At 52.1% G+C, this 71,004-nt stretch overlaps 1 protein-coding gene across 1 annotated transcript; it reads right to left on the bottom strand.

Moving 5' to 3' along the window:
* Positions 1–21,072: 21,072 nt before the first annotated feature.
* LOC311165745 (olfactory receptor 14J1-like) lies at positions 21,073–49,664 on the bottom strand (the record flags this gene model as incomplete). Its single annotated transcript, XM_084227255.1, has 5 exons — positions 21,073–22,028; positions 22,814–22,868; positions 23,477–23,576; positions 49,060–49,187; positions 49,593–49,664. 5 exons carry the CDS (start codon positions 49,662–49,664, stop codon positions 21,073–21,075), a joined length of 1,311 nt encoding a protein of 436 aa, XP_084083381.1.
* Positions 49,665–71,004: the final 21,340 nt, after the last annotated feature.

Below are 71,004 nucleotides of genomic sequence, written 5' to 3'. Positions count from 1 at the left end.
ATTGGGAGGCTGCTGTGAAATGCATTCATGCAGTCACTGTAATCATTGCAGTGTGAGCACTTGGTGTGTTATGATTCCATGTTCTAGTTTCTGTGACACCTTGTGCTGGAAATGGAGTACTGAGACTTGTCTAAAATGAGACACAGTCTCAAGAAAAAAAGGGGCATTTGATAAAAAACAGAGAATAGCAAGTAATTAGGGTTGTTTTTAAAGGAATGCTAATTATAGCTCTGAGTAATGAACTTGAACAGCACTTAATTCAAGAACAAGAGGTGATGCCTTTGGCCTAATACCTAAATCTAAACTCTGTTATGTAAAGAATTGTTATGAAGGTTGCAGTTCATCTGTGGGTCAAAGCACTGATTGAAGTATTGAGGTCTCACCACGCCCTGACTGAGGCCTGAACAGCAGGACCTGAGGCAAAGCTGAGCTCCAGATGAACCTTCCAACCAAAGGTTATATTTGTATCTTCTCATTAATGAATCATTATCAGCAATATAGATCTCTGTATGTGTTCATTGGTGAAACATGGGTTTACCTTCCTGTGTTTGGAAACCAGACCAGGCCCCATCTGGCTTTGTTTGGGGCTGTAGGATCAAAGTCACCTCCCTTGGTTCCTCCTTGAGCCCTGGCCAGGCTTTGGGAGAAAGCAATGAGGAGAATGATACCAGGTGTTTCCACAGTAGCAGTGATGTCAGCTTGTTTGTTTAACAGTGTAAAAGCTGCGCCCTCTCCCAGCGGGCTTGGAGCCTCATTGTCTGTAAAGGTGGGTGCACCTGCAGGAATTCCCAGTGTCCAGGAGTGGCTCTGCAGACCTTGGCTGTGAAAGGGTTAAAAGCACTGTGCCTAGGCATACTTGGGCAAGAATAAGAGACACTGCACCCAATATGGAAGCTTGCAAAAATCCAGCCACAAGCTCAAGAGACAGGATGAAACTTGGCAAGAACTAGGGAACAAAACTGGCAGAAATGGAGGGCAGAGCTTGCTAAAACCAGTGAGGAAATTGCTGAAACAGCCAACAAGAGACTGCCCCTGCCTAGAGGAGAAAGGTGAAAAGGGCACTGCGATGAAGACATCCAGCCTTCATCAGGAGACCCCCGAGGAAGACGCGGAGCCTTCCTCAGTGCCAGCACCAGTGTGCACTGCGCCTGCGCCTCGCGTATGCTAATGAGAGTAATGAGCACTGAGAGATCATTTGCATAACCACACCTTTTCTAAGGCAAACCATTAATATGCACAGAGTATAACCATCCATTGTAATCTGCTGTGTGCCCCTGTGTGCTGTTAGGAGGAGATATCCCCGCGCACCCGGCGCTGGATAAAGCAAATCCCCCTCCCTGGGCTTTGTCTCGGAAGTGTCTCTGGGCCCGTTTGGGGCCATTCACGTCCAGGGGGTTCTGTCAAGTCACAGTGGAGCCTTGGTGCCTCCTTGTTCCACAGCCTCACAATGCTCTCTTGCTGCCATGAGGTCCCTCTGTCTGTGACACACTGCAGCCCTGGCTCCGTGAGGGTCTCTGGGGTGCCATGGTGCACGCCTTTTTCCCATGTGAGCCTTGCTTCCATGGGTTCCATGGACTGACAGTGCCCTCTGCATTCCATGGGCCCAGCTAGATGACAGCAGAGCCTGGCTTTCATCAGGTTCTGATACCTGCTCTGCCAGCTGACAGGGGTGATTTAAAGAGCACAGAAACCAATGGGAAGAATGGTCTTATTTTACTGTGAGTGTTAAGGCAACACAAAAGTAAATTATACATTCAATACAACTATGTGCTTGGCTTTAGCAACAAGCAAAAAGAAGCAAGGTAATTCACCTAATCATTATTACAGGAGAGAAAGAATAGGGATTGAGAAAGACTCGCCCCCACCTGCCTAAATACTTTACCATCATCCAGAGTCTGCAGTCACTGGGGAGCCCCATTTCACAGCGAGGACCTGGAGAACTCTTCCAAGCAAGTGGGAAAATGCTACGTGGTGCATCCACCTGTAGGCAAGGTCTCCAAATTTGGTCCAAAAGTGGGTTCAGTTTTATAGGCCCAAATCAGCAAGTCAAAAAGACTTAATGATATTTTTAGCACATAAACTCCTGGGTCTCATGGCACTTTTCCTGGCCAGAAGAAGCCAGGGCTTGGCCAGAGCCCAGTCCTTGGCTTGGAGAGTTTCTCCTAAAATATCCTGTAAGCCTCTATTCATATCAGTTGGGAAAATTTCTTAGAATGATACATTTCTTGCAGGTAACTACGCAAGATTATTTGGCAGTTTCTAAAGCAGGCAGTTTGGTGTTAAACAGCAGGCAGAAGCACCTTGCTCATCTATTTCTAGCTCAATAAAACTGATGGTGTTAGTCACATAATGCCCAAGGTTTGTCCTGTAAGCCAGCTCTGGCTGAGGGCTGCCACTCAGGCCTGAGCACATCAGAAGCTGAAGTGACCACGACTGGGAATAGCCAAAACTCCCCCCTGGGACTGGCCCAGAGGCCCTGGGTCTCCCTGGCATGGATCACCTCAGGAGGCAGTATTTCAGGGAGCCCAAAGGACTTTTGGGAGAGCTGCTGTGGAGACAGAGGGAATTGCACAGCTGGATCCCTTCCCTGGGCTCCCAGAGGACCCTTCTGCTGTGGGGCTGCTGAGGCTGGAGGAACAGCAGGTACCCATGGCCACCCCAAAACAGGGCCCCGTTGGCAACACGGCCCCGAGCGGGACTGCGGGACCCCATCCCTGGGATGGGTCAGGAGCTGCAGAGCTGGGAGTGCTCAGCCAGACCCGCTGAGCCTTCAGCAGCCCCACACGGCCAGAGCGTGAGCCCAGTGGGGAGTGGCCACTGACAGGGACTGTGGGGCCTGAACCAAGTCCCAGCCCAACTGAGAGTGGCTGTGCCGGGCATGCTGCAACTCCAGGAGCAGCTGAGCCCCAGGCAGCCAAGTGGTGCCACCATGGACGTTCCTTTCTTCCCCCTCAGAAAGGACACTGGGAAGCTGGGGAAGTGTCATGGAAAGGAGTAGGGATGGTGGGAGCTGTGGAACAGCACTAACATGAGAAACCCAAACTCTTCTGAGAAAGGAGGGCAGAAATCCCTGGTGTCCAGCATCCTGACACAGAAACCCATTCCCAGAATTACCAACATAAAATCATCCTCCAATTCTCTGGACTGCGCTGCTCTTGACCCACTAACACCTTCCCCCCAGAGTGAAGCTCTGAAGTGGGATTGATGGAGGAAAGCTGAGCCCTGAGCCATGCCAGAGTCAGTGCCAGGAGCATCCCCTGGTGCTGTTTAACAGCGGCTCTGCAGGACCTGGGGATGCAAACAGGACAAACCTGAGCATCTCCCTCCATCAGATACCTCAGAGCTCACACAGCAACACGTCCGTGGCTCTCCCAAACTGGATTTAGGAATGGCACACCTACTGCAGCCATTGGATCCAGATCTGCCCAGATCCCTTTGGGACTCCTGCTTTTGGTGTCTCTGCCTCCTCTCCCTGCCCCAAGGAGGCTCCTCTCTTCCCTCTCCCTGCCCTGACAAGAGAGTCACACAAATAAAGACGTGGGATTGCCGGGTGCTGAGGGGCTGTATACGGAGCCTTCTCCAGGTCTGGCCTGTTTCCAAAACCCACACAGTCTCCTACAGCCAGGAACCTCCTTGTTCACCCTCTCCAAGGGTGTCAAGCTCAGGAAGGGATTCCTGACACCCTGTCCAGCCAGGAGAGCTCCTGTGTCTCCATATCAGGGGATAAAACTGAACACAGGAACCCTGGGGGGACTGAGATTGTGGCATGGGGACATCTGCATTTATTTCCCAGTGACCAACAAAAATGTGGAATGGTGCCAGAGCTTGTTTTGATCTACATCAACCTTTGATAAACATTCCTCATCGTGACAGCGACTCCTCTGCAGCTGTTCTGGGAGATCTCCTGGGCCGAGCCCAGTAAGAGGAGATTGCAGTGGTGCTGAGGTGCTCGAGGGGGCCCATTCCAATGCTCTGCTGAAATCCAAGGACATTGTGTTTCCCCAAGGAGCAATGTTCCTTTCTGGCACTCACTGCCCTTGAGGGACATGATTCAGTTGCTGCCCATCGGTGAGTTCCAGCTGCAGGGAGAGGGAGGAGGAGATGATCCCACCCATGGCTGCTGCTGGGCCCAGACATTTGGTGAGATAAAGCTCAGACAGAGCTTCAGCATCTCTCCCAAAATCACAGAATGGCTTGGCTTGGAAGTTACCCCAAAATTCATCTCGTTCCACCCCCTGCTATGGGCAGGGACACCTTCCACTATCCCAGGCTGCCCCAAGCCCCATCCAACCAGGCCTTGGACACAGCCAGGGATCCAGGGGCAGCCACAGCTTCTCTGGGCAAGCTCTGATCTCTGTCCGGGTGAGCAGGGACAGGACTCAAGGGAACGGCTGGAGCTGGGCCCGGCCTGGGCTGATGTGGATTCAGCACGGGGAAGGTCCCCCTGGCCACCTGCACAGTGCCACAGACAAGTGTCAGACACAGTTACAGAGTTCGGCCCAGAGCTTAGAGGGAGAGTTCATTAAAAAACAAAATAAAATAAAGAAAACAAAAGACAAGAAAAAAGCCCAATAAAAAACGAAACAAAACCATACCAAACCAAACTGTCCCCCCCCCACCAAAACAAAAGAAAAAAACCAACCAATCACAAAAAAAGAAAAAACCAGTAAAAAAACCCCAAAAAACCAAAACAGGAAAAAAAAAAAAACCCAACAAAAAAAAGAAAAACCAAAAGAAGAAAAGGTGAACTCCCCCCAGCAGAGCTGTTCCATCCTTCACTTGTCACACCTACACTCTCACAAGACCTGGGGCTGCAAAAAATGAGGATTCATTTGGCATATTTGCAGGAAGAGCAGGTTTAGGACAGGCTCCCAGCAGAACTGTTCTCAGCTGAGCCAAAAAGGCCCCTTTGGCAGCTGCAGGGCCATTGGAAATGCAGAGCCTCAGCCCATAGGGCAGAAAAGGGCTCTGAGTTCCCTCCCCTGACACTAAACCCTGTTCCCAGGCTGCTTCACACTCAGGATTCTTCTGGAGGACTGCACAAAGCTGAGAGTGGGCGCTGGCTTCTCCCTGTTGCGTGTCCTAAAGGTGCCTGGGAGAAGGAATTTCGGGTCAGTTCCGTGGCACAATCCCTCCTGGTGCAAGGCACAGCACCGGGAAGGGCTTTACGTGCCGAGGCTTTGCTGCAGCCAAGGAAAGCTCCTGGCTCAGGGTCACCTTTGCTGCTCAGCCAGAGCCCCAAGTGTCCCAGCAGCAGCAGCAGCAGCAGCAGAGAATGGCAGCATTGCCACGGGGTGGCATAGGAAGGGGAGATTTCCACCTGGAGAGAGGCTCCTGTTCCAGTTGTTGCATTCAGGCAGCTGCAGATCCCTCAACTTTGGCTGCACAGCAGCTGGAAATGCAAGTCCAGGAGCTCTGTCCATGGCCAGCCTCAGCAGGTGACAGCAAGGACAGGGCCCTGGCAGCGGGACATTTGCAGGGAGCGCCTTCAGCAAGCGCTGGCGGCTGGGACTGGGTGCAGAAAACGCCCTGGGGGTCTCTGCAGCCCGGCAAAAGGAACAAAGTTTCAGTTTCAGAGCCTCCCTGCTCCAGAGCCGCAGCTGCGAGAGCGGGGCAGCTGCCGGGATCGCTGTGCCAGGGACGGGCCGCAGGTGGGGGTTCCAAGGGGCTCGGCCGGAGCAGCTTTTTGTCCCGGGGCACCGGGGGCATTGCCGCGGGCTTGGGGTGCCTGGGAAGACGCAGCAGGACAGGGTGGCGGTGGTTGGTTTGTGGATTTGTTGTTGGGATGTTTTGTTGGCGGCCCCGGGCGGGCTGTGGGAGCCGGGAGCGGCCGGGCGGGCCCAGAGCCGCCCCTCGGGCCGGGAGCCCCCGGGCAGAGCTCTGTGCTCGGGGCCGAGGCCCGGGCGGCCCGGGCAGCGCTCGGCGGCCCGTGGGCCCCCGGCGCAGGCGGGTCCGTGTGGCCGGGCCGGCCCAGCCGTGTCCGCAGCGGGCTCCGAGGGGAGCGGCCCGGCCCGGCCGTGGCCGTGCGGGGCCTGGCGGGGCTCGGGGGGCCGGGCCGGGCAAAGGCTGAGCGAGAGCGGGGGAAGCTCTGGCACAGAGGCCCCGGGCTCGCCGTGCCCGCCTGGCCACGCAGCCGGGCTCGGGGGCCGCCTCGCTCGGAGCCAGCCCCGGCTGCGGGGGTCCCCGGGGCTCCCTGGGCAGGGGGCGGCGGGGGCTGCCGGGGCTCTGTGCCCGGGGCTGGGCGCGGCTGCCGAGGCAGCGGAGGATGCAGGGTCCCCCCGCGCTGGGGCTGCCTCTGCCCGGCCCAGGGGCTGCGCTGTCAGCCCAGAGCCACGTGGGGATCGCCCGGCACCGGCAGGGCTGGCAGGGAAACCGGCAATGGGGGAGCAGAAACGGGCAATACGAGAGCTGCGGGTGCTCCAGAAGCCTGGACATGTTGGCAGCATGGACAGAAGGACCCATGGATACCCAGGACATTGAAACAGGGACCCCGGACAGTGCTGACCCTGGGACACCTGTGATGCCAAAGTGATGAGCCCAGAGAAGGGGAACCTGTGGGATTGCCAGGAGCCCCAGCAGCCCAGAGAGGGCAAGACCAATACAAACTTGACCTGCAGCAACCCAGACAGGGGAGGCCTCCAGGAGCCCAAAGTGGGGAGACCAAAGATGGGAAACCCAGGGTTGGGTTTTTTGCTGAATCTTGGTCATTTGTGTATTATGGGGGACAGAATCTCAGTGTTTTGGAAGTTTCTATGGGCACCAGATTCCCGGTGAGTTCTAGAATGTGGAGGTCCAGGTGCACAACATTGGAACTGCAGTACCTCAGGGCAAAGGTGACCAGGGTCAAAGAGAGACACCCCTCTGAGTATAATGGCCTCAGCCATCAGCATTTCCAGGCTCATGGTAATGCAGCAGGCTTCATTGGTATCACCCAGTTCAATTCTGGTTTTTCCTTATATGTACTCCCCCTAGAATGTTCTCCCCTCTCTTGTCCCCTATTGGTCCTGGTTTACTGCAATGCTCCGCCCCTATTGCCTCATTGGTTTCCCAGTTGGCTGCCCCTGCTCTACACTACTTGTGCTCCGTTCCTGTTAGCCCTTAACCTTTAGATCTGCCCCTTTCCCCCCTGTATAAAACCCTGTGTCCTCAGCCCCATTGTGTCTCTGTCCCTGTCCTCTATACATTGCACTGAACTGAGTTTGGAGCTCTGCACAAAGATCTGTCTCTGGCCTTGTCCATCAGCAGGTTAAGCAAGTGTGCTCTGGGCTCTGGGAGTGTAGGTTGTTCACAGAGGCTCGTTGTGGATGTGCCACAACACTAGAGATGGACTTGGGCAGGAGGAGCCCCCTAACCCAATGTGCTCATCCATAGTATTCTTCCCCCAACCAGGATTTCCCATTCCCAAAACTTGGCTGGAAGGAGGAGAAGGCTGCAAGGAAGAGGAAGATGCCCCGGGACACCCAGGCAAGTGAGGAAGAAGTCAGTGCCCCTTTCCTCCTCTCTCCTGCTCCATCTCCGAGCCCAGCACAGCCCCCAGCTGCAGGACAGCCCCACTGCCTATGCTGTCTTGCCGGGGATTTACTTGGGGGATCTCCTTCCTTTTCCCTCCGGCACAGAGGCAAATCCCATCCCCGCCTTGTCCTTCCTCCCCTAGAAAAGGAGCTCAGGATGGAGACCAGGGAGGAAAAATCCCTGCAGCAGAGCCTCATGGAAGAGGCTGTTTTGAGCAGCGCCACAGTGCAGAATTCCAACAGAGAGGAAAAGCCCCAGAGATCCCGCAGGAGGAGGGGCTCCAAACCAAGCCCAGGGTGCTCTGAGGAGGAGAGGCCCACCCTGAGCCAGGAAGGTGGACAGAGCTTCTGCCAGAGCTCCGAGCTGATGGCCCATGAGCAGCTTCATCATGGGGAGAAGCATTACAAGTGCTTGGAGTGTGGGAAGAGCTTCAGCAGCAGCTCCCACCTGATCCGCCACCAGATGATCCACACTGGGGAATGGCCCTACCAGTGTGGGGAGTGTGGGAAGGGCATCAGCTGCAGCTCAGAACTTGTCAGGCACCAGCGCATCCACACTGGGGAGAGGCCCTATCAGTGCACCCAGTGTGGGAAGAGGTTTCACACCAGCTCCAATCTCCTCCTGCATGAGCGGATCCACACAGATGAGAGGCCCTTCCGCTGCCCTGACTGCGGGAAGGGCTTCAAGCAAAACTCCAACCTTGTCACCCACCGGCGCATCCACACTGGGGAGAGGCCCTATGAGTGTCCCCAGTGTGGGAAGAGCTTCAGCCGTAGCTCCAACTTGACCAGACACCAACAGAAGCACCAGTAAGGGAAACCCTGCAAGTGCCCTGACTGCAGGAAGAGATTTGTGCACTGCTCCAGCTTTAGCCCGTATTGGAGAACCCACGTTGGAAAGAGCTGTGGTGATCCACGTTCCCCATGATCCATGCTGGGAACACACCTGTTCCTTTTTCTGCTCCTGCCAATGACATGATGTGGGATTGAAGAACATGAGGGTCTGGCCATGGCCATGTCATTACATTCCGTCCCACCTCAGGTCATTGCCAGGGGCAGGAACGGGACTCTCTCTCTCTCTCTGGGGAGAAGGGTGTCCTTTCCAGGCAGGGGAAATTCGTTGCCAGGAAGAGCCAGTGTTTGATGTTGCAGTTTTCCATGTAAAAAGTTTTACTTACCCTTCTGTTAGCAGTATTGTTTCTGTTTCTGTTTGTTGCTTATTTCATTTCTGTTCCCAATAAATTGTTCTTATCCCAGCCCGGGATCTTTGCCTTTTGTGCTTTCCATGGGAGGCGGGAGGGCAGCAAGGGCAGTGCAGTTTTAGTGGGAGCAGGAAATTGGTGAATCCTATTCCTGAGTTCCAGCCCATGGAAACCGAGCATCCCAGCTGGTCCCAGCCCTGGTGGCCGTGGCAACAGCCTTGGGAGCGGGTTCCTGGTTGGGGCTGTGGGAACCTCTTCACTCTGGTGCCCAGGGACAGGAGTGGAGGGAACGGCTGCAGCTGAGTCGGGGCAGGCTGAGGTTGCATCTCAGGAAAAGGTTTTTCCCCAGAGGCTGCTGGGGCCCTGCCCAGGCTCCCCAGGGAAGGGTCCCAGCTCCAGGGCTCTCTGAGCTCCCGCAGCGTTTGGACAGCGCTGCCAGGCCCAGGCTGGCATTGTTGGGGTGTCCTGTGCAGGGCCAGCAGCTGGACTCGAGGATCCTGATGGGTCCCTCCCAACTCAGTCAATTCTGTGGTTCTGGGATCCCATGACCCTGGGGATGGGACTGTAAATGGTTGCCATGGCAACAAACTCTGGCTGCAGGCCTGAGCTGGTGTCCATGGCAACCACCCCTGGCATGGGGTCTCCATGGAGCTGCCAAGGGACTGAGCATAGCAACAGGGGGATGGTGATGGTTGTCATGGAAACTGACCATAGCAACAGGGGGCTGGTGATGGTTGCCATGGAAATGCTAAGGATCAGATTTTTCACAGGCCCTCAGAGGGGTTCCCTGGGAGCTTTACAAGAGTCTCCAAGCTGTTCAAGAGCTGGAATGTCACAGACAGAGTCAGAGGCTCCATGGAGACCTCCCAGGGCTTTCTGGGGATGGTAAAGAGCCGTGTGGTCAGAGGCAGTCACAGCCATTCCATGGTGACATCCCTGGGAACCTTGGGCTGCAAAGGCACCGATCTCTCACAGGCACTCACGGGGGCTCCACAGTGACATCCCAGGAGTCCCCAGGCTGCCAAAGAGCCGGGATGTCCCAGAGACTCACAGGGGTTCCTGTCATGGGCAGAGTGGGAGATTGAGGCAAAAGCTTTATTTCTTATTTGGAGAAACTCCTGCTGAGTCATGAAGTAGAGTAATGTCATCCAACAGCCACCATGGATCGTCAAACCCCTGCAGGGCCCCTAGACTTCTAAAATTCCTTCTCAGAGAGGAGACTGAGAGTGGCTGGTTTCAATCCCAGCCCCAGAATTTCTCAAAGTTTTATGTATAAAAGATTGGACAGGTGGAATTGAACCTTAGCTCACAGGGGCTCAGCACTGGCAGGGGCTGTGGGATGTCCCAGAGGGGGCTGTGTCCCAGCAGCATCTCTGTGGCTGTGTCAGAGAGGCACAGAGCAGCTGTGATGTCAGCAAGAGGCTGTGTGACAGCAGAGAGTGGGTTGTGTGAGGTCACAGATTGGTCTATGACAACACAGAGTTAGTTGTGAGATGTCGCGGAGCAGCTACAGCATCACCAAGGAGATTCTGTGACATCACAGAGCCGCCTGTGACATCATGGCATGACTGTGTGACATCATAGAGCAAGCTCTGAGGTCTAAGTGTGTGCTGTGACATAACAGAGCAGCAGTATGACATCACAGAGAAGGTTTGGTGACATCAGAGAGGGGGTTGTGACATCACAGAGCTGTCTGTGAGATCATAGAGTAGGGTGTGAGGCCATAGAAAAGATCCTGCCATCATAAAGGGTGGCTGTGTGACATCAGAGAGTGGGTTGTGACATCACTGGGTGGCTGTGTAATATCATAGAGCAGGCTGCGACATCATGGAATAGACAGTGACATCAGAGGGTGACTTTGTGACATCGTAGAGTCTTCTGTGAAATCACAGCACAGCTGTATGACATTCCGGGGGGACATCCCAGAGTTGGCTCTGTGACATCAGAAGAGTGCTGTGTGATGTCCCAGAGTGGGCTGTGATATCATAGGGGCTTTGTGAGGTCACTGGGGAGGTCACTCTGCCCTGTCCCCCCTCACAGTTCCCCCCAGAGCAGTCCAACCCTGCTCGTGCACAGCAGGGTCCCCTGTCCCCCCGGGTCCCCCCGCCCCCCATGCCGCAGCCTCCCCCAGAGGATGTTCCACGAGATCGACCCCAGAGCCTGACACAGGAACGGGGGGCCGGGGCCCTTGGGGTGGGACAGGGGGACAGGGACCCACTGGCAGCGTCCCCGTGTCCCCCAGGGCCAGAGCCTGGGCCAGGGCTCCTTCACCCTGTTACGAACGAGGCCTTGAGAGCGCTGAAAAAATCCCTGGCAAGGGATCAGCAAAAACCAGATTTAATATTAAGGGACAGCGGCACAAACTTCCTTGGCAAGAGTCACTCAGCTCCTGACTGGAAACTTCAGGCACACCAGGGAAACAAAGCAACAACAAAACCAAACAAAATCCAGGATATCAAACCAGAAATGAACTGAGAACTGTCTCTCTGTGTGTGTGTGACACAAGGACAGTGAGGGCAAGGATAAAAGGAATACAGCCTAAAACCTTAACGGAGCTAAAACTAAATACGACTTAAATTATACGTTTACCTTAACTGATACCTTCAACTTCACAATTTAGCAAAACAGCATAGCATAACAGCTTTTAACCTAACTTATAACCTATGACTTTGCAATTTAACAGAGGAATAACACTTAAGAGTATTTAACTTAGATTATAACTTATATTAAAGGTAACAACTTAGAATTTAAAACAGCTCTTAATAGCATTTAACTTCACTTAGACCTTGTGATTTAACCTCACTTAGAGGCCTGACTGACTCAGCTATCCAAGGCACTCCAACCCCTCAGAGAGCAGCATTTCTGCCACATTTCCCCAGCACAGGCACTCCTGTGTGCACACAGACACAAAGAGTCAGTGCAAGGCACCTGGGAGAAATTCCCCTGAGGGCAGGGAATGCTCCCTGCTGATGCTTTGGCATCTCCCCAGCAGGTGAAGGGCTGAGCTTGGAGGAGTGGGGGGATCGGCCAAGGCTCTGTTGTTGTTTGGGATCCCCGAGTGCAGCAAATGGGAGAGTTCCCGGCTGGGAGAGGCCCCACTCAGAGGGAGTCGCTGGCCCAGGAGAGCTCCACGGGCTCCTTTTGGAGCGCTGTTTGCAGGGCCCCACGAGAGGGGCTTCAGTCACAGCAATGGTTCATCCTGGCCACGCTTGGCATCAGCAGCTTTCTTTGGCAGTGTGAGAACAGGGATGTTGTGCCACTGAGGGAACAAATCCAGTTCCCAGGGCTGCTCCTAAAGGAGCCAGGAGCTGTTTGGGCAGCAGCAGTGCCTGGAGCAGACAGTGTTTGTGATGAGCTGCAGAGGAGCTGAGTCCAGGGGCTGTTGGCCAAGGCCGAAGCCCAAGGAGCATTTCTCAGCTGGCAGGGCGGCCTGAGAAGGGGAGGGGGGAATGCAGCAGCACAGTGCCATGGAACCAAGGGAGCCTTGTGACACTGTGGGGCCTTGTGACACTGTGGAGCCTCATGGAATCATGGAGAGCACTGTGACATTGCTGGGCCTCATGGAACCATGGGGACATTACTGATGCTGTGTGATTCCATGGAATGTAGGGATCATTGTGACACTGAGAGGCCCCATCAAACCAAGGGTCCATTGTGACACCGTGGGGCTTCATGGAAATGTAAAGACCATTATGGCACTTTGGGGTTTCATGGAACCAAGGGGCCTTTGTGACACTGTGAGACCCCATGGAACCAGAGGTCCGTTGTGACATTGCAAGGCCTCATGGAACCTTAGAACCATGGATAGACCATTAAGACTCTTCACAGCCTCATGGAACCAGGGAGCCATTGTGACACTGAGGGGACTCATAGAATTATGGAGACCATTGTGACCCTATGAGGCCCCATGGAATAAGCAAAGCATTGTGACACTGTGGGATCTCATGAAACCAAGAGGCCTTTGTGACACTGCAGGGCTGCATGGAACCAAGGAGCCATTGTGACATTGCAGGGCCTCATGGCATCAGTGGTCCATTGTGACACTAAGAAACCAAGGGGGACCACTGTGACACTGCAGGGCTTCATGCAACCAAAGCTCCAGGGTGACACAGAGAGGCCACCTGTCATCAATGGGCCATTGTGACACTGTGGAGCCAAAGGAGACCATTGTGACACCTCAAACCCTATGGTCCAAAGGTCCATTGTGACATTGCAGGGCCCACAGAACAGAGGAGTCACGTGACATTATGGGGCCTGTGGAACCACAGAGAACATTGTGACACTGCAAGGCCTCATGGAATCATTGGGACCCGTGTGACACTGCAGGGCCTTAAGGAACCTGGGAGCCACTGTGACACTGTGGGACCCGATGGAAGCCAGGCGCCCTTGTGACACCTCAGGGCGCCATAAAACCAAGGGAACACAGAACAGGTCTGGCTGGTTTGACCTCCGAGGGGCCACCTGACTGGTCCAGCTGACCTTGGCATGTTGAGGGTCACTTCTTATCTGCTGCTGAAACACTGGGGCTCTGTGCTTTCCTTTCCTATGGAAAAGAACTTTCCTTCACCTCCAGGCACCCATGACCAGAACTGGGATTTCACCAGCAAATTTCCTTATATCCAGGCACTGTTCCCATAGTAATATTGCCAGGACAAGTCTATCTGGCAGTGGTTTCACAAGGGTCACCTCTCATCTGTCCCCAAAACCCTGAGGAAGGCTTTGTGCTTTCCTCCTATGGAAAGGAACGGTCCTTCTCAGCCAGGTGCCCATGGCCAAATTTCAGTTCCATCTCCAACGCAGCCTATAGTTACAGACTGGAAGGGATTGTTGGCTGGGATCATTTCACGTGTGGGGGAGGAAGGGACTGGTCCATCCTTCCCTGGCCCTGTGACCTCAGCACTGCCCTGCCCTGCCCTAGAACCCCAATCTCCCCAGAGCCTCCATCCCAGCCCAACAGTGTCTGCCAGTCTCTGGCACACCCCAGGCAAGGCCTCACACCCAACTCTGGAGCCCCCAGCCCAGCTCCTGAGTGACCAAATGACCCCAAGTCCCAGGAGGGGACAAGGGCCCAGGAAGACCAAGGGATATTTAAGGATGACCACAAGGGAAGAACACATCTTGACCCAACATCCTCTTGGAATTTCCACCTGAACAACACTGGAATCCTGCTACTGGTTGTTTTGGGCTCCTGAGAATCTTTTGTAGGCATTTCTCTAGTACATCCAACTCAGAGGACACAAAACATTTTAATTCCTTCAAAATCTCTTGTTGAGAGAATTTTTTGGGGGATGGGAGCCAGGGCTTGTTTGTCCTGCCGGGCACAGCCCAGGCAGGGTTTTCCCAGCCACATTCCACACTCCACACTCCATTTCCCAGCTGGAGCCGCTGGTGCCTCTGAGTGCTGCTTGCCCAACCCCAGGGACGCTCTCCTTGTCTGCCCATTCCCCCACAGGCTCTGGGCAGGGATGGCCTCAGTGGGGGCTGCTGACATCCTCAGCAACTTGCAGTGGCTGCTGCTGAATTTCACTGCTCCAGAAGCTTGAAGTGTATTAGGTTTTTCTTCCTGTTAATACATGGTTATGTGCAATCTCCAATTGACACTGGATCCAAGTACCTCCTCATGCCTTTTGAATGGATATGAAAATCAAGATCCTTCATGGCTGACAATCAGTCAGACTCTGTTCCTACCTCCAGCCCACCATTTCCCCCATGCAAGCCCTGGCATTCAGAGCAGCCTTTGTGCAAATCTGAGCTGCCTCCAGCCCAGGTTGCACCTGCAGCTTTCAGCTCCTTGGCTCCAATTCCCACCTGCTTTCCCTGCAGAAGGAGCTGCCTGAGACACAGAGGGATGTTCATTTATTGTCAGCCAACAAAGCCTAGGGAAGGCACAGCTCCATCCAATGCAAAAGGATGCTGATTGGATCATCTAAGTTTTCATGCGTCTGGCTGTAGTTTTCTGTCCCACCCATGAACTGCCTTCTTTCTTACTTTCCCAAGCTCACTGACAAACTTGCTGAGTCCTTATGACTCTTCTTCTTGTATCTTTTTCAAGGATATCCCAACCCCATTTTCTGACTATGTCCATTATTGTTTGTGAACGTGTCCATTGTCCATTATCCCAAGCAGGCTGGATTGTGCATCAGCTGATCATGGCCATTGTCCTGCAAACACTCCCAATCTGCAAAAAATCCTTGACAGTTTCCTTCATCACTCCGTTGCCAGGCACTTTCTGGGACAAGGGTGTTCTGCTGTGACTATGGAGAGAGGTACAAGTGCAGCCACGGAGTGGGAACCACAACTCATCAGGTTTGTGTCCTTTGAGGAGCTGCTGAGACTCAGAGGCACAGAAAGATTTTTCTTCTTGGCCAACAGAAAAACATGTGAAAATGACAAAATTTAATAGACATCCAGACCTTTCCCTCAGCTTCTCTGACATCCCAGCAGCATCTGGCATGTCCACCATCCACGTGGGATTGACATACAGGAAAGATTTAAGACAAAGGCATAAGAAGAGGTGATTGAAAAGATAAAGATACACCTAAGATGCTGAGTAAGGAGATATTTAACCTTCTGAAAGCTCAAAGGATGAAGCAATTCAAGGGAGATGCGTTGGAATGACCACTGAACTGCTGCAGGAGGAAATCTGGGAGCAACAGGAACGACATAGATGCAGCTGCTCTAACTGAAGAGATGTCCTTGGACATGGCCATTTAACCAGGAGAGCTGGAAGCACCTGAAGGAAGAAAAGAATGAAATATTAGACTGAATGTTGATGGCAAAGGTAGAGGGGATGATCAGTATTTCTTCTCCTGCCATCAGTAGAAGAAAACAGTAGATCCAGGAAATTCCTTTTGCTGGTGGGAAAACTTGGCCATTTCTTCAAAGTACTCAAGTGACCCAGATAATAAAGGTTTGCTTGTAGATGACTAAACGAACAGGTATTAAAACCTGTGCCCCTTTCCAGGCAGACAGCAGTTGAGTGCCCATGAACAGGAAGTTCTCCGTGTAGGGCCAGCTGGCACTGGCATCTCTCGGAGAGGAGCTGAGGGAGAGCAGAGCACCTTGCAAGCTGATGAGTCTGCTGGAATTCCATCCCCTCCCATTCCACAGCAGCCCTGCATTTCCCTCCTGCAGCCTTGGTCTCCAGCACAGCCATGGGGGCTCTTTGGGCTCTGGACTGTTCCTGCAGCCCCCAAGGACAGCTGAGCTCTGCCTTTGGCACACTCAGCCCTGCCCAGTGCAGGCCATGCTCAGCAATTGCCTGTCTGTGCCTGGCCTTGCTGTCAGCCCCAGCAGCAGCTGCGTGGCCCCTTTGTGGCCCTGTGCTGGCCCAGCCATGGTGGCACAGCCCCTGTGCAGGCCCAGCCCAGGCCAGGAGCATTGTGGCTGGGAAGGGCCCCTGTGCCGTGGTGCCCACAGCAGCCTTGGGGCTCTGTGCCCCATGGCCTCCCTGCTGGTCAGCCTCTGCCAGCTCCTGCAGAGCCCGTGGCACCTGTGGGCCTGCACAGACAGCCCTGCCCCGGGCTCTGCCGGCCTCTGGGTCAGCAGAGAGGCAGCCAGGGCTGGCCATGGCCGGGAACAGGCCCTGAGCCCCACAGGAGGATGAAGCTGGGCCACAGCCAAACTCAGCCCAGGGCAAAGCTGGGCTCAGCAGCCAGGTCTGCCAAGGGCTGGGGATAGAGGCTGGCACTGACAAATGTCCTGGGCCCCCTCCCTGCTCTGTCCACGTTCCCCAGGGCACAGAGCATCCTCCTCTCTGTGGCACTTGCCTGTTTTCAATGCCTTGCACAGGTGCTGGCCCTGCACAACAAGGCCTGGCCTGAGGGCTGTCATTTCTTGAGCTCTTCAGTTCAGGAATTCAGTTAGAAAAGCTCATTAACATTTGTTCAAAATAAACAAACAAGAAAAGCCCCACGGAATCATTCAAATTTTCAATTCTTTTGTGGTTAAGTAGACAAATTTCAGAAGTGTATTCAAAGTGGATATAGTATATTGAAAACAATGTGAAGTGAACTGTTTTGTCCTGTTATCTTTTCCTGAGTAATATCAGCAATGTCCAATTGATATTGACCCCCAGCATATCTGGATGCAGTCTGAATAGATATGAAAATCAAGACCCTCCATGGCTCACAATCAATCACACTTTGTCCCCACCATTTCCATCATCCAACCCCTGGTATTCCAATGGATCAGGAATGCTGTGGCCAGCAGGAGCAGGGCAGTGATTCTTCCCCTGTGCTCAGCACTGCTTGGGCAGCACCTCTAGTGCTCTGTCCAGTTCTGGGCCCACCAATTTAGGAAGGACATGGAGGGGCTGGAGCATGTCCAGAGAAGGGCAACAAGGGTGGTGAGGGGTCTAGAGCACAAGTCCTGTGAGGAGTGGCTGAGGGAGCTGGGGTTGTTTATCCTGGAGATGGGGAGGCTCAGGGAGACCTCATCACTCTCTACAACTCCCTGACAGGAGGGTGCAGCCAGCTGTGGTCAGGCTCTTTACACAGGGAACTGGACAGGACAAGAGGACACAGCCTTCAGCTGCACCGGGGGATGTTTAGGCTGGGCATTAGGAAATATTCTTCACACAAAGGGTGATTGGGCATTGGAATGGGCTGCCCAGGGAGCTGGGTGAGTCACCATCTCTGGAAGTGTTTAAGGAAAGACTGGATTTGGCACTGAGGGCCATGGTCTGGGTGACAAGGTGGTGTTTGGTCCCAGGTTGGACTTGATGCTCTCCAGTGGGGACCAAGGAGACCCTTGGGAGAGCCTGGGGACAATGGAATCAAGGGGTCATTGCAAGTACTCTGGGAACTGAGGAAACAATTTTGACACTGTGTTGCCCTGGAACCCAAATCCCCCCAGAGCCTCTATGCCAGCCCTGAAGTGTCTGCCAGTCCCTGATGCAGCACAGGCAATGCTACACAGCCACCTCTGGAGCCCCAGCCCAGCTCCTGAATGACCAAATGACCCCAGGTCCAACCGGGGTAAGGAGCCTGGAACACCAAGGGTTATTTGAGGCTGACCACAAGGCAAGAATACATCTTGACCCTGCCTCCTCTTGCAATTTCTATCTGAACACCACTGGATTCCAGGAGTTGGTAGTTGTGTGTACGCCTCTCTAAATCATTCTTGTCTTTCTTTCTGTGTCTTCTATTTCTGTCCTCTTGCAATTTTCAATTAACTTAAAATAGACTGAATTAGAGTTTGTGAAGTGGAATGGGCAAGGTTAATGCTTTGAGAAGCGGCTTTTGTTGATTGAATGTCATATAAAACCCTTTGCCAAAGTTTCTCTGGATTTCTAAAGTTGCCAGTAAAGGCTGTTTTGTTGTTTTAGCTCCTAAGAATCTCTTGATTGTATTTCTCCAGTGTGTACAACTCAGAGTACACAAAAAATATTAGTTCTTTTTAAATGTCTCCTTGAGAGAATTGTTTGGGACATGGCAGTCAGGGCTTGTCTGTCCTGCTTGGCACAGCCCAGGAAGGGCTTTCCCAGCTACATTCCACACTCCATTTCCCAGCTGGAGCCGCTGGTGCCTCTGAGTTGTGCTGCCCCAGCCCCAGGGACGCTCTCCTTGTCTGCCCATTCCCCCATGGGCTCTGGGCAGGGATGGCCTCAGTGGGGGCTGCTGACATCCTCAGCAAATGTGGTGCCACGTGGAACCAGGGTGCCTGGTGACACTTCAGGATCTTGTGTCACCAGGGCTCCACTGTGACACTGCAGCACCAAGGAATTCATTGTGGCATTCTGAGGCCTCATGGAACCAAGAGGCCACTGTGACTCTGCAGGGCCTTGTGCAACCATGCAGAGCATTGTGACAGAGCAGGACCTGGTGTCATGATGGCACCATTGTGACACTGCAGGGCCCCATGGAACCAAGGAGCCAGTGCTGCTCCTTAGGGACTCCTGGAATTAAGGAAACATGTTTGACACTTAGGTGGGACCAAGAGGCCATTGTGACACTTTGGAACCCAGGAGAGCATTGCTGAACTGCCAGACCTCATAGAACCAAGGATGCACTGTGACCCTGCAGAGCATTGGGGGACCAAGGATCCATTGTGACACAGTGGGGACCAAGGATCCCATGGACTCTGTGACACCAAGGGGTCCCGTGGAACCAAAGGGACATTGTGACACTGGGAGGCCTCATAGAATCATGGAGACCATTATGACACTCTGGAGCCTGATGGAACCACATTGACACCAAGCTGACTGGGAGTGTTGATCTGCCTGAGGGTAGGAGAGCTCTGCACTGGGCTTTGGACAGGCTGGATCCAGGACCCAAATCCAATAAGGTCAGGTTTAACAAGTCCAAGAGGTGGATCCTGCACCTTGGCCACAACAACCCTTGCAGCACTACAGGCTGAGGACAGAGTGGCTGGAGAGCAGCCAGGCAGAAAGGGACCTGCAGAGACTGATGGACAGCAGGCTGGACATGAGCCAGCAGTGTGCTCAGGTGGCCCAGAAGGCCAATGGATGGGGAATGGTGTGGCCAGCAGGAGCAGGGCAGTGATTCTTCCCCTGTGCTGGGCGCTGGTTGGGCAGCACCTGGAGTGCTGTTTTCAGTTCTAAAGCCCCCAACTTAGGAAGGACAGGGAGTGGCGGGAGCATGTCCAGAGAAGGGCAACAAGGCTGGGGAGGGGTCTGGAAGACAAGTGCTGTAAGGAGTAGCTGAGGGGGCTGGGGTTGTTTATCCTGGAAAAGAGGTGGCTCAGGGGAGAAAAGGCGGTGTCAGGGCACAGATTGGACTTGATGATCTCCAAGGACTTTTCCAACCTTGCTGATTCTGTGATTCTCTGAAATCACCCCAGGAGCAGTTGCAGGATGAGCCCTGGGCCTCCTCTTCAGATGCTCCAGCAGCTCAGGTCCCACAGCTTCTCCTGCCAGGCCCAAAGCCCATCCTGTCAGTCCTGCAGAGCCTCTACAGCTCCTCCTCATTGCCCAGAACAGAGAGCACCAGAGCCAGACACAGCAGCCCAGATGTGCCCCCTGGCCTGCGGTGCCTCTGGCAAGGGAGCAGCAGGAGGCACTGCAGGAGCCTGCAGACAATTCCTGCAGCACTTGTAGGATGATCCTGCTGCCCATGGGACGTTCCCATGGTGCCAAGTCAGGAACTGCAATGGGGAGTGGGGCCAGGGAGGAAAGGGCTAACAGGGATGGGCTGTTTGCAGGGGAAGGAACAGGGGTGGGAAAGAGGAAGAAATTTGTGCCAGGGAAGAGTGAGGAAATCAAGGTGAAGCCAAGGAAATGCTCAGGGCAGTTTGGGGGTGGCTGCCAGGCAGCCCTGACTCTGAGCAACAGCATCTGCAGTGGGACAGGAAACGCCCAGCTGATGGGAACAAACTTTCTGGCTGAGTGCAGAAGCCAGGAAAAAGCTGAGTGCTTTCCCTGGTGTTCCCCAGCCCTTGCTGGCCCCAGGGGCTGATGGCATTTGTGCTCCCTCAGATTCTTGTCCCCACACCAACAGCATGGGGGTTCTCCTGCCTGCTCTGTGCAATGCAAATAGGGGCTCCTGAGCCAGTGCAGCCGTGTTTGTGCCTGAAGGGATGGGACAGATGTGCGAGCTGGGGGAGAAGCCAGAGCTGCAGAGGGGAGATGTTGGCAGCTCCATGAGAACGCTCTGGGACACTGGGCTGTCCAGCATACTGGGGATGGATCAGGCCCTGCTCTGCTGCACCTTCCTGTCTCCCTGAGGGCCCTTTCAGAGCACCAGCCATGCTGTTTGCCCCTGGCCTGCCCATGGCCAGCCTGGGACTGCTCACAAGGGTTTTCTGGGCTGAGCTTTGACTTGGGTGTGTTCTTGAGAGAGCCTGGGCAAGGAGCCTGGAGCCCCCAGGGCCTGGCCCGAGGCGTCAACGCTGCCCCAGTAGTGCCCATGGCCTGTCCCTGCTGCAGCCTGGCACTGCCACCCCCAGGATTGTGCCTGGCCCCAAGAGCACTCAGGCCCTACAGCAACACCAGGGCCAGCAGGGCAGCGGGGCAGAGCCACGGCAGCAGCACTGGCAACACCAAGTGCTGCTGCTCCTGGGCACAGCTTCTGTGCCAGCACTAATCTGCCCCCAGTTCTGCACACAGACATTGCTGCTGCAGCTCCAGAGAAGGCAACAAAAGGGCATCTCTGCAGAAAGCTTTCCTGGGAGATCCTTTAGTTTCTTTAAAGACATCCAGAGTGCAGCTCCTCATTGACACAGTCTGTGGCCATAGAGAAGGTGGAGAGAAACAAAATGAGAAATGTCACAAAGAATGACATTTCTCTGTGGACGTAATTAATAAAGTAAAACAAATTAACAAACCTTCAAAATGAGAAGTACAAGAAGTATCAAAGATGAGTTTTATTATAAATGGTTTGCAGAAATTGGCCAGCAGTTTAATGTTCCTGAAAGCATCCAGTCATCAGTCTCAACACTGCAGCCTTGAGCTCCTGATTCCTCAGGCTGTAGATGAGGGGGTTCAGGGCTGGAGTCAACACTGAGTACAGAACTGACAGGGTCAGATCCAGGGATGGGGAGGACATGGAGGGGGGCTTCAGGTAGGCCAATGTGGCTGTGCTGAGGAACAGGGAGACCACAGCCAGGTGAGGGAGGCAGGTGGAAATGGCTTTGTGCCATCCCTGCTCAGAGGGGATTCTCAGCACAACCCTGAAGATCTGCACATAGGAGAAAACAATGAACACAAAACAACCAAATGCCAAACAGACACTAACTGTAAGAAGCCCAAGTTCCCTGAGGTGGGATTTGGAGCAGGAGAGCTTGAGGATGTGTGGGATTTCACAGAAGAACTGGCCCAGGGCATTGCCATGGCACAGGGGCAGAGAAAATGTATTGGCTGTGTGCATGAGAGCATTGAGAAAGCCACTGGCCCAGGCAGCTGCTGCCATGTGGGCACAAACTCTGCTGCCCAGGAGGGTCCCGTAGGGCAGGGGTTTGCAGATGGACACGTAGCGGTCATAGCACATGATGGTCAGGAGGAAATACTCTGATCCAATGAAGAACAGGAAGAAAAAGACCTGTGCAGCACATCCTGTGTAGGAGATGTTCCCGGTGTCCCAGAGGGAATTGTGCATGGCTTTGGGGACAGTGGCGCAGATGGAGCCCAGGTCAGTGAGGGCCAGGATGAGCAGGAAGAAAAACATGGGCCTGTGCCGGTGGTGGCTGCAGGCTATGGTGATGATGATGAGGCCGTTTCCCAGGAAGGCAGCCAGGGAGATGCCCAGCAAGAGGCAGAAGTGCAGGAGCTGCAGCTGCCGTGTGTCTGCCAATGCCAGCAGGAGGAAGTGGCTGATGGAGCTGCTGTTGGACATTAGCTGGGGCTGCACATGGGGATCTGTTGATGGAGAAAAGGACATTGAAGAGTTAGAGGAGATACCTGTAACCAAAATCAAAGCCTTTTTCCATACACCCTCCTCTACAATGCACAGACAAGGTCTTTAGTCATTTTGATTTCTTAGGTTTTCTTTTTAAGCTTCCAAATATGTTAACTGATATTCATGAATATCAGAAACCCTCAGCATTTCTGATACCCTCTGGTAGAATAGAGTGAGTTCCCTGAACTGAGATCATGACTGGAGACTGAAGGGAGATGGTCTGACACTTCATTATATTTGGAGTTTCTCCTTGGCTTTCACTTTTTGAAAATGGAGGATGTTCACACTCCTATGTTTCTCTTAAAAATCTCCAGGTACTTCTGAGAGCAGATGGATCCACCACAGCCCAGCTCCACATTTGTAGCTAGAACTCACTTTGCTCATTTCATGAATCCAGCAGCATTTTAGTGTCGAAAAACCTCTGCCTTTTTCCCATCAATCTTATAGCTCAGAGATGCTCTAGGACAGTTTTGCACCCTGGATTGAAGATTTCAGCTTGGACTGAAATCTCAGGGAGACTCCCAAGTGTCCTTATGATGGCACTGGATGAAGGGAGATGCAGCTCCTTCCCTGGTTGCACTGACAGCATTGCAAGGGGCTGGGCACTGGGGACAGCGTCACCCTGAGCCAGCTGTGCCCCCTGCCAGAGCCCCCAGGGCCGGGCAGCTGCTCCCAGCCCTGTACTCTGCAGAGGGAACTGGTCCTGGGGCTGCAGAGCTGCCCCACGGCTCTGCTGCAGCTCTACCTGCACAGGAGGGGCTGCACACCTTGGAGCCCCGGCCCTGAGGGCAGAGGCTTGGCTGGGGGGACAGGAGGGAGGGGCTGCAGTGGAGGGCATTCTGTAGGCATCTCTAAACTCTCACTGCCACAGAATTTTTGGGGTTTGTTTTCTCTCATTGCCTGATCCCATCTCTGCTTCCTGGAGATTTTCCTCCTGCAGGTGTTTCCCTGTGCCTGATCTCTCCCTGCCAGCACTCACAGACCCCAAATCTCTGTGCATTCTCTTTGGCCCTACAGAACACTGCTTGTTTGCAGGGCACTGGCTGGGGGCAGGTTCTGTTTGCAGCTTGGAGAAAGGACAGCTCAGACTGAGCCTGATGGCTCTGCAAAGGTGCTATTGCTGCTGTCCATGGGCAGAGTGACTGAAATCACATTAGTGATCTTCTCTGAACCTATTGATAACTAAAAGGAACAGTTCAGATGTCTCAGGCAGTTGTCCAAATTCATAATTAATAAATCATATTAAACCTTTAATATTTATCTCTCCTCCCTGCTATTCTCCAGTAGTAGGAATATAAATACCTAGTCTTGGGAAAGGTCCTTATCCTCAAGTCAAAATCCTTGTCTTGGAAATATTCCAGGACTGATTGGAAACCCTCAGCATGTCAGAGTTTCATGAACAATTCACCTCCCTGCACCAGAAACACTCAGAGTCGTACTCACAGAGTCTGTAGGCATTGGGATGTTCCAGCTTAGGAGATGGCTCCAGGAGCTGCAGCTGCATTGTCCTGCAACCAGAGGTTCCTGTGTCCAGGGCTGGCAGTGATTGTGCCCCAGGCACTTCTCAGCACCTTCCCAGCCCTGACTGATTGAAGCGTTCTGTGCCTCTGTGCTGTGTCCGAGGTGGCTGCAGGCAGTGCCCCAGCCCTGCTGGTCTGGAAGAAGAGCTGCTCATCAAGAGAAATGTGCTTTTGAAGCTCTCCTTGGTTTCCAGGATAATTCTCTGTGCCAGGAGCCCAGCCCAGCTCATCAGCACAGACACAGCACAAAGACTTTAATGAGCCTCTGGGGCTTTGTGCTCAGGCCCTGAACATCAGTCCCTGAGAGGGAGCTGAAGAAACCTCTCCAGAACTCCAAGTCAGAATCCAACTCCAAAGTTTCTTGGACTTTTAATGGATCCCACTGAAATACACGACTGAGAAAGTGTCCCCAGGCCCCAGGCAGAGCAGAGAACTGGAGGCACTGATGGCAGGTGGGGACAAAGAGAAGCCAAGTCTTGGTGCCCTGGGGCCCTGCAGCATCTGTGCCACCAAGGGCTGTGAGGAGACACCTTGTCCTGAGACACTGGGGCCTCTTGGCACAGCCCCAGCCAGGCTGGGCACTGTCAGCCCCTTGTCCTGCCCTCACCGTCCCCCCCTAGCCCACATTCCAGTGGCCTCAAGGATCTGCTGGAAGGAGTCCCTGGGCAGCCTTGGCCAGCAATGGCCCTTGGAGCTCCTCAATGCTCCCAGGGGTTGCAGGTTTTTCAAAGGACTTTGGGTTTTGCTTTTGCCTTGGAGTCTTTGAGAAGTTTGTGCAATCATGGCCTCCAATTATCTGCTGAAATCATTCCCTGGAGAGGCTTTGTCAGCAACAACACTCAGTGGGGCTCATTAATGCTTCAAGGTACTTCAGTTTTTTTAAGGTACTTGGTGTTTCCCTTTGGATACAGACTCTGGGAGAGGTTGGTGCAATCATGGCCCCAGTTATCTGCCTTAACAAGTCCCTTGAGAGCTTTGTAGTGACACTCAGTGGGGCTCATTATTACTTTGAGATACTCAAGATTTTTATGGTACTTTTGATTTTCCTTTCTACTTTGAGTCTCTGAGAAGGTTTTGTGCCATGCTGGCCACCAATTCTTTCCTCCAAGGAGTCCATGAGGAGCCTGTGTATGGGATGGACCTCAATGGGACCCATTAATACTTTGAGATACTTTGGGGTTTTTCTCCTGCTATGACTCCTGGAAAGTTTGTGCAATCTCCTCTCAGGCCCTGAGGTTCCAGGGCTCAGCTCCAAATGCACCATGGGGATCATTGGGATCAGGCAATTCCTGACAAGCCCTGGCTCTGCCTTGATTTCCCTCTGCTCTCATGCAGTTCATCAGGAATGTTTCTGTAGTGGTTTTGTTTCACCAATTTGAGATTTCTTGGAGAATACATAATTATTGTGGTTGGTTCAGTGTTGTCTAATTACCAGTGCACTCACTAGAATATCCTTACTCATTTCCTGCTGAGAGATAGGATTAGGAGAAAGGCAAAGTAGGCTCAAAACTTTAAAAGGGTATAAGGAAAAGTTTATTACCAGTAACTAAAAGAAAGCATAATAAGAATCATAACAAAACTTTCAGAACACCTCCTCTCCCTACAACCTTTTCTTTCTTACTGGCAATGTAAAGAGACAAAACCTAGAATTTTCAGTCAGTTTACCACCTCTAGAATAGTCTTTCTTCAGTTTACTTAGGGAGAGGAGTATCTCTTTCATGCTATGGACACTTCTCCATAAGAAAACAGTTCTCTCATAGCTCTCAATTCCCAAAAATCGCAGCCACCCAGAAAATCAGCAGTTGTGAAGTTTCTCCCGTTTTTTAGCATCTTTATCCACAGCTGTTTATGGGCCGTTTCTGCTTATGGGGTATTATTTGAAAGATGAGCTGTTTAAAAGAAAAGGTTCTCTTCATCTATTTCTGAAATCATCTTCATCTCTGAAAACAGAGATCTTCTTCTTCTCTCCCTGAGGGCACAGGGTCTCATCACTCCCCTCTTTTTCTCTGTCAAACTTCCCATGGGATCACAGCTACTTCAACATTTGCTTACTTTAGCATGGAAGCCTTTACTGAACAAGTCATCTCCCCATACTTTTCAATGCTTTATAGGGAAAAAGAGAGTCTGATGTATCACTTACATCCTTCTCCATATCCTTACAAGAGGATTTCAGCCCCAAGATCAAGGCATCTCCTCATCCCTCCCATCTAGGACTCAACTTCCTCTTCACTGTCCTTGGTGTCTTCATGTTGCTCCTCACTGTGGCTGCACTTTGTCCTTTTCTCTCACTCAAGGGAGGATGGAAGCACTGAAAGAGTTCATATCTCACCCAGGGCCTGCAGATGGTTCAGTGACCCCGGCCGGGCTCAGTCCTTGCAGCTGGAGCTGTTTTACGATGGAGGTTTCTGCAGCGGCTGCGCTGGGGCTGTGTCAGCATGGACCGTGCTGGGGGAGGGCCAGGATCTCAGCAGCCAGGCCAGAACACAGCAGCAGCATGGCTGGGGGCTGATGGCTTCTCCTCCCCCTGGCCAGGGGTTGCGGACCAACCCCAACAGTGGCAGAATCTTGGTCGAGCCAGCCCGGCCCGGGGCTGCTCCTGGGGCTCGGCAGATCCTAGTTCGGCCCGGGCTAGTGGCAGGGCAGGGCTCAGCAGTGCCCAGATGTTGGCAACTGCAGCCATGGCCTGGTCCAGCCTCGTCCCCGCGGCCTCCCCTGCCCTACCTGGCAGCTAATGGGGCCTGGCGGGGTCCCTTGGAAGGGGCCCGGCCCCACAGCAGGAGCCGCCTGGCCCCCCCTGGCTAAAACAGGGGCTGGGTTAGCCTTGCTACCTCGTTGCCAGCCAGAAGGGAAAGAGACCCTTTATGGTATTTTCAGGGTCCCCAGACGGAGGAGGAAAGAATGAATCTGACTCCATGTTCTTAGAAGGCTAATTTATTATTATATTATATTATATTATATTATATTATATTATATTATATTATATTATATTATACTGTATCGTATTATGGAATACTAAAACAATTCTAAAGAATAGAGAAAGGATATTTACAGTAGGCTTTACAAGATACTAATTAAAAACTCCTGACTCCCTCCTCAGAGTCCGACACAGCCTGACTGTGATTGGTCTTTAAGCCAAACAATTCACATGTTGGATAAACAATCTCCAACCACATTCCAAAGCAGCAAAACACAGGAGAAGCAAACGAGATAACATTGTTTTCCTTTTTCTCTGAGGCTTCTCTGCTTCCCAGGAGAAGAAATCCTGGTGAAGGGATTTTTCCAGAAAATATGACAGTGGCAATCCTTCCAGGCTTTTTCATCTTTAACATGTGTCTTGACAGGGCCATGTACAGTTTATTGTGGTTTAACAGATTTTCAATTCTTAAAGCTAATTACTGATTGGTTTTTTCTCAGACGCAGAGGAAACTGCTAGCAGCTTCTCTTAGAACATCACTTCCATGATGCAAAACCAGCATAACAGTATAGAGCACAGAGCTCCTTTGTCCCTATGTTGTGGTCATGTGCCTAAGGCCTCCAAACCCCTCTTGGGAGATCTCTGGGCCCTCCCCAAGGTTTTCCAAATGAAAACATTCAGCTCAGAGTCTAAGAAAATCACCAGAGGACAGGGCCAGCCTGACCTGTCAGCCCTGGCTACTTTTGTCTGGGAGGAATCCTTGGATATAGGGAATTTGGGAGGCCAAATTCTAATTTTGGCCATGGTCCCTGGACATGAAGGCTAGTTCTTCTCCATAGGAAGGCACAGAGACCCAGTGGGCAGATGAGAGGTGACCACCAGAGGCCACCCAGACCTGACAGGTTTTTTTCTGGGAGATACCCTTGCATATAGGAAATTTTTTAGGGAGAATTCCAAATTTGGCAATGGGCATCTGAAAAGAGGGATAATTCTTTTCCATAGCAAGGAAAGCACAGAGCCCCACTTCTCCAGTGGCTGATGAGAGGCAGCTCTTGACATTCCAAGATCAGCCAGGCCTGTCACGTGGCCCCTGGCAAGCCAAGCCAGACAGACCTGTTCCATGTTCCCTCAGTTCCATGGGGCCCCACTGTGTCCCAATGGTCCCTTTTTCCATGAGGCCCTGAGGTGCCATAATGCTCCCTTGGTGACACGAGCCCCTGAAGGGTAACAATGGTCTCCATGGTTCCATCAGGCCCCACAGAGCCATAATGGTCTGAGGGTCCATGAAGCCCCGCTGTGCCACCATGGCCCCTTGGTTCCATGGGCTCCAGCGGTGCCGCAATGATCCCCTTGGTTCCGTGGGCTCCAGTGGTGCCACAATGATCCCCTTGGTTCCATGAGGTCCCCACAGTGTCCCAGTGATCTCCATGGGAAGGAAAGAACCCAGCCCCGGTGTTGCAGGGGCAGCCACCAGAGGCCAAGGCCAGCCAGACTTGATGGCACAGGCAGATTTTGCCTGGGAGCAACCCTTGGATATACAGAATTTTGGAGGTGTAATCCCAGTTTTAGACATGGACACCTGTATGTAAAGGACAGTTCTTTTCCATAGGAAGGAAAGCATGGAACACCGGTGTTTGAGGGGCAGATGAAAAGTGGCCATCAGAGGCCTAGGCCAGCCAGATCTTTTTGTCCTGGTTACTTTTGTCTGAAAGCAACCCTTGGATATAGGGAATCTGGGAGGTGGAATCCCAATTTCAGCCATTTCTGCATAGATAAGAAAAAAGGTTCTTTTCCATAGGAAGGAAAGCACCGACCGCCAGTGTTTCAAAAGCAGGTGAGAGGCAGCTACCAAGAGGCCAAGGGCAGCCAGACCTGTTTGTCCTGGTTGCTTTCACTGGGGAGCCATCCTGGGATGTAAGGAGTTATGGAGGTGAAATCCAAATTTTGGCCATGGGCACATGGTCAAGATGGATGGTTTTTTTCCATAAGAAAGAAAAGCATGAAGTCCAAGTGTTTTGGAAGAAGATGAGACGTGGCCACCCTTCGGCCAAGCAAGCCAATACTGCCTCTCCTGGCACCTTCCATCTAGGGGTGATCCTTGGACATAGGGCATTTTGGAGGTGGAATCTCAGTTTTGGCAGTGGACAGGAAGAAGAGTTCTTTTCATTAGGAAGGAAAGCACAGAGCCCCAGTGTTTCAGAGGCAGATGAGGGCCAGCCCTCAGGAAGCCAAAGCCAGCCGGACTTCTCAGTCCTGGCAGCTTTTGTCTGGGAACTGTCCTTGGATATAGGGAATTCTGGAGGCAGATGCCCAATTTTGGCCATTTGTGCCTGGTCCAGATGGATGGTTTCTTCCCATAGGAAAGAAAAGCACAAGTTCCCAGCCTTTCAAAAGCAGATGAGACATGGCCCCTGGGTGGCCAAGGCAGCCAGATCTGTCTGTCCTGTCAGATTTCATCTGGAAACCATCTTTGCATATAAGGAAATTTGGTGGAGGAATCCCAGTTTTGTCCATGGCCCCCTGGAGGAGAAGGACAATTCTCTGCTATAGGAAGGAAAGCCCAGAGCCCCAGTGCTCCATTGGCAGGTGAAAAGCAGCCCTCGACATGCCAAGGTCAGCTGGACCTGTCAGGTGGTCTCCAGGAGGCCTAGCCAGCTGGACCTGTTCTGTGTTCCCTTGGTTTCAGGGGACCCCATGGTGTCACAAAAGTCTCCTCAGTTCCATGAGGCCCTGGAATGTCACAATGTTCCCCTTGCTTCTGCAGTGTCACAATGGCCCTGTGCTTCCATGAGGCCTTGCAGTGTCACCATGCCACAAAGCCCTGATGTGTCACCATGGCCCCTCGGCTCCATGCGCCCTTGCTGTGTCACAATGGCTCCTCTGTGACACTCTGGGCTGCATAGGGTCGCCATGGACCCCTGGTTCCTTGGGGTCCCCGAGTTTCACAATGGTCTCCTTGATTCCATGAGACACCATAGTGTCACAATGGCCCCTTGGTTCCATGAGGTTCTATAGTGTCACCCTGGTGTCCTTGGACCCACATTGTCACAACTGACCCATGGCTCCATGAGGTTCCGTAGAGTAAGAGCCTGAATGAGAGATGTGGGACTCCAGGCAGGTCTTCAAAATGCAATTTATTACATCCAAGATTTTACAGCAGTTCAGGGTCATGTGTGGCAGAGCCTGTGCCTACAGCTGTCAGCTCCAGCTGCAGGCAGGCCTGAAGACCCTTTAGTTTTGGTTACAGTGCATTACATACTTTTATATATAGAGAGATAGATATACATTCTATAGATACTTTTCTTTGCAGACCATCTTCATACAGTAGAACCAATCTATATCTTAACTTTTACATATAGCCTATCATAACTACTATAATTGCCATATTCATATTGCTATTCTCCAGTCACTTAAAGTTTGTACATTATAATTCAAGCTAGGAGTTGTTTTTTCTGTTTTCTTGCAGGGGAAAAATGAGATTTTTTTTCTACTCGCAACTTCTGCTGACTTGTTTGCCAGTGGTATCTTTATGACTGGTGAAAACATCTTGTTTGAGGTGGGTTTATCCTTTGCTCTAGGCCATAAAAACCCTTTCTAACTAACATACCCTTGCCTCTGTGGTTAGCCAGTAAGACTGGCTCAGCAATTATTCTACATCAAAATTTGCTTTCATTTCCATTCCTTCTTCAGGTCCCACATTCAAAAATCTTTCTGCCAAGCATACATATCTGTGAGACTTTCTCGTCAAACTTTCATCCTTCCAAACATCGTTATATTGTGGTCAAGTCCCTGAGGCCAAGAGTGCCTGGACAAGAGGGACAGTTCTTCTTACAGGAAGGAAACCACAGAGCCCCAGGGGTTTGAAGGCAGATGAGAGGCAGTCACCAGAGGCCAAGGCCAGCCCAATCTGTCTGTCCTTGCAGCTTTTGTCTGAAAGCAGCCCTTGGATATTTGGGGAGTTTTGGGAGTGGAATTATATTTCAGCTATGGGTTCCTGGACTGGAATGACAGTTCTCCATAGGACGGAAAGGGCAGAGCCCCAGTGTTTCCAAGGCTGATTAGAGGCTGCCCTAAGGAGGCCAAGGCCAGCAGACCTGTTGTCAGGGAAGAATCCTTGGACAGACAGAATTTGGGAGGCCAAGCCCCATTTTTATTTATGGGCCTCTGTATCACCACAGGGGTATCGGAGGTAGTCAAAGGTGATACAGAGACTCCATTATCAGAAGGCATTAAAAGCACTTTATTAGTAGAAATCTGCGGTTCTTATAGAAACAATGGTGAACCTAAGACTGGATTGACATTTAGGAATCTTCTCTCACATTATTGGTGAACTATGAATAGCACACTTTAGAGAACCATATCCATAAATAATGATTACAGAAAAAGACATAATAATTGTTTGAATTCTTTCCTCTAAGTTTCCCACGGCTTCTACACAGCTTCCCAGGATTTTCCTTGGGAGAACCATGTCTCTCTCTGTTCAGAGGATATCAAATTACTACACATCTGGATGAGAAGGACAGTTCTTTTCCATAGGAAGGAAAGTACAAAGCTCCAGTGTTTCAAAGGCAGATGAGAGCTGGCCCTCAAGAAGCCAAGGGAACTTGGATGGTCCTGGCAGCTTTTGTCTGGGAGCTATCCTTGGATAGAAGGAAATTTGGAAGCAGACTCTCAATTTTGGCCATGGATGCCTGGACTTGAAAGATGGTTTTTTTTCCATGAGAAGAAAAGCACAGGTCCCCAGTGTTTTGAAGGCAGATGAGAGATGACCCCCAAGAGGCCAAGGCCAGCCAGAGCTTTCTGTCCTGGCAGGTTTCATGTGGGAACAATCTTTTCATATAAGGAAATTCAGAGGATGAATCTTAGATTTGGCCATGAACCCCTGGAGGAAAAGGACAGTTCTTTCCCACAGGAAGGAAAGCACAGAACTCCAGGGCTTCAGGGGCTGATGAGAACCCACCCTCAACATGCCAAGGTAAACTGGGCCAGTCGGGCAGCCCCCTGGAGGCCCAGCCAGCCAGACCTGTTCCATGATCTTGGATCCTTGGGGCCCTGCACCATCACAATTGCCCCTTGGTTCCATGAGGCCCTGTAGGATCACCACAGATCTTGGCTCCCATGAGTCCCAGTGATATAACAATGGTCTCCTTGGCTCTGCAGTGGCACAATGGCCCCTTGCTTCCATAAGCCCTTGCAGTGTCCTAATGCTTTCATTCTTGCCATGGGACTGCACAACGCCACAATGGCCCCTTGGTTCCATGAGGTCACAGAGTCTCAAAATGGCCCCTTGTTTCTATTGGGTTCCCAGGATCACAGTGGCCCCTTGGTTCCACCAGGCCTGGATGTGTTACACTGGCCCCTTGCTTCCATGGGGACCCACAGTGTCCCAATGGCCCCTTGCTCCCATGAGGCCCTGGGATGTGGCAAGGGTCTCATTGCTTCCACGAGGCCCTGATGTTCCACAATGGCCCTTGAAGTGTCACAATAGTCTCACTGGGTCTCCCCGCTGGTTCACAATGGCCTCCTTCGTTCTGTAGCGTCACAATGGTATCCTTGGTTCCACTCTCAGAATGGCCCTGTGGTCTCATGGAGCCCCACAGCCCCTTATGGAGCCCCACAGGGTCACTGTGATCCCCTTGAGTCCATGAGGCCCTGCCATGATAAAAGGACCCCTTGGTTATACAAGGCCCTGCAATGTCACAATGGCCCCTTGGTTCCAGTGAGTCCTGAAGTGTCCTCATGTTCTCCATGGTTCCATGAGGCCCCACAATGTCACAATGGACTTTTGGTTCCATGAGCTTTCCTACTGCCAACAACAGTCTCCTTGGTTCCACAGGGTCCCAATGAACCCTTTGCTCCATGAGGTTCAGTAGTGTAACATGGATGCCTTGATTCCATGAGCTTGTGCAGTGTCACAATGATCTCCTTGGTTCTGTGGCCCTGCTGTGGCTGCTGTGTAACAATGGACCTGTGGTACCATGAGGTTCCATAGTGTCACCATGGTCCCTTTGGTTCCACAAGGCCTTGCTGGGCCACAATGGCCCCTTGGTTCCATGAGGTTCTGTACTGTCAACAATGATCTCCTTGGTTCTGCAGCGTCACAATGGACCCTTGGTTCCATGACGTGCCTGGCCTCCCACAGCCCCTCACGGACCCTTATGGCCCCTCACGGCCCCTCACAGCCACTCATGGCTCCCTCACAGTTCCCCATGGCTCCTCATGGACCCCTCACAGCTCATGGCCCCTGCAGTTTCCCAAGCCCCTCACAGCCCCTCACTGTGGATGCCATGGGTCAGAGAGAGAGAAACAGCAAGCCTTTCTCACAGCAGCTTGTGAGAATTTTTAGGGAGTTGGAAGGATGTGAGAATTTCTTAAATATAAACAATCTGCAGGTGGTGTTTTTCTACTTTGACTTCCTGTTCTTCTCAAGGATGGTGTATGAAGAAGGTGTTTCTGATAACTAGCCAGTCAAATAGAATATATTGGATCACTCTACAAAAACCACATGGTTCTCTTGAATGAAACCTTCTTCTACTCTTTCTACACTACTGCCTCCCGCCGGTTCCTGTGTCATTCTCAGCGCAAGAGTGACACCTCACAGCTCACAGCCCCTCACAGCCCCTCACAGTCCCTCTCAGCCCCTCACAGGCCCTCTCAGCCCCTCACAGTTCCCCATGGCCCCTCACAGCCCCTCAAAGCCTCTCACAGCTCATGGCCTCTCATTGCCCCTCACACTTCCCCAGGGACCCTCACAGCCCCTCTCTGCCCCTCACGGCCCCTCAGGACCGCAGGCACGGGGCTCCTCCCAAAGGACGAGAGGTTGAGCCCTGCTTGTTCTCCTTTCATTTCAAACCCTTCCCAGCAACAAGTAAAGAAAGGCTGAAATGGAGCCTTTACCCTGCGTTTCCCTCGGGGTTAATATCCGGCTGAAGCTCTGTGCTGGCGCTGGGCCGAGCGCCACCATCCCTGCAGCCGCCAGGCCTTTGCTGTCCCCCCGCGTCTGTTCCCTGTGCCCGAGTCCCGCCCGGCTCTGGCAGCAGCAGCAGCCGCAGCGCAGGGGGCGCCGGCCCGGCCCAGGCGGGGCTCCCGGCCAGGAGCAGCAGCAGCGCCGGCCCCTTGCCGCCTGCTCCTGCCTCGGCTCCCGAGGGCTTTTTCCAGCTGAATTCGGGACTGGAGCAACACGCACCCACACACAGCCCTGACTCCTCAGGGCCCGCCTGTGCTGCCCTGAGCCAGCCCTCAGAGGAAGAAAGGATCGGGTTCTAGCGCTCTTTTCAGCACTCTTTGACTCCCCCTGAGCTCACAGCAGGAGGCTGCTGCTGCCTTTGCCTTGGGAATTGGAGATCATGGCTGCTCTTGGTCCTCTTCTGCTTGCCACCTGAATTTGATCAGTACAATTGCACTTGCCTCTTTCAATCACTGCTACCCACTGTGCTTTTGTGATGGTGAACTCAGGGGTTTTGTCACAGGCATCATGATTAGCAGAGATTGAAATTCTCACAAGTGCTTGAACACTAAGTCGAGGGGAATGAAAGCTTCACAGACCACATTTACAGCACTCAAACACAGCCCTACTGCTGGTGCTGTTGAAATAGAATCAACTTACAGAGACCATCACAGAAATTGCCTCTGGAGTGGCAAATCAAATTAAAAAATCCACCAGGAGAAAGAAAAAACCAGAACTTGACTGGCTTCATTGCTTCCTCAGAGCAGCAGAAAATGGAGGTGCCCAGAGGAATTTCCAGCTGCTGCTGATCCCAGTTGGAGCCCAGCCCTCTGCAGAGTCCAAGCAGGAACCTGAGCCCAGACAAGGGAGCTCCCAGAATGTCCTGGAGATTCTTTCTCTGCATTCAGTCTGGCTTGCATTCCCCAGCAAGTCCCCAACAAAACCTCCTGTTTTCTTGGGTTAGAACAGGCACAATGAAAACCTCAGCAATGGCACAACTCCCCAGCCCATGAGGAAAAGAAAGGACAAGTTGTCCAGTAATACAAACATTTGTCTTGCTTTGCTGCAGAAGTCATGCTGCACTCATGGTGTGAAAAGCCAAGAGAAGCTGCAGTTGGGGGCACATATTGTGACAGAAACTGCAGCTCGTTCTCCAGGAAAGGTTCTTGAAAAGGGCAGACAGGACTGTGGAGAAGATTCCTGAAAAAGTGAAACAGCTTTTCAGAAGTGAAATGAAAATGGAACGGAACAATCCGAGATGGTGTTTCCTCTGTTTATTTCTATGCTCCCCTTTTCCATGTTGCACTACTTCTCCATGCCATGAATTCCAAATGCATCTCACCTGTCAGATCAATGACTTAGCGAGTTTTAGACACTGTAAAATACCATGAGCTACACACAGTTTTCCTTGCCCTGGTTTTGTTGGAAAGCAATGCCGGAGCCATAAGTGCAGTGCTTGGGTCAGGCACGAATCCTGCAGGCAGGGAATGTTCCCTGCCAGTGTCTGAGCCTCAGCAGGGACAATGCACAGCAGCGAGCGAGGGATTTCTCTGCCCCTGTGCAGGAGTCTGGACTCTGGATCTGGGCTCAACAGGAGGAAGTTCCCGTGTTTGGACAGACTCAGGGGCTGCCCCGAGGGCAGCAAATGGGAGAGTTCCCAGCTTGGAGAGGCCTCAGCAGAGGAGAGGATCTTGTCCATCCTCGAGGCCCTTTAAGAGTCTTCAGGCCCCTTTGAAGTGGAGGTTTTCTCTTTTTAGGGATTTTTTGGAAGGGATCCCACTACCCCAAAGGGTGTTTTTTCCTCCCCATTTAAGGGCCTTTATGAGGCCACAGCCACACAAGTCCCTTTCAAGGGGGGGTCATGATGGCTTTAAGTGACATTTCTATGGGGTTCCCCCACTCCAATCCTCTGTAGGGGATGTTTTGCCTTCCAGGATGTAATTTCGGGGTTCTCCTACCAGCACCATTTTAAGGGTATCCATTCTGGTCGGGTCCCACTACAAGTACCCTTAAACGGGCAACACCACTCCCATTGATTCCGACAGCGGAGCCGGGGCAGGGCTGTCTGTGCAGGCCCACAGGTGCCAGGGGCTCTGCAGGAGCTGGCAGAGGCTGCCCAGCAGGGAGGCCATGGGGCACAGAGCCCCAAGGCTGCTGTGGGCACCACGGCACAGGGGCCCTTCCCAGCCGCAATGCTCCTGGCCTGGGCTGGGCCTGCACAGGGGCTGTGCCACCATGGCTGGGCCAGCACAGGGCCACAAAGGGGCCACGCAGCCGCTGCCGGGGCTGACAGCAAGGCCAGGCACAGACAGGCAATTGCTGAGCATGGCCTGCACTGGGCAGGGCTGAGTGTGCCAAAGGCAGAGCTCAGCTGCCCTTGGGGGCTGCAGGAACAGTCCAGAGCCCAAAGAGCCCCCATGGCTGTGCTGGAGACCAAGGCTGCAGGAGGAAAATGCAGGGCTGCTGTGGAATGGGAGGGGATGGAATTCCAGCAGACTCATCGGCTTGCAAGGTGCTCTGCTCTCTCCCTAAGCTCCTCTCCGAGAGATGTCAGTGCCAGCTCGGCACCTCAGGCTACTGAGGCTCTACAAGGAGAACTGCCTGTTCATGGGCAAAAAAGTGATGTCTGCCTGGAATGGGGCACAGGTTTAATACCTGTTTGTTTCATCATCTATAAGCAAATCTTTATTATCTGTGTCACTTGAGTACTTTGAAGAAATGGCCAAGTTTTCCCACCAGGAACAGGAGTTTTCTGGATCTAATGTTTTCTTCTACTGATGGCAGGAGAAGAAATACTGATCATTCCCTCTAGGTTTGCCACCAACGTTCGGTCTAATATTTCATTCCCTTCTTCCTTCAGGTGCTTCCAGCTCTCCTGGTTAAATGGCCATGTCCAAGGACATCTCTTCATTTAGAGCAGCTGCATTTATGTCCTTCCCGTTTCTCCCAGATTTCCTCCTGCAGCAGTTGACTGGTCATTCCAATGCATCTCCCTTGAATTGCTTCATGCTTTGAGCTTTCAGAAGTTTAAATAACTCCTTACTTAGCGTCTTAGGTGCATTTTTATCTTTTATGTCACCTCTTCTTATGCCTTTGTCTAAAACCCTTCCTGTATGGCAATCCCATGTGGATGGTGGATATGCCAGATGCTGCTGGGATGTCAAATGAGCTGAGGGAAGGGTTTGGATGTCTATTAAATTTTATCATTTTCACATTTTTTATGTTGGCCAAGAAGAAAAACCTTTCTGTACATCTGAGCCTCAGCAGCTCCTCAAAGGACACAAACCTGATGAGTTGTGGTTCCGATTCTGGTGGCTGCACTTGCACCTCTCCATAGCTAGAGCAGAGCTGCCTTGTCCCAGAAAGTCCCTAGCAAAGGAGGGATGAAGGAAACTGTCAAGGATTTTTTGCAGATAGAGGAGTTTTTGCAGGACAATGTCCATGATCAGCTGATGCACAATCCAGCCTGCTTGGGATAATGGACAATGGACACGTTCACAAACAATAATGGACATATTCAGAAAATGGGGTCAGGATATCCTTGAAAAAGATACAAGAAGAAGAGACATCAGGACTCAGCAAGTTTGTCAGTGTTCTTGGAAAAGTAAGAAAGAAGACAGTTCATGGGTGGGACAGAAAACTACAGCCAGACACATGAAAAAGAGATGATCCAATCAGCATCCTTTTGCATTGGATGGAGCTGTGCCTTCCCTTGGCTTTGTTGGCTGACAATAAATGAACATCCCTCTTTGTCTCAGGCAGCTCCTTCTGCAGGGAAAGCAGGTGGGAGTTGAAGCCAAGGAGCTGAAAGCTGCAGGTGCCACCTAGGCTGGAGGCAGCTCAGATTTGCACAAAGGCTGCTCTGAGTGCCAGGGCTTGCATGGGGGAAATGGTGGGCTGTGGGTAGGAAGAGAGTCTGACTGATTGTCAGCCATGAAGGGTCTTGATTTTCATATCCATTCAAACAGCATGAGAAGGTACTTGGATCCAGTGTCAATTGGAGATTGCACATAACCATGTATTAACAGGAAGAAAAACCTAATACACTTCAAGATTCTGGAGCAGTGAAATTCAGCAGCAGCCTCCAAGTTGCTGAGGATGTCAGCTGCCCCCACTGAGGCCATCCCTGCCCAGAGCCCGTGGGGGAATGAGCAGACAAGGAGAGCGTCCCTGGGGTTGGGCAAGCAGCATTCAGAGGCACCAGCGGCTCCAGCTGGGAAATGGAGTGTGGAATGTGGCTGGGAAAGCCCTGCCTGGGCTGTGCCTGGGGGACAAACAAGCCCTGGTTCCCATCCCCCAAAAAATTCTCTCAACAAGAGATTTTGAAGGAATTAAAATTTTTGTGTCCTCTGAGTTGGATGTACTAGAGAAATGCCTACAAGAGATTCTCAGGAGCCCAAAACAACCTGTACCTGGATTCCAGTGTTGTTCAGGTGGAAATTCCAAGAGGATGTTGGGTCAAGATGTGTTCTTGCCTTGTCGTCAGCCTAAATACCCCTTAGTCTCCCTGGGCCCTTCTCCCTAGCTGGGACTTGGGCTCATTTGGTCATTCAGGAGCTGGGCTGGGGGCTCCAGAGGTGGGTGTTAGGCATTGCCTGGGGTGTGCCATGGGCTAGAAGAAACTGCTGGGCTGGGATGGAGACTCTGGGGGGATTGGGGTTCAAGGGCAGGGCAGTGCTTGGGTCATAAGGCCGGGAAAGGATCGACCGGCCCCTTCCTCCCCCACACGTGAAATGATTCAAGCCAACAATCTCTTCCAGTCTGTAACTATAGGCGGTGTTGGAGATGGTACTGAAATTTGGCCATGGGCACCTGGCTGAGAAGGACCGTTCTTTTCCATAGGAAGGAAAGGACGGAGCCTTCCCCAGGGCATTGGGGACAGATGAGAGGTGACCCTTGTGAAAGCATTGCCAGACAGACTAGTCCTGGCAATATTACTATGGGAACAATGCCTGGATGTAAGGAAATTTGGTTGTGAAATCCCAGTTCTGGTCATGGGTGCCAGAGGATAGACAGTTCTTTTCTATAGGAAGGGAAAGCATGGAGCCCCAGTGTTTCAGCAGCAGATGAGAAGAGACCCTCAACATGCCAAGGTCAGCTGGACCAGTCAGGTGGCCCCCGGGTGGCGAAAGCAGCCAGAGCTGTTCTGTGTTCCCTTGGTTTTATGGCGCCCTGAGGTGTCACAAGTGTGCCTTGCTTCCATGGGCTCCCACAGTGTCACAATGGCCCCCAAGATCCTTAAGCATCCTGCAGTGTCACAAAGGTCCAATGATTCCATGAGGCCTTGCAGTTTCACAATGGTCTCTGTGGTTCTACAGGCCCCACAATGTCACTTGACTCCTCTGTTCTGTGGGCCCTGCAATGTCACAATGGACCTTTGGACCATGGGACTTTGAGGGGTCACAATGGTCTCCTTTGGCTCCACAATGTAAAAATGGCCCATTGATGACAGGTGGCCTCTCTGTGTCACCCTGGAGCTTTGGCTGCATGAAGCCCTGCAGTGGTCCCCCTTGGTTTCTTAGTGTCACAATGGACCACTGATGACAGAAGGCCTCGCAATGTCACAATGGCCCCTTGGTTCTATGAAGCCCTGCAGTGTCACAAAGGCCTCTTGGTTTCAGGAGGCCCCAGAGTGTCCCAATGGTCTCTTTGGTTCCATGGTGCTGCACAGTGTTACAATGATTTGCTTATTCCATGGGGCCTCGTAGTGTCACAATGGTCTCCATGATTCCATGAGTCCTGTCAGTGGCTCAACAGCCACCTGGTTCCATGAGGCTGTGCAGTGACTTAATTGTCTTTCCATGGTTCCAAGGTTCCATGAGGCCTTGCAGTGTCACAGTGGACTTTTAGTTCTATGGGGTCTCAAAGTGTCCCAATGGCCCCTTGGTTCCATGGCACCCCAAAGTGTCACAATGGTCTCCACAGTTCCATGAAGCCCCACAGTGTCACAATGGACCCTTGGTTTGATGGGGCCTCTCAGTGTTACAGTGATCCCTACATTCCATGGAGCCACACAGCGTCAGCACAGTCCCCTTGGTTCCATAAAGCCCAGCAATGTCACAGTGGTCTCCATGATTCCATGGGGCCCTGCAGTGTCACAAGGCTCCCTTGGTTCCATGGCCCTGTGCTGCTGCATTCCCCCCTCCCCTTCTCAGGCCACCCTGCCAGCTCAGAAATGCTCCTTGGGCCTCGGCCTTGGCCAACAGCCCCTGGGCTCAGCTCCTCTGCAGCTCATCACAAACACTGTCTGCTCCAGGCACTGCTGCTGCCCAAACAGCTCCTGGTTTCTTTAGGAGCAGCACTGGGAGCTGTTTCTTTTCCCTCCATGACACAACATCCCTGTTCTCACCCTGCCAAAGAAAGCTGCTGATGCCAAGTGTGGCCAGGATGAACCATTGCTGGGACTGAAGCCCCTCTCATGGGGCCCTGCAAACAGCGCTCCAAAAGGAGCCCTTGGAGCCCTCCTGGGCCAGCGACTCCCTCTGAGTGGGGCCTCTCCCAGACAGGAACTCTCCCGTTTGCTGCACTCAGGGGATCCCCGAATAACGATGGCGAGCTGCCAAAGCATCCTCAGGGAGCATTTCCCTTCACTCGGGGGCATTTCTCACAGGTGCCTTGCACTGACTCTTGGTGTCTGTGTGCACACAGGAGTGCCTGTGCTCAGGGAAATGTGGCAGAAATGCTGCTCTCTGAGGGGCTTGAGTGCCTTGGATAGCTGAGCCAGTTATGCCTGTAAGTAAGGGCAAGTCGCATGTGTTAAGCTAAGTTAATTGCTGCTAAGAGTTGTTCTTTTGCTAAGAAGTGAGTTTAATATAAGTTATAAGCGAAGTTGAATATTGTTAAGTGTTATTCCACTGTTAAATCATTAATTCCTAGGTTATTGGTAAGGTTAAATACTGTTAAGTGCTGTTCTTTTGCTAAATGCTGAAGTCTAAGGTATCGGTCGAGTCCAGTTAAACTTTAGCTCAGTTTAGCTTTTGGGCCATATTCCTTTTATTCTTCCCCTCACTGTCCTTTAGGCCCACACACAGGTGCACAAACATACAGTTATTAGTTCATTTCTGGTTTGATTGCCTGGATTTTTTTGTTTTGTTTTGTTGTTGCTTTGTTTCCTTGGTGTGCCTGAAGTGTCCAGTCAGGAGCAGAGTGACTCTTGCCTAGGAACTTTGTGGTGCTGCCACATAATATTAAATCTGGGTTTTACTTATCCCTTGCTGGGGATTTTTTAAGCACTTTCAGCCCCTTGTTTGTAACAGGGTGAAGGAGCCCTGGCCCAGGCTCTGGCCCAGGTGGACCTGGGGACTCTGCCGGGGGATCCCTGTCCCGCTGTCCCAACCCCCACAGCCCGGGCCCCTGTCCCCATGTCAGGCTCTGGGGTCGATCTTGCGGAGCATCCTCTGGGGGAGGCTGCAGTGCCGGGGGCGGGGGGACCCAGGGGGGACAGGGGACCCCACTGTGCATGAGCAGGGTTGGACTGCTCTGGGGAGACTGTGAGTGAGGCCGGGGCGGAGTGACCTCCCCCCATGACCTCACACAACCCTTTTGATGTCACACAGCCTCCTGTGATGTCACAGCCCACTCTGGGATGTCACAAAGTCCCCTTGTGATGTCACACAGCCCCCTGTTATGTCACACAGCCACCTTCGATGGCAGACAGCCTCCTGTGATGTCACAGCCCATGCTAGGATGGCACAAATCCCCATTGTGATGTTACAGAGCCAGTGCTGGGATATCATTTTTTGATGTCATACAGCTGCACTGTGATGTCAAAGAAGACACAGCTGCTCTGTGCCTCTATGACACAGCCACAGAGGTGCCGCTGTGACACAGCCCCCTCTGGGACATACCCCAGCCCCTGGCAGTGCTGAGCCCCTGTGAGCTCTGTCTGTGCCCTGCTGGTGTCCCTGAGGTGCCCTGGCAGTGCCCCAGCCCTGCTGGGCTGTGCACAGGAGCTGCTCCTGGCCAGAGCTGTCTCTCTGCAGCACTGTGTGACTGTGTTCACAGGGGTCACAGGACGAGGGAAGAAACGAGAAAGTTGACTCCGTGTTCAGAAGGTTTGGTTAATTATTTTATTATCTATATTATATTACAAACTATACTAAAAGAATAGAAGGAAGGATTTCATCAGAAGGCTTAGCTAAGACTAGAAAAGGAATGAATAACAAAGGTTCTGACTGACTGAAACAGTCTGAGACGGGTGGACTGTGATTGGCCATTAATTGGAAACAACCAGATGAGACCAATCACAGATCCACCTGTTGCATTCCACAGCATCAGATAAGAATAGTTTGCATAGTTTGTATTTTTTTCCTGAGGCCACTCAGCTTCTCAGGAGGAAAAAGTCCTCAGGTGGAAAGGATTTTTCATAAAATATCATGGCTACAGTGCTGCCCTTGCCAGGAGCTGCCTCTGAGCCAGGAGCCCAGCCCAGCTCAGCAGCAGAGACACAGCACAGTTTGCTAAGACTCATCAGTCCATCAGAGTGTGCTCAAAACCTCCTCAAGAACTCAAAGTCAGATTGAAACACAGAACTTTTCTTGAAGGGTTAAGGGGTCCCATTGAAGGACAGCACTGAGAAAGTGTCCCCAGGTTCCAGGTAGTACAGAACACTGGTGACAGTGATGAGAGGTGGGGACAACTGTTGGGGAGGATGAAACAGGAAAACCTTATAAATATGATTGCCTGGCAAAAGATTTTAAGAATATAGAAACTATAAGCAAGATTGAAATGAAAGCAAGCTTTGAGAAACCTTTGTTACTGAACAACTGGAAAACAATGCTGTGGCCGGCTATAGGTAATCCCCTTTGATGAACATTACCCTCTGCTTGCAGACAGGTCCAAGGGTCAGAGCAGACCCTGCTAGCTTAGCAGAAGGGGTCCAAAGGGTAGCTTTTCTATATGATAATGATTCTTATAGGTTGTCTGTAAATGCTAGAGCATTTGTATCTAGTATTAGATTCTTAGTGAGAACTAGAATAATGAACCGAGAAGATTTATTGTATTGTAATGAAAACCTCATTTTCTCATCCTCTTTACCACGCTCTTGCCTTCTCTCTCTTTACCACTCTCTTTACTTCTCTCAGGCCTGCTCCGAGCTGCAGCTGGCAGCTCCAAGCAGGGCCCCTGCACCCACACCTGTTTCAATAAACTGCAAGTTGCACAACCTGGCTTCAGAGATCTCTCGTCTCCATCCATCCCAACCCTCCTACCCCTTGTTGCTCCTACAGACAACCAAGAGAAAGGTTGTCTGATGCTGAGCAAACCTGCACCTCTGTCCCTGCAGGCTGTTGGCATCCCCTGGCTGCCCCACCTGGCTGGCCCCTTCCTTTGCTGACAGCTCTGCCTCCTGCCTGCCTCTGCCTGCCCACACAAAGCCTTGGGCTGCGCCAGGCTCCTGCTGGGGGACGTGTTGCACCACAGCCCTGCCCTGGGAGGGAAATTCCTTCCTGCTGGTGCCCAGTCTGGGCCTCCACAGCTGCCCTTGGTGCCATTATTTCCTTCGCATGCTTATATCCTCTAGGAAGAAAAGCTCCAGCCTCCCTGAATACCGCCCTTCAGCCCCTCCCAGGCTACTCCTGTTCTGTCCTCCGTCTCCTCACAATTGAGCCCAGAGCCCACAGCCTCTACCTGCTGGTTATGTGATGAGGCCACCAAACCCCATCTTGGGGGATTCTTGTGTCCTCTCCAGGTCTGTGAAAATGAGAAAACAGTGACCAAAGGTATTTTCACCCCAATCTTAGTGGCAGAACAAGGCTCAATATATCTAAAGTGAATGAGGCTGGGTTTACATTTGTTAGAAGGAGGAAATGTTTCACAATGATGAGAGTGGAACAAAACTGACACTATTTTTCCAGAGAAGTGCATGCCCCGTCCCAGGAATTGTCCAGGAGCAGGAGTGCAAGCTGACATAGGGAAACCCCATCCCCTCCCCCAAGGATGGAATTCCTGTTGTGTGGGTTCTCTGCTGTGCTGGGTGAGCTCACAGTGCTTCAGGCCAGAATGTCTGCTGAGGGCAGCCAGGCTGCTGCAGTGGCAGTGACCTCACAGCCATCACCATGGCAGCCCTGTGCCCTGGGCCTGGCTCTCCCCTTTGCTCTGTCTCTGCCTTGGCTCTGCTGGCATGAAGAGTTTTGTCATGAATATCTTGTCCCCCAAGGTGCTGGGGCCAATTGCTTCCCAGTCAGGCTCCTGGAGCACAAGTGGCTTTTCAGAGCCCAGCCAGAAAGGAGCCCTGAAGCAGCAGCTCTGCAGTGGTGGCCACCAGGCTGGGTTGCCAAGGGAGGCTTCTGGCCATGCCCTGCAAGCAGCTGCTGCTGCCAAGGTGCCTTTGGTGCCTCAGGCTCTCCCTGGCACAGCTGCCAGCACGGCACTCTGCCCTTGTGCCCAAGGCCTTCCCTGTGCTGGGGCTGGCCTGGGGCTTTTCCTGCAGCGAGACCTGCCCTGCTCATGGCACAGGAAAGGCAGTTCCTGCTGGAGCAGGAGGCTCTGCCTGCAGTGGGCTCCAACAACTGCATCAAGGCCCTGGTGACTTCAAAATTGCTTCCTAGAGCAGAGGATTCTAATTGTTAGAGCTCCTATGCTGTGGAGGAAAGCACTCTGATCAAGATCTTTCTGTCTAATCATGATCAGAATCAATCAGAGCTGTATTTCTAGAAATCTCTCTGGTATTCCATCATTAATCCTGTGGGACAAATTGCATTAAAGTTCAATTCCACCTGTCCAATCTTTTACATGCTTGACAAAGACCAGAGCTGGCTTTGGATCCAGCCGCTCTCAGTCTCCTGTCATAGAAGGAATTTTACAAGTCTAGGGGTCCTGCAGGGTTTTTCGGGTTTCTGTGGTGGCTGCTGGGTGTCATTTCTTCACCTGATGACACTGCAGGAGTTTCTCCAATAAAGAAACAAAGTTTTTGCTTGAAGCTCCCACCCTGCCCATGACAGGAACCCCTGTGAGTGTCTGGGACATTCCAGCTCTTTGGCAGCGTGGGGACTCCTGGGATGTCACTGTGAAGCCCCCGTGAGTGCCTGTGACGGATCGGTGCCTTTGCAGCCCAAGATCCCTGGGATGTCACCATGGAATGGCTGTGACTGCCTCTGACCACACGGCTCTTTACCATCCCCAGAAAGCCCTGGGAGGTCACCATGGAGCACCTGTCTCTACCTGTGACATTCCAGCTCTTGAACAGCCTAGAGATTCTTGGAATGTCCCCATGGAACCCCTCTGAGTGCCTGTGGCAGCTTCCTTCCTTGGAAAGCAAACATCACTAGAAGCCATTGCTATGGTCTGTTCCCATGGCAACCACCACCAGCCCCCTGTTGCAATGGTGAATCCCTTGGCAGTTTCATGGAGACCCCATGGTCATTGGTGGTTGCCATGGACACCAGCTCAGGCTTGGAGCCAGGGTCCATTGCCATGGCAACCATTTGCAGTCTCATTCCCAGGTTCATGGCATCCCAGAATTGGCTGATTTGAGAGGAACCCATCAGGATCCTCAAGTCCAGCTGCTGGCCATGCACAGCACACCTCAACAATCCCAGCCCAGGCCTTGCAGCACTGCCAAAACGCTGCTGGAGCTCAGAGAGCCCTGGAGCTGGGACCCTTCCCTGGGGAGCCTGGGCAGCGTCTGAGCAGCCTCTGGGGAAAAACCTTTTCCTGAGATCCAACCTAAGGCTGCCCCGACTCAGCTGCAGCCGTTCCCTCCAGTCCTGTCCCTGAGTACCAGACTAAAGAGGTTCCCACAGACCCCCACAAGGTTCTCACTCCCAAGGTTGTTGCCATGGCAACCAGGGCTGGGACCAGCTGGGATGCTCAGTCTCCATGGGCTGGGGTTTAGGAATGGGCTTCCCCAATTTCCTGCTCCCACTAAGACCGCACTGCTGCTCTCTGCCCTCTTGACTCCCGTGGAAAGCACAAAAGACAGAGATCCCAGGCTGGGAGAAGAACAATTTACTGGGAACAGCAACCAGATAAGGAACAAACAGGAACAGCAATCCTATTGATTACAGAAGGGATAAGAAAAACTATTTGCAGGGCACCAACAATTGTCTCTTCCCAGCCACGTATTCCCTCTTGCCTGGAAAGGATACCCTTCTCCTCTGGGAAAAGAGAGAGAGAGTCCCTTTCCTGCCCTTGGCAATGACCTGAAGTGGAAGTGAATGCAATGACATGGCCATGGCCAGACACTCATGTTCTTGGACCCACATCATGTCATTGGCAAGGGCAGGAAAAGGGACAGGTGTCTTCCCAGCATCAATGACAGGAAACATGGATCACGAGGGTCTTCCCAACGTGGGTCCTCCAATGGGGGATGAAACTGGAGCAGTGCACAAAGCTTTTCCTGCAGTTGGGGCATTTTCAGGGCTTCCCTTACCGGTGCCTCTGTTGGTGTTCAGTCAGGGCAGAGCTCTGGGTGAAGCTCTTCCCACACTGGGGACACTCGTAGGGCCTCTCCCCAGTGTGGATGTACCGGTGAGTGACAAGGGTGGAGTTTGCCCTAAAGCCCTTCCTGCAGTCAGGGCAGCGGGATGGCCTCTCCTCTGTGTGAACCCGTTGGTGCCTGAGGAGAGTGGAGGTGGTGTGAAACCTTTTTGGACACTCGGAACAGTCATAGGGCCTCTCCCTGGTGTGGATGCGTTGGTGGGTGACGAGCTCAGAGCTGCACCTGAAGCCCTTCCCACATTCCCCACACTGGTAGGGCCATTGCCCAGTGTGGATCATCTGGTGGCAGATCAGGGTGCTGCTCTGCCTGAAGCTCTTCTTACACTCCAAGCACTTGTAGGGCTTCTCCCCATCGTGAAGCTGCTCATGCACCACCAGCTCCGAGCCCTGGCTGAAGCTCTATCCACCTTCCCGGCACAGGGCAGATCTTTGCTCCTCAGAGCACCCTGGGCTGGGTTTGGAGCCCCTCCTCCTGTGAAACCTCTGGGGCTTTTCCTTCCCATTGGATTCCTGTACAGTAGAGCCACTCAAAACAGCCATTTCCACGAGGTTCTGCTGCAGGGATTTGTCCTTTCTGGTCCCCATTCTCAGATCCTTGTCTGGGGGGGGGAAGGTCAATGAGAGGATGAGATTTGGTTCTGTGCCACAGGGAAGGAGAAGGAAATTGCCCAAGTGCATCCCCGGCAGGATGGCGTTGGCAGAGGGGGCGTCCTGCAGCTGGGGGCCATGCTGGGCTGGGAGATGGAGCAGGGGAGAGGAGGAAAGGGGCAGTGACTTCCTCCTCACCTGCCCTGGTGTCCTGGGGCATTGTCTTAGTTTGAAAAGACAGGTGTCTGCTAAGAAATTAAGGAGCCTCCCTTGAAATGGAAAATGTAAATCCCCTCTCACCGAAATATTATAATTTTGAAATTAAGGGTCTGTCTGCAAAGATATGGGAATAGGAATAACAGTTTTTAACTAGGAAAATTTTAAAACTACAAATCCCATTGTACAAAAACTCCCACTCACCAAGTCAGAATATGACGTGACACCCTGTGGGTCAGGGTGCTGGTAGCAGACCTATTAAATGGTGGCTGCAGAGCTCCTGCAGTGACAGATGTGGTTCTGTTCAATCAAGGATCCTGTAGAAGGGTGGAGTTTTCCTCTGAACGTCCAGTAGTGGTGTTGTTGGGCCTGGTCTTCCTCTGGGAATCCAGTGGAACAGAAAAGCTGCTTCTCTGAGAATCCAATGGGAAAAGGCTGCCTGTGGTGTCCGTAATGTCAGATTATATTCAGGTAGGCATGCTTGGCCCTTCCCCCTAGGCAAAACATCTCCCAGTGGGATGATGTAGATTTATCAGTCAGGCAGTGACACTCAATGGCCCATTAAGAGCAGATATTTCCTAGAGAGTGGATTTGTTGTAGAAGAGATAAAGAAAACTGCCCAATTAACAGAAGATAACTGCCCCACTTCTAATAGGGGTAATGATCCCACAGGCTGTAAATTCAGGGAGTGCTCAATATCATGCTTCCTTCCCCTTTCCCTGATCCTCCTTTGTCCCTCCTCTTCCTCCTTCCCTCCCTTCCCCCTACCCTCCTCCCTAAGCCACCCTCCTTCTCTTCCTTCCCTCCCTTCTTGCTCTCCTTCTTCTTCCCTCCTCTTCCCTCCCTCCTCCTCCTCCCCCAGGAGCAGCGACACCCTCGGTTCCCCGTTCCCACAGCCCGCGGGAGGAGCGGGGATGGAGCCGGGACAGGTTGGGATGGGCAGCACGGGGCCCTCTGCTGCTCCCACCCACTGGGGGAGAAGGAAACCCAGCCAGGGCAAAAGGAGAGGCAGACTGGGGAAAGTGGGGGCTGCAGATCCAAACTGGGCCTTGCTGGGGACCCTGTCTGAGGACTTTCAGCCCTTGGGGCTCCTCTCGCGAGATCCGGGGAGTGGGAAATTCAGAGAGGGCTGGGGGATCCCAGGAGTGGCATCAATGGGAGGGACTGGGCTGTACTGGGATCCTACTGGGACCATATGGGCAGTGACTGGGGTTGTACTGAGATTATACTGGGATAATACTGGGAGCAGATGGACCCATACCAGGGGAGACTGTGATCACAATGAGGTGAATGGGATCATACTGGGATCATACTGGGAGTGAGTAGGAGCCTGTCAGTCGCAATTAAGACCCTGTTGGAGGCAAATGGGATATATTGGGAGCAAGTGGGATCATGCTCTGTGTTACCAGGAGCAGCTGTGAGCAACTGGGATTATGCCAGGAGCAAGTGGGAGGAGCTGGGAGTGACTGGGTGCATGCTGGGGGTCATTGGAAGCAACTAGGCTTCTATTAGGATGAACTGGGATCATACTGGGAGTGACTAGGAATATGCTGGAAGGAACTGGGATACACTGGGAAAGACTGGGAGAGACTGGAACAAAAGTCAGGGTGAAAGGGTGCAAGTGGCACCATGTGGGGCACAAGTGGTTCATACTGGCAGCAACTGGGACCACCCTGGGGTCATCTCTGGATCATACTGGGAGTGACTGGATCAACACTGGGAGTGTCTGAGAGGGACTGGGAACACACCATGCACATCATCCCTGGACTGGGGGTGACTGGCAGCAACTGGGAACACACTGGGAGCAAATGGAGTCATACTGGGACTGACTGGGTTGATCTAGCTGGAGGCAACTGGGACCATACTGGAAGTGATTGAAAGTAACTGGGATTATTCTGGGACCATACTGGGAGTGCTGGCATGTGACAAGGATCATACCAATACATAAAATTTCAATAGTCAATGCAAATTTTATTTCTATATCTTTTATTTGAAAGAAGGCGAGCAAGCAGCTCTGGGTGGCCTGGGAGTCACTGCTCCACTCACAGCACACACCACTTACAAATTCAGTAAAGTATATTTACTGTTTGTAAGCCTATAAAGCATTTTCCAATGTACTTGGTTAGTACAAATTAGTAAATATCAATAAGCTGGAATCAGCAATTTCATAATCTTTCCAGGGGGTTGTTGTCTTCCTGTCCTTCTTCTGCTCATATGGACGGAGGCCCCTTCACCTGTGTCTGCTACATGATTTTGTTAAGCTTTTAAGTGTACATAAGCATTTAGTTGCATTGCAGTCCCCTTAGCTTTACCACAACTTCCTCTATTTTATTCTAAGCATCAGCCATCTTGCTACCTCATCTCTTTACTTTTCCATACTTCCCCTATTTCCAAGCTTCTTTTGGCTACAGAAAGTTTCAAAACCCTTCTTTGTATCTATCTGAAGGAATGCCTCCATTTTCGACACAGAAGATACAATCATTTGATGATTCCATTGCTGATTGACACAAATCACAAAAACATTTGTCACAATATTGCTCACCAAATTGATGATGTGGGGATCTACTTCTCTTTCCTGTGGGGCATGAAGAATGTGCTGCTGGCTTACAGTGTCAAAATCCTTGGCCATGTCCACAAATACAACACCCAGGGGTTTGTGTTCTCTTTTTGCTGACCAAATTATGGTTTGCAGGAGTTTCATGTTTTCAGAGCATTCCACTGCTCTTATAAAGCCTCTTTGCCTTGGGTTGAGGGGGCAAGCCTTGGTCAGTTTGGCTGTTAAAATCCTGGAGAACAGTCTTAGCAAGATGGAACTGATTGGGATGAGTCTCCAGTTGTTAATGTCCTTTAGGTGCTGTGGTTTGGTTGACTTAGGAATCAAAACAGTCCTGCAGCCCCTCACCATGTCTGGGATTTTTCCTGATGTTAACCAGAAGCTGAAGATCTCCATGGTCCGGGAGTACTCTGGATCCATGTTCTTGATGTTTCTTAGAGTTTTCCTGTCTGGACTGGAGCTGAGTTTTTACTCATCCCCTGCACATTCTTCTCAATTTCTTTTGATGCAATTAAGTCTCTGAAAGCACTAATGTCGGTTTTCCCATTAATTTGGAAGTTCCCAAGGCTATCAAATGTTCCGGGTAGTTCCCATCTGGCTTTAAAAACTGAATAAAGATCACTGGGAGGACAAACACTCTAGGTCATCCAGGATAATTTTAGCAAGTTTTCCCCTCTCCAGATGCAATAGGTCCTGCAAGCAAAGATAATGACCTTTCTTAACTGCTCTTCTTTTCATCCACTTTTGAAAAGGTCTTATTGATCCTTTTTCCTGGGTCCCCATTTTTTCTCTTATCTCTGGTTGCTGTTCTTATCTGGCCTATTGATTCAAGGCATCAGAAGCATTCCTGTGCTGATTGAATGATTGTTGAATGCATCTCCTGGCCATCTAGGAAGTGCTTGAATGCCCAAGGGAAGGTGTTGATTGTCCCAGCTGATAGCCACTCACTGAGGGTTCTGACGCTGACGCCTTTTCACAGCATTTGACAGCAGGGCATGGAGCAACAGATACGGTTTGATTGTAGCCAGGTGTTCCACAGCAGCTGGGATTCTCACAGCAGCCAGGTATAGCTTGGCAACAGGCACGGGCAGCTCCACAGCAGCCAGGAATGCCTCTGCAGCCAGGTGCCCTCTTACAGTGGCAGGGTGCTCTCCTGCCGGGGCCGGGCACTGTCCCACCGTGGCTAGGCACAGCTGTAGGGGTGCTTTCAGTCACAGCAGAGCACAGAGAGGTGGTTCCACCACAGGCAGAGATGGCTATAGGGCTAGCAGCATGGCACAGAGGAGCTGGAATTACACAGGGGCTGGGCACCACTTCTGAGATCTCAGCTGGTGTGGCAGGGCCTGGTGGAGGGACAGCAAACCCCGCTCCATGGCCAGGCACCGTCCTGCAGGAGCAAGGCATCTCACAGTGGAGGCGGCTGGGTGCCTTGCAGCGGCTGCAGTGACAAAGCGCCTCCCTGCTGCTACCAAGGGCTGCTCCTGGGGTTCCGGCTGTGGGACCAGGAAACGGCAGAGTGGCAGAGTGCCTGTTCAATGTGGCTCTGCAGCGTTACATCTCTCCACGCTCTGGAGACGCAGCAGTGCACTCCTTTGACACCTCATGCTGGTCTTGGGCGGTTGCAGCAGTTTCTGCCAGCACAGCAGAACAAGGGGCAGCAGAGGGCACAGCAGCACAGCAGCCAGTCCTTTCAGGTGTCTTGGCAGCCAAGGCAGGGCAAGGAGGGGCTGCAGGGTGCTCATTTAACACAGCGAGGCTGCTGGGGGCACCTCCACCACTGACCCCAGGGACGGCACATTCAGCTGACAGCGCCCTCCCACCTGGGGCAGCGGCACGGCCCCGGGTGACCAGGGGACATTCCACTGGGCAAACACCTGCCCTAGGGGAGGCAGCACAGTCCTGGGGCATGTCAGGGCACTCTCTGGCCAGGTCACACTCACCTGGGGAGGCTCCACGGCTCTGCCTGGTGGCCTCCTGGTGGGCTGTGCCTTCTGTGCTCATCCTCTTCCCTCGCTCACCCAGCACAGTGTCTGCTCTCCCTGCTGCCTCCTCCTGCACTCTGCTTTTGCCATTAGCCTTGGTGGTGAGCCAGTGGATGCCCCATCCTTGGAAACATTCCTGGCTGGATGGTCTCTGAGAAACATAATGGAGTGAAAGATGCCTCTGCTCCCACCCCACAGGAGGACCTGTGGTGTCAGCTACTGGAGTGGTTGGTGTCTCTTGTAGGATGCACTTCTCCCTGAGAGCAGAGGGAACAAACAGCACCCCAGCTGGCAGGAACATCCTCCCATGAAGCTGGGAATATTCTGGATCAACAGGCATAGGCTGCCAAGTTTTTCCTCTTTGTAGATGGACACAAGTGTCAGAGGAGACTGAGAACCAGGAGCCCCCACATTGTCTCCGAGTCCCCTTGGTTCTTGAGATCACACCGTGTCCCAGGGTCCCTTTGGTTCCATGAAGACCCATCATGCCACAAGGATCCATGGACACCACAAGGCCCTGAGGTATCCCAATGGATCCTTGGTTCCAAATGGCCTCACTGAGACACAAGGGCCTCTGGATTCCATGAGATCCCACAGTGTCACAGTGTCCCTTTGGTTCCACAAGCCACAGTGTCACAACGGATCCTGAGCATCTTTAGGCACCAGAGTCTCACAGCATCCCCTCAGTTCCATCAACTCCACAGTGTCACAATGTCCCCTTGGTTCCATTTAGTCTTATAATATCACAAGGATTCCTGGGAACCATGAGGCCCTGAGGTATCACAATGGATGGTTCCATGAAGCCCCCAAGTTTCACAGTCTCCTCTTGGTTCCATGGATTCTACAAGACCCTGGAGTGTCACAGGGCCCCTATAGTCCCATGAGTCTTCGCAGTGTCACAATGTCCCCAGGAGACACTGCAGTGTGACAATGTCCCCAGGAGGCACTGCAGTGTCACAGAGGAGCAGCCCTGGAGTGGGCACAGAACCAGGGGAGGTTTGGCAGCGTTCCCGTGTCTGAGACACAACAGCAGTGGCAACACCAATGTTCCCCTCTCTATGATACCACAGCAGTTCAAGACCGACATTCTCCCATCTGTGACACCACAGCTGTGGCAGTACCATGTCCCCCTCTCTCTGACACCACAGCAGTGACAATTTCAACGTTCCTCTCTTTGACACCACAAAGATGGCAATTCCAACGTTCCCTTCTCTGTGACAGCACACTGGTGGCAGCCCCACTATTCCCCACTCAGTGACACCATTGCAGTGGCAGACTCTGTGTTTCCCACTCTGTGATGTCACAGGTGTGGCAGCCCCAGTGTCCCCCTCTCTGTCACACAGTGGCGGTGGCATCCCCAGCGTTCTCTCTCTGTGACACCACAGCTGTGGCTGCACTAAGTCTTTTCTCTGTGACACAACAATAGTAAAAGCCACAATGTTCCCCTCTCTATGACAGCACAGTGATTACAGCCCCAGCATTCCTGTCTCTGTGACAACACAGCTGTGTCAAGCCTCGTCCCCCTCTCTGTGATACCACAGACGTGGCACCCCCAGCGTTCCCCTCTGTATAACATCAACACAGTGGCAAACCAAAGATTCCCCTCTTTAGGACAAAACAATGGTGGCAGCCCCCACGTCCCTCTTACACCCCAGCAGGGGCAGCCCCAACATTCCCCTGTCTGTGATACCACAGTGGTGGCAGAACCAATGTTCTCCCAGTGGCACCACTGCTGTGCCTGCACCAATATCCCCTTCTCTGTGGCACTGCAGCAGTGGAAGCCCCAAAGTTCCCCTCTCTATGACATTGCACGGGTGGCCGTCCAAAGTTCTACTCTCTGTGACAACACCACAGTGGCAGATCCAACATTCCCCTCTCTGTGACACCTCAACATGTGCAGCCCCAGTGTTTCCCTGTCAGTGACACCACAGTGGTGGCAACCTCAGTGTTCCCCTGTCTGTGACATCACAGCAGTGGCAATACCAATGTCCCCCTAGCTATGACACCAAAGCAATTGCAAGCCCAGGGTTCCCCTCTCTGTGACGCCACAGAGGTGGCACCCCCAGCATTCTCCTCTGTATGACAGCACTGCTGTGGCAAACCCAAAATTCCCCTCTCTATGACACCACAGCAGTGGCAGCCCCAAATGTTCTCCTGTCTCTGACACCACAGCAGTGGCAGCCCCAAATGTTCTCCTGTCTCTGACACCACAGCAGTGGCAGCCCCAAATGCTCTTGTCTGAGACACCAATAGCGGTGGCTCCCCCAACATTCCCCTCTAGACACACCACACCAGGGGGAGTCCCAGTGTTTGCTGTCTGTGACGCTGCAGCTTTGGCAGCCCCAACATTCTCCTCTCTATAACTCCACAGTAGAGGGAGCCCCAATATTCTCCTCTCTATGACATCACAGTACTGGCAGCCCCAGCGTTCCCATGTCCATGATACCACTGTGGTGGCAGCCACAACATTCCCTTCTCTGTGACACCACAGTAGTGGCAGCTACAATTTTCTCTTCTATGACACTAAAGCAGCAGCCACGCCAACATTCCCCTCTCTGTGATACCAAAGCAGTGGCACCCACAGTGTTTCCCCTCTCTGTGACACCACAACTGTAGCAGTCCCATTGTCTCGGTCTCTGTGACACACCAGTGGCGGCAGCCCAAACATTCCTCCCACAGTGACACCACGGCAGTGGCAGTTCCATTGTCTTGGTCTCTGTGACACCACAGTGGTTGCTGCCCAAATGCTCCCCTCTCTGTGACTCTGCAGCTGTGGCAGCAGCACTGGAACAGAAGCAGCAGCTGTGGAACGACAGGGGAGCAGGGAGGAGCAGAGAAGGAGCAGTGGAACAGTGGTAGATAAGCAGTGTTACAGCAGCAGTGGAGCAGTGGTGCAGGAGCAGAGGAACCATGCTGAAACAGCACAGCACAGCTTTTGAGCAGCAGTGGTGTGACTATGGAAAAGGCAGAACAGTGTTGGCACAGGAACTACAGCCATGGAGTAGTGTTGGCACAGGAACTACAGCCATGGAATAGTGGTGGCACAGGAACTACAGCCATGGAATAGGGGTGGCACAGGAACTACAGCCATGGAATACGGGTGGCACAGGAACTACAGCCATGGAATAGTGGTGGCACAGGAACTACAGCCATGGAATAGTGGTGGCTCAGGCCCCGCAGCTGTGGAGCGGCGCCTGAGCTGCCGAAGCTGCGGGACACAGAGTGTCTCCGAGCGCTGTGTCCTGCAGGACCCGGCCGCGCACATACCAGAGCGATGCCCATCAGGCTGATCCAGAGCTGGGGGCAGAGGCAGGAATTGCTGCTGGGCTGTGGAAGGCGTGGATCGAGTGCATTTAATGGTGACCTGGGGGTTAGATCCTGATCATTGTGGCTGCTTTGTGCTGCCGGGACCATTCCAGTTCATCTGAAGTCATGAAGTCAGGAGAAACTTGGGACAAAAAGGAATCAAAGTGCCTTCTGTCCTGCTGTCTTAGTTTGGAAAGAGAGGTGCCTGCTAAGGAAGGCAGGAGACTCCCCTGAAATGGAGAAGGTGAACCTACCCCTGCTCCCAATTGCTATAAATTTTAACTTAAGGGTCTCTCAGGCAAAAAATATGGGAGCAGGAAACAACAGTTCTTTAATGGGGAAGAAAATAAAAGGATAAAATCAACAATGCAGTAAACTGAAACAACACTGACAGAGTCAGAACACAACCGACACCCTGTGGGTCAGGGTGTTGGTAGCAATCCAATTGGAAAAGTGGCTGCAGTCCTCCTGGAGTGTCAGGTGTGGTTCTGTTGGAACAGGGGTCCTGTAGAAAAGGGTGTAGTCTTTCTCTGAAGATCCAGTGGAAGAAGAGGCAGCTGCTGTTCCTCTGGGAAATCCAGTGGAGAAGCTGTGCTGCTATTCCAGAATCTCAAGATTCTATCTGGATAGAATGCTTGGCTCTTCCCTCTGGGCAGAGCATCTCACAATGGGATGCTATAGTTCTTATCAGTCATGCAGTGACATTCAATAGCCTGTTATGAGCAGATATCCCCCCAGAGGGAGGAGTGATTGTGGAAGAGATAAGGAAAACTGCCCACTTCACAGAAGACAACTGCCATGCAGATGCCAAATAGAATCCATCTTGCCTTGCAAGCTGGGACACCTGCAGAGAAAGACATCTTGGTTAGAAGTTTAATGATTTCTGATTTGGGAACCAAAGTGGGTCAGTGTTTGGCCTGTGGTTTGTTCTAATCCAGAAAGGATTTCCAAAGTACTGCAATTTGGCGTGAAATACAAGGGACATGGGGAAGCTGGCACCTGTCCCCATGCAGCCACTCAGAGCTAATTGGGGTTGCAGAGATGTTCTGTGAGGAGGAGGGATCTTGGTCCCCTGCCAGCATCTCTGATAAGCCCTGTTCACCCAGGGCCTGAGGCAGCAGGAAGACATTCAGATATCTTGGGCTTTCTGGGATTGCCTGATGGAGGGTGGTGTGTACATGGGAGAGCTGGAAGTAGATGCATCCCTGGTGGAGACAATCCCCACTCTAACACAATCTATCCTCCAACAGTGCCCAGAGCCAGATACCCCCCATCTCCTGCTGCCTGTTCCCTCCCAGAGCTTTCCCTGTAGGACAGCTCAGAGTTGATCCCATCCTAAAACCCATCAGATGTGAGCAGAGTTGCCCCTATTCCTGCTCTGGCACTTTGAGAAAACAGCAGTGGGCACTGAACCCTCTTCCTGGGGCAGCAGGACCCCAGACTCAAGGAAAACAGGAATGTGGCAGGACTTTGAGTCAAGGGCAGGCAGGTGATTGGGATCTGCTGTCACTGGAGACACTGGGCAGCACTGGGCAATGTGGATCACCTGAAGACAGGGCTGAGGCTTGGGGAATACCTCAGGTGTGCTTGTTCCCACAGCCAGACCACTCCATTTCCCCTTCCCTGCAGGCCCCAAACCATCTCCAGCCCCAGAGCAGATTCCAGATGGGAATGTCTGCTAGCCTGAAGCTCTCCCTGTCCCATCCAGAGCCACTGTGCCCACTCAGAGCACCCATGTCCTGCTCTGCACAGCTGCCACACATGAAGGGTGCCAGGGACCCCATCCCCAGCAAGGCTCAAACTCCAGCCCTGTCCCTGGCTGCAATAGGCTGCAGCTCCCCAAGGCCCTTGTCCCTACACAGTGTCTCTGCAATGTGCTTCTGTGGTATTCACACATACTTTCTGAAAAGAAAGAGACATAATTCTCTCTCCCAGGATTTTTCCTGGTGAAGGTGGTGAGTTACGTCAAAGGTGTGTCCTGACTGTCGGAAAGGGTCATGGGTTTTTCTTTAGTAGTATAGTTTAGTATTAGTATAGTAGGTAATGTAATATAGTAGAGTTTAATAAAGCAATTGTTCAGCCTTCTGAAATCATTGGAGTCATTACACATTATTCCCCTGGCTGGGAGTTGCCTTGAAACTATTCTCTGTCCCTGAACCAAGGCCAGCGCTGGCCCTCAGCAGGATGTGCCCATCCCAAGGGATACAGGGGAGCAGGAATTTGTTCCTAGGCAGGCACTGAGGGCTAATTGGGCAAACAGAGCTGCCAAGTCAGGAGGAGGGGTGTGGGTCACGTGCCAGCATTTCTAGCAGGCGACATAAGCTTTGTTTTGCCAGGGCCTGAAGCACCAAGTAAATATTCAGACATCTTGGCCTTCCAGGAAGGAAAATCCACCGAGAAGTGGTTCCCGAGAGCTGTCAAAGGCTGTGATTCTTGTTTGCCATTCTGAGGCCTTGGTGAAGGCTACTGCTTCTCTCTTTCCACAGGGACCCTGTGCATCTATCAGAGATGTGTTGGGGGCCAGGGAAATTGTCCCTACAGTTGTGCCAGCATTTCAGGAAGGATGAGTTTCCCCTCTCCTATTGACCACTACATTTCCAGAAACAATTTTCAACAGGGTCTTCAGCACAGCAACATCTTGGATCCAATGGAGCAGTTCCAGAGCAGGCTGCCAAGACACCTCAAGGGCTGGAGCACTTCTGTGACACAGACAGGCCTGGAAAGCTGGGGGTGTTCAGTGTTGTCCTGCTTCAGGGCAAATATGGGAGAGAACCTCTGCAGGGGTTCCTCTAGAAAACAGAGTCAATTGGCCTGATCCCCAAGTGGTTTGGGAAAAATACTTCCTTGGAGAAAAGTGGAAAACAATTATTATTTCACAGGCAAAGCATTTACCAGCTGTCTTAGGTTGGACATGAGGGGTGTATTCTCTTCCCATCTGATGGGGCTGTTATCTTCTTTATCTCTTAATCTCTTTTCTTTATCTCTTCCACTAGCCATCCTCCCTCCTGGGAGGTATCTTCTCTTAATGGGCCATTGAGTGTCCCTACATGCCTGATAAAATTCCATCATCCCATTGTGAGAAGCTCCACCCCGAGGGAGGGGCCAAGCTTTCCTATCTGGATATAATCAGAGAGCTGGAGGACCAGAGTCAGCCTTTCCCACTGGATTTCCAGAGGAAGACCAGGCCCAACACCACCACCACCACCACTGGATGTTCCGAGGAAAACTCCACCCTTCTGGAGGATCACTGCTTCAACAGAACCACACCTGTCACTACAGGAGGAGCGCAGCCACCGTTTATTGGGACTGCTACCACCACTGTGAGCCACATGGTGTCAGGTCATATTCTCAATCTGTCAGTATTTTTTCTTTGTACTATTGCATTTATATTTTAATTTTCCTGCTAAATAACTGTTATTCCTATTCCCATATCTTCGCCTCAGAGCCCCATAATTTCAAATTTATAATAATTTGGAGGGAGGGGGTTTACATTTTCCATTTCAAGGGAGGCTCCTTGCCTTACTTAGCAGACACCTGTCTATTCAAATTGAGAGAATGCTCCAGGACACCGAGGCAGTAGTGGAGGAAGTCATGGCCCCTTTACCCCTGTCTCCTGCTCCATCTCCCAGCTTAGCATGGCCCCCAGCTGCAAAACCCCTCTGTTGATGCTATCCTGCTGGGGATGCATTGGGGGGATCTCCTTCTCCTTCCCTCTGATCCGGAGGAAAATCTCATCCTCTCCTTGTCTTTCCTCCCTCAGACAAGGAGCTGATGATGGAGACCAGGGAGGACAAATCCCCACAGCAGAACCTCATCAAAGAGGCTGTTTTGAGTGGCTCCACAGCGGAGAAATCCAACAGAGAGGAAAAGCTCCAGAGGTCCTACAGGAGGAGGGGGACCAAGCCCAGACCAGGGTGCTCTGAGGAGGAAAGACCCACTCTGTGCCAGCGCTTGGAGCTTGTGGTACATGAGCAGCTTCACAATGGGGAGAAGCCCTACAAGTGCTTGGAGTGTGGGAAGAGCTTCAGACAGAGCAGCACCCTGATCCGCCACCAGATGATCCACACTGGGCAATGGCCCTACAGGTGTGGGGAATGTGGGAAGGGCTTCAGATGCAGCTCTGAGCTCATCACCCACCAACGCATCCACACCAGGGAGAGGCCCTATGAGTGTTCAGAGTGTCTAAAAAGTTTTCACACCACCTCCACCCTCCTCAGGCACCAGCGGATTCACACAAAGGAGAGGCTGTTCCGCTGCCCCGACTGCGGGAAGGGCTTCACCCGCAACACCCACCTCATCATCCACCAGCGCATCCACACTGGGGAGAGGCCCTACGAGTGTCCCCAGTGTGGGAAGAGCTTCACCCAGAGCTCTGCCCTGACCAAACACCAACAGAGGCACCAGTAAGGGAAGCCCTGCAAATGCCCCAACTGCAGAATAGTTTTGTGCACTGCTCCAGCTTCATTCCCCATTGGAGGACCCATGTTGGGCAGACCCTGGTGATCCATATTCCCTGTCATTCATGCTGGGAAGACACCTGCCCCTTTTCCAGCTACTGCCAATGACATGACGAGGGATCACAGAACATAATGGTCTGGCCATGGCTGTCTCATTATCTTCACTTCCAGCTCTGGTCATTGCCAGGGGCAGGAAAGGGACTCTTCCTCTCCCCAGAGGAGAAGGGTGTCCTTTCCAGGCAGGAGGGAATTTGTGTCTGGGAAGAGATAGTCGGTGGTGATGTAGTTTTCCCTGTAAACAGTTTTTCTTATCCCTTCTTAACAATGTTCTGGCTGTCCCTGTTGGTTTCTTATCTGGTTGCTGTTTACAGCAAATTGTTCTCATCCCAGACTGGGATCTTTGTCTTTGATGCTTTCCATGGGAGTCAAGAGGGCAGCACAGTTTAAGTGGGAGCAGAAAATTGGGATTCCCATTCCTGAACCCCAGCCCATGGAAACCAAGCATCCCAGCTGGTCCCAGCCCCGGTTGCCATGGCAACAGCCTTGGGAGTGAGTCCCTAGCTGGAGGCTGTGGGAACCTCTTCACTCTGGTGCCCAGGACAGGACTGGAGGGAACGGCTGCAGTAGAGTCAGGGCAGGCTTAGGTTGGATCTCAGGAAAGGTTTTTCTCCAGGGGCTGCTCAGACACGGCCCAGGCTCCCCAGGGAAGGGTCCCAGCTCCAGGGCTCTCTGAGCTCCAGCAGCATTTGGACAGCACTGCCAGGCCCAGGCTGGCATTGTTGGGGTGTCCTGTGCAGGGCCAGCAGCTGGACTCAAGGGTCCTGATGGGACCTTGCGCTGCAAAGGCACTGATCTGTCACAGGCACTCACAGGGGCTCCATGGTGACATCCCAGGAGTCCCAGGCTGCCAAAGAGCTGGAATGTCCTAGATATTAACAGGGGTTCCTTTCATGGGGAGAGCGGGAGCTTCAGGCAAAAGCTTTGTTTCTTTATTGGAGAAACTCCTGCTGTGTCATGCAGGGAAGAAATGACACCCAGTAGCCACCACAGAAACCCCAAAAACCCTGCAGGACACCTAGACTTGTAAAATTCCTTCTGTGACAGGAGACTGAGAGCGACTTTGTCTAGCGTGTAAAAGATTGTACAGGTGGTATTGGACTTTAATGCAATTTGTCCCACAGGGTTAATGATGGAATACCAGATAGATTTCTAGAAATACAGCTCTGATTGATTCTGATCATGATTAGACAGAAAGATCTTGATCAGAAAGACAGAAAGATCTTTCCTCCACAGCATAGAAGCTCTAACAATTAGAATCCTCTGCTCTAGGAAGCAATTTTGAAGTCACCAGGGCCTTGCTGCAGTTGTTGGAGCCCATTGCAGGCAGAGCCTCCTGCTCCAGCAGGAACTGCCTTTCCTGTGCCATGAGCAGGGCAGGTCTCGCTGCAGGAAAAGCCCCAGGCCAGCCCCAGCACAGGGAAGGCCTTGGGCACAAGTGCAGAGTGCCGTGCTGGGAGCTGTGCCAGGGAGAGCCTGAGGCACCAGAGGCACCTTGGCAGCAGCAGCTGCTTGCAGGGCATGGCCAGAAGCCTCCCTTGGCAACCCAGCCTGGTGGCCACCACTGCAGAGCTGCTGCTTCAGGGCTCCTTTCTGGCTGGGCTCTGAAAAGCCACTTGTGCTCCAGGAGCCTGACTGGGAAGCAATTGGCCCCAGCACCTTGGGGACAAGATATTCATGACAAAACTCTTCATGCCAGCAGAGACAAGGCAGGGGCAGAGCAAAGGGGAGAGCCAGGCCCAGGGCACAGGGCTGCCATGGTGATGGCTGTGAGGTCACTGCCACTGCAGCAGCCTGGCTGCCCTCAGCAGACATTCTGGCCTGAAGCACTGTGAGCTCACCCAGCACAGCAGAGAACCCACACAACAGGAATTCCTTGGGGGAGGGGATGGGGTTTCCCTATGTCCCTATGTCAGCTTGCACTCCTGCTCCTGGAGAATTCCTGGGATGGGGCATGCACTTCTCTGGAAAAACAGTGTCAGTTTTGTTCCACTCTCATCATTGTGAAACATTTCCTCCTTCTAACAAATGTAAACCCAGCCTGATTCACTTTAGACATATTGACCCTTGTTCTGCCACTGTAAGATTGGGGTGAAAATACCTTTGGTCACTATTTTCCCACTTTCACAGACCTGGAGAGGACACAAGAATCCCCCAAGATGGGGTTTGGCGGCCTCATCACATAACCAGCAGGTAGAGGCTGTGGGCTCTGGGCTCAATTGTGTGGAGACGGAGGACAGAACAGGAGTAGCCTGGGAGGGGCTAAAGGGCGGTATTCAGGGAGGCTGGAGCTTTTCTTCACAGAGGATAGATGCATGAGAAGGAAATAATGGCACCAAGGGCAGCTGTGGAGGCCCAGACTGGGCACCAGCAGGAAGGAATTTCCCTCCCAGGGCAGGGCTGTGGTGCAACACGTCCCCCAGCAGGAGCCTGGCGCAGCCCAAGGCTTTGTGTGGGCAGGCAGAGGCAGGCAGGAGGCAGAGCTGTCAGCAAAGGAAGGGGCCAGCCAGGTGGGGCAGCCAGGGGATGCCAACTGCCTGCAGGGACAGAGGTGCAGGTTTTCTCAGCATCAGAGACACCTTTCTCTTGGTTGTCTGTAGGAGCAACAAGGGGTAGGAGGGTTGGGATGGATGGAGATGAGAGATCTCTGAAGCCAGGTTGTGCAACTTGTGGTTGATTGAAACAGGTGTGGGTGCAGGGGCCCTGCTTGGAGCTGCCAGCCGCAGCTAGGAACAGGCCTGAGAGAAGTAAAGAGAGTGGTAAAGAGAGAGAAGGCAAGAGCGTGGTAAAGAGGATGAGAAAATGAGGTTTTCATTACAATACAATAAATCTTCTGGGTTCAATATTCTAGTTCTCACTAACAATCTAATACTAGATACAAATGCTACAGCATTTACAGACAACCTATAAGAATCATTATCATATAGAAAAGCTACCCTTTGGACCCCTTCTGCTAAGCTAGCAGGGTCTGCTCTGACCCTTGGACCTGTCTGCAAGCAGAGGGTAATGTTCATCAAAGGGGATTACCTATAGCCGGCCACAGCATTGTTTTCCAGTTGTTTAGTAACAAAGGTTTCTCAAAGCTTGCTTTCATTTCAATCTCGCTTATTGTTTCTATATTCTTAAAATCTTTTGCCAGGCAATCATATTTATAAGGATTTCCTGTTTCATCCTCTCCAACAGTTGTCCCCACCTCTCATCACTGTCACCAGTGTTCTGTACTACCTGGAACCTGGGGACACTTTCTCAGTGCTGTCCCTCAATGGGACCCCTTAACCCTTCAAGAAAAGTTCTGTGTTTCAATCTGACTTTGAGTTCTTGAGGAGGTTTTGAGCACACTCTGATGGACTGATGAGTCTTAGCAAACTGTGCTGTATCTGTGCTGCTGAGCTGGGCTGGGCTCCTGGCTCAGAGGCAGCTCCTGGCAAGGGCAGCTCTGTAGCCATGATATTTTATGAAAAATCCTTTCCACCTGAGGACTTTTTCCTCCTGAGAAGCTGAGTGGCCTCAGGAAAAAAAATGCAAACTATTCTTATCTGCTGCTGGGGAATGCAACAGGTGGATCTGTGATTGGTCTCATCTGGTTGTTTCCAATTAATGGCCAATCACAGTCCACCCGTCTTGGACTGTTTCAGTCAGTCAGAACCTTTGTTATTCATTCCTTTTCTAGTCTTAGCTAAGCCTTCTGATGAAATCCTTCCTTCTATTCTTTTAGTATAGTTTGTAATATAATATAGATCATAAAATAATAAACCAAACCTTCTGAACACAGAGTCAACTTTCTCGTCTCTTCCCTCGTCCTGGGACCCCTGTGAACACAGTCACACAGTGCTGCAGAGAGACAGCTCTGGCCAGGAGCAGCTCCTGTGCACAGCCCAGCAGGGCTGGGGCACTGCCAGGGCACCTCAGGGACACCAGCAGGGCACAGACAGAGCTCACAGGGGCTCAGCATGGCCAGGGGCTGTGGGATATCCCAGAGGGGGCTGTGTCACAGCGGCAACTCTGTGGCTGTGTCATAGAGGCACAGAGCAGCTGTGACGTCAGAAAGGGACTGTGTGACAGCACAGAGTTGGTTGTGTCAGGTCAAAGACTGGGCTATGAAATCAAAGAGTTTTTTGTGTGCAGCATCACTGAGGGGGCTGTGTCACATCACAAAGCAGGCTACAACATCATGGCGTGGCTCTATGACTTCATAGAGCAGGCTGTGAGGTCAAAGTGTGTGCAGTGACATTAGAGAGTGGCAGTATGACATCACAGAGAGGATTTCGTGACTTCACTGAGGGGCTTGTTACATGAGAGTGGTGGCTGTGACATGTAGGGTAGGATGTGATGCCATAGAGCAGACTCTACCATCATGGAGGGTGGCTCTGTTACATCAGAGAGTGGGTTGTGACATCACTGGGTGTCTGAGTAACATCACAGAACAGGCTGTGACATCACAGAACAGACAGTCACATCATTGGGTGACTTTGTGACATCACTGTGTCTTCTTTGACATCACAGTGCAGCTGTATGACATCACAAAATGATATGCCAGCATTGGCTCTGTGACATCACAATGGGGATTTGTGTCATCCCAGCATGGGCTGTGACATCACAGGAGGCTGTCTGCCATCGAAGGTGGCTGTGTGACATAACAGGGGGCTGTGTGACATCACAAGGGGACTTTGTGACATCCCAGAGTGGGCTGTGACATCACAGGAGGCTGTGTGACATCAAAGGGGCTGTGTGAGGTCATGGGGGGAGGTCACTCCGCCCCGGCCCCACTCACAGTCTCCCCAGAGCAGTCCAACCCTGCTCATGCACAGTGGGGTCCCCTGTCCCCCCTGGGTCCCCCCACCCCTAGCACTGCAGCCTCCCCCAGAGGATGTTCCACGAGATTGACCCCAGAGCCTGACATGGGGACAGGGGCCAGGGCTGTGGGGGGTGGGACAGCGGGACAGGGATCCCCCAGCAGTGTCCCTGTGTCCACCTGGGCCAGAGCCTGGGCCAGGGCTCCTTCACCCTGTTACAAACAAGGGGCTGAAAGTGCTTAAAAAATCCCCAGGAAGGGATCAGTAAAACCCAGATTTAATATTATGTGGCAGCACCACAAAGTTCCCAGGCAAGAGTCACTCTGCTCCTGACTGGACACTTCAGGCACACCAAGGAAACAAAGCAACAACAAAACAAAACAAAAAAATCCAGGCAATCAAACCAGAAATGAACTAATAACTGTATGTTTGTACCCCTGTGTGTGGGCCTAAAGGACAGTGAGGGGAAGAATAAAAGGAATATGGCCCAAAAGCTAAACTGAGCTAAAGTTTAACTGGACTCGACCGATACCTTAGACTTCAGCATTTAGCAAAAGAACAGCACTTAACAGTATTTAACCTTACTAATAACCTAGGAATTAATGATTTAACAGTGGAATAACACTTAACAATATTCAACTTCGCTTATAACTTATATTAAACTCACTTCTTAGCAAAAGAACAACTCTTAGCAGCAATTAACTTAGCTTAACACATGCGACTTGCCCTTACTTACAGGCCTGACTGACTCAGCTATCCAAGGCACTCAAGCCCCTCAGAGAGCAGCATTTCTGCCACATTTCCCTGAGCACAGGCACTCCTGTGTGCACACAGACACCAAGAGTCAGTGCAAGGCACCTGTGAGAAATGCCCCCGAGGGAAGGGAAATGCTCCCTGAGGATGCTTTGGCAGCTCGCCATCGTTATTCGGGGATCCCCTGAGTGCAGGAAACGAGAAAGTTCCTGTCTGGGAGAGGCCCCACTCAGAGGGAGTCGCTGGCCCAGGAGGGCTCCAAGGGCTCCTTTTGGAGCGCTGTTTGCAGGGCCCCATGAGAGGGGCTTCAGTCCCAGCAATGGTTCATCCTGGCCACACTTGGCATCAGCAGCTTTCTTTGGCAGTGTGAGAACAGGGATGTTGTGCCATGGAGGGAACAAAACCAGTTCCCAGGGCTGCTCCTAAAGAAACCAGGAGCTGGTTGGGCAGCAGCAGTGGCTGGAGCAGACAGTGTTTGTGATGAGCTGCAGAGGAGCTGAGCCCAGGGGCTGTTGGCCAAGGCCAAGGCCCAAGGAGCATTTCTCAGCTGGCAGGGCGGCCTGAGAAGGGGAGGGAGGAATGCACCAGATCAGGGCCCATGGAACCAAGGGACCATTGTGACACTGTGGGGCTTTGTGACACCCAGGGACAATTGTGACCCTGTGGGGCCCCATGGAATCATGGAGACCACTGTGACATTGCTGGGCCTCATGGAACCAAGGGGACTCTACTGACACTGTGTGACTCCATGCAATGTAGGGATCACTGTGACACTGAGAGGCCCCATCAAACCAAGGGTCCATTGTGACCCTGTGGGGCTTCATGGAACTGTGGAGACCATTATGGCACATTGGAGTGTCATGGAACCAAGGGGCCCTTGTGAAACTGTGAGACCCCATGGAACTAAAGGTCCATTGTGACATTGCAAGGCCTCATGCAATCTTGGAACCAGGGAAAGAGCATTTAGACACTTCACAGCCTCATGGAAGCAGGGAGCCATTGTGAAACTGAGGGGACTCATGGAATCATGGAGACCATTGTGACACTACAAGGCCCCAAGGAATAAGCAAAGCATTGTGACACTGTGGGGCACCATGGAACCAAGGAGACCATTGTGACACTGTGGGATCCCATGAAAATAAGAGGCCTTTGTGACATTGCAGGGCTGCATGGAACCAAGGGGCCATTGTAACATTGCAGGGCCTTCTGTCATCAGTGGTCCATTGTGACACTAAGAAACCAAGGGCGACCACTGTGACACTGCAGGGCTTAATGCAACCAAAGCTCCAGGGTGACACAGAGAGGCCGGCCGTCCAAAGGAGACCATTGTGACACTTGAAACCCCCATGGTCCAAAGGTCCATTGTGACATTGCAGGGCTCACAGAACAGAGGAGTCAAATGACATTGTGGGGCCTGTGGAACCAGAGAGACCATTGTGACACTGCAAGGCCTCAGAATTGATGGGGCCTTTGTGACACTGCGTAATCTTAAGGAACCTGGGGGTCATTGTGACACTGTGGGAGCCCATGGAAGCAAGGAATCCTTGTGACACCTCAGGGCCCCATAAAAACAAGGGAACACAGAACAGGTCTGGCTGGTTTGGCCTCCCGTGGGCCACCTGACTGGTTCAGCTGGCTTTGGCATGTTGAGGGTCTCTTCTCATCTGCTGCTGAAACACTGGGGCTCCGCACTTTCCTTCCTATGGAAAAGAACTGTCCTTCTTGGCCAGGTGCCCATGGCCAAATTTGAGTTCCATCTCCAACATTGCCTGTTGCGACAACCTAGAGGAGATGTTGGCTCAAAATATTTCATGTGTGGGGGAGGAAGGGGCAGGTCCAGCCTTGCCCTGTCCTGTGACCCCAGCACTGCCCTGCCCTGGAACCCCAATCTCCCCAAAGCCTCCATCCCAGCCCAGCAGTGTCTGCCAGTCCCTGGCACACCCCAGGCAATGCCTCACACCCACCTCTGGGGCCCCCAGCCCAGCTCCTGAGTGACCAAATGACCCCAGGTCCCAACTAGGGGAAGGCCCCAGGAAGACCAAGGGTGACCACAAGGCTGACCACAAGGCAAGCACAAATCTTGACCCTACCTCCCTTTGGAATTTCCACCTGAACAACACTGGATTCCAGGTGTGGGTGCTTCTCTGTATCTTAGTTGTCTTTCTCTCTTTCTGTGTTTTCTTCTTCTATTTCGGTCTCCTTGAAAATTTTGATTGACATAACATTGAATGGGCTTAGATTTTCTGAAGTTGGATGGGCCCTGTTAATGTTTGAGAAGTGTGTTTTGTTGATTGACAGTCATATTCAACCATTTGCCAAACTTTCTCTGATTTTCTAAAGTTGCCAGTAAAGGCTGTTTGGTTGTTTTGAGCTCCTGAAAATCTCTTGTTGTTATTTCTCCCATACATCCAACTCAGAGGACACAAAGAATTGTCATTCCTTTAAAATGTCTTGTTGAGTGAATTGTGTTGGGAATGGGAGTTGGGGCTTGCCTGTCCTGCTTGGCACAGCCCAGGCAGGGCTTTCCCAGCCACATTCCACACTCCATTTCCCAGCTGGAGCCGCTGGTGCCTCTGAGTGCTGCTTGCCCAGCCCCAGGGACGCTCTCCTTGTCTGCCCATTCCCCCACGGTCTCGGAGCAGGGATGGTTTCAGTGGGGGTTGCTGAAATCCTCAGCAACTTGGAGGCTGCTGCTGAATTTTACTGCTCCAGAGGCTTGAAGTGGATTCAAACTGATTAGATCATATCTTAAAAGACAGCGAGAAAACATTTTAAGGCCCTGCTTAGGGTTTTCTTCCTGTTAATACATGGATATGTGCAATCTCCAATTGACACTGAATCCAAGTACCTCCTCATGCCGTTTGAATGGATATGAAAATCAAGACCCTTCATGGCTGACAATCAGTCAGACTCTGTCCCTACACCCACCCCACCATTTCCCTCATCCAAGGCCTGGCACTCAGAGCAGCCTTTGTGCAAATCTGAGCTGCCTCCAGCCCAGGCTGCACCTGCAGCTTTCAGCTCCTTGGCTCCAACTCCCACCTGCTTTCCCTGCAGAAGGAGCTGCCTGAGACACAGAGGGATGTTCATTTATTGTCAGCCAACAAAGCCAAGGGAAGGCACAGCTCCATCAAATGCAAAAGTCATTCTTCTCCCTGGCTCTGCTCTGACCCTGATCCCCACAGCCTGTACTGTTTCCTGTGGGGGGAAAATTGTGGCATGAGGAGGTTCAGGGACATCACACCATAACCAATACGATCCAGTGAAGCCAAATTTATTATCCATAAAAAGATTATATTTACAATAATTCTCTACTAGCCATGCATCTCTAGCTAATACATGATAGATTAGACTGAACTGTTAACATGTCTAAAATAGGATGCTGATTGGATCATCTAATTTTTCATGCGTCTGGCTGTAGTTTTCTGTCCCACCCATGAACTGTCTTTTTTCTTCCTTTCCCAAGCTCACTGACAAACTTGCTGAGTCCTGATGACTCTTCTTCTTGTATCTTTTTCAAGGATATCCTGACCCCATTTTCTGAATATGTCCATTATTGTTTGTGAACGTGTCCATTGTCCATTTTCCCAAGCAGGCTGGATTGTGCATCAGCTGAATATGGCCATTATCCTACAGAAACTCCTCTATCTGCAAAAAATCCTTGACAGTTTCCTTCATCACTGTTGCCAGGGACTTTCTGGGACAAGGGAGCTTAGCTCTGGCTATGGAGAGAGGTCCAAGCACAGCCACTGGAGTGGGAACCACAACTCCTCAGGTTTGTGTCCTTTGAGGAGCTGCTGAGACTAAGAGGCACAGAAAGGTTTTTCTTCTTGGCCAACAGAAAAAAATGTGAAAATGATAAAATTTAATAGACATCCAGACCTTTCCCTCAGCTCCTTTGACATCCCAGCAGCATCTGGCATGTCCACCATCCACATGGGATTGCCATACAGGAAGGATTTTAGACAAAGGCATAAGAAGAAGTGATATAAAAGATAAAAATACACCTAAGATGCTGAGTAAGGAGTTATTTAAACTTCTGAAAGCTCAAAGCATGAAGCAATTCAAGGGAGATGCGTTGGAATGACCAGTCAACTGCTACAGGAGGAAATCTGAGAGCAACAGGAAGGACATAGATGCAGCTGCTCTACATGAAGAGATGTCCTTGGACATGACCATTAAACCAGGAGAGCTCAAAATACCTGAAGGAAGAACGAAATGAAATATTAGACTGAATGTTGGTAGCAAAGGTAGAGGGGATTATCAGTATTTCTTCTGCCATCAGTAGAAGAGAACAGTAGATCCAGGAAACTGCTGTGAAGCAGCAAGCTGGAGTAAATGGTTGGAGAAGGATCATCCTTCTCTGTCGCCTGGCAATCAACCAGCACTGCTTGCAGTATGGGGGCACTGTCCGGACTGGCACGACCCCAGACAGCGCCTAAGGAAACCGCCCTATGTTATAATAGGCACGGCTCCTTCAGACGGACGACGCCTGCGGCTACGAACAGCAGAAGAGAAGAGAGCGGACTCCAGCTGAGGGCGAAGTCGGGTTTATTGTGATCCCAAGGGAAAACCCAAAGCTGAAGACCTCCAATTACAGAGATACAGTGGCTTTTAAGGGACAGGGGAGGAGTCCACCTCTGGGCAAATAGGAGTCCAGAGGGGAGTGGTATACAGACAACTGACATTGGGAATGAACCAATGGGAATACATTAAAGGGAGGGCCCTGGCCACTGGTCCAATCACATGACCTTCTGGGTAGAAGTTTCTGGAAAGAAAGGAGGGAGTGCCGAGTGATGGACAGGGTACCAGGGAGGGACTACAAACGGGGTACACGAGATTGCCATGGGAAAATGGGAGGAGTGAGGGTGACAGACAGCTTGGAGGAGGGTAGAGTGAAACCAGGCCAAACCATTACAAACACAGGGGAGAATGGAACAAACCAACACAACACTACACTGCTGTTCCTGGTGGGAAAACATTTCTTCAAAGTACTTGAGGGACACACATAATAAAGATTTGCTTAGAGATGATGAAACTAGAGGTATTCAAACCTGTGCCCCTTTCCAGGCAGTCATTAGTTGTGTGCCCATGAACAGGCAGTTCTCCTTGTAAGGCCCCAGTACCCTGAGGTGTTGAGCTGGAACAGGCATCTCTCGGGGAGGAGCTGAAGGAAAGAAAAGCACCTTGCAAGCTGATGTCTCTGCTGGAATTCCATCCCCTCCTATTCCACAGCAGCCCTGCATTTCCCTCCTGCAGCCTTGGTCTCCAGCACAGCCATGGGGGCTCTTTGGGCTCTTGACAGTTCCTGCAGCCCCCAAGGGCAGCTGAGCTCTGCCTTTGGCACACTCAGCCCTGCCCAGCACAGGCCATGCTCAGCAATTCCCTGTCTGTGCCTGGCCTTGCTGTCAGCTCCGGCAGCGGCAGCATGGCCCCTTTGTGGCCCTGTGCTGGCCCAGCCATGGTGGCACAGCCCCTGTGCAGGCCCAGCCTGGGCCAGGAGCATTGTGGCTGGGAAGGGCCCCTGTGCCGTGGTGCCCACAGCAGCCTTGGGGCTCTGTGCCCCATGGCCTCCCTGCTGGGCAGCCTCTGCCAGCTCCTGCAGAGCCCGTGGCACCTGTGGGCCTGCACAGACAGCCCTGCCCCGGCTCTGCTGTCAGAATCAGCAGGAGTGGTGTTGCCCTTTTAAGGGGACTTGTAGTGGGACCCGACCATAATGAGTACGCTTAAAAGGGTGCTGGTAGGAGAACCCCAAAAATCCACCCTGGGAGGCAAAATATCCCCTACAGGGGCTTGGAGTGGGGTGGGCCCATAGAAATGTCACTTAAAGCCATCCTGATCCCCCCTTGAAAGGGGCTTGTGTGGCTGCAGCCCCACAAACACCCTAAAATGGGGAGGAAAAAGCACCCTTGGAGTGGTGGGATCCCCCCCAAAAAAACCCTAAAAAGAAAAAACCTCCACTTCAAAGGGCCTTAAGACACTTAAAGGGCCTCGGGGAGGGACAAGATGCCCTCATCTACTGGGGCCTCTCTGAGCCAGGAACTCTCCCATTTGCTGCTCACGGGGCAGCCCCTGAGTCTGTCCAAACATGGGAACTTCGCCCTGTTCACCCCAGATCCAGAGTCCTGACTCCTGCACAGGGGCAGAGAAATCCCTTGCTCGCTGTTGTGCATTGTCCCTGCTGAGGCTCAGACACTGGCAGGGCACATTCCCTGCCTGCAGGATTCGTGCCTGACCCAAGCACTGCATTTATGGCTTCGGCATTGCTTTCAAACAAAACCAGGGCAAGGTAAACTTTTGTAGCTCATGGTATTTTAAAGTGTCTAAAACTCCCTTAGTCATCCATCTGAGAGGTGAGATGCATTTGGAATTCATGGCATGGAGAAGTAGTGCAACATGGAAAAGGGGACCA

The sequence above is a fragment of the Fringilla coelebs genome (genome assembly GCF_963513975.1).
Source record: "Fringilla coelebs genome assembly, contig: SCAFFOLD_38, whole genome shotgun sequence".
NCBI lineage: Eukaryota > Metazoa > Chordata > Aves > Passeriformes > Fringillidae > Fringilla > Fringilla coelebs.
This window is presented reverse-complemented; position numbering and strand designations above follow the sequence as displayed.